Here is a 66876-nt window from a genome sequence, read left to right as displayed (position 1 = left end):
ACGTTACATACAGCTTTGTTTGACAGAAATGAAGGAGAAAAATGTTTTGTTGGTCATTCATTTTTGTCATGACATCACTTTAGTTGAGTATCTGAGGCTGAGACCACGGGACTGTAAAACATGATTGTTGGGCTTCATTTCTGTGCTGAACAGTCATTTAAGATTAGTTAGTAAATAACAATTAGTTAATGTTGTTCATGAGACTAAAGTCAACTCACTGTGGCAATGTAAATATAATATGGCCAATATTATAGTATTGTCAGATTATTATGATATATATATATATATATATATATATATATATATATATATATATATATATATATATATATATATATATATATATATATATATAAGATGGCCCCAACTGACCGAGTGCTCAGTGAATACCTCAGGCAGCAGAAACCCAAGAAAGAGGAGGGAGACGAGGAACCATCATGGAAGGACAGGCCCCTGCACGGTATGTACCACCGGCAGATAGAGGAGGTGGCTGATATCCAGAAATCCTACCAGTGGCTGGACAAAGCTGGACTGAAAGACAGCACAGAGGCACTAATCATGGCAGCACAAGAACAAGCTCTGAGTACAAGATCCATAGAGGCTGGGGTCTATCACACCAGGCAAGACCCCAGGTGCAGGCTGTGTAAAGATGCCCCAGAAACAATCCAGCACATAACAGCAGGGTGCAAGATGCTAGCAGGCAAGGCATACATGGAACGCCATAACCAAGTGGCCGGCATAGTGTACAGGAACATCTGTGCCGAGTATAACCTAGAAGTCCCGAGGTCAAAATGGGAGATGCCCCCAAGGGTGGTGGAGAATGACCGAGCTAAGATCCTGTGGGACTTCCAGATACAGACGGACAAAATGGTGGTGGCTAACCAACCGGACATAGTGGTGGTAGACAAACAGAAGAAGACGGCCGTAGTGATCGATGTAGCGGTTCCGAATGACAGCAATATCAGGAAGAAGGAACACGAGAAGCTGGAGAAATACCAAGGGCTCAGAGAAGAGCTCGAGAGGATGTGGAGGGTGAAGGTAACGGTGGTCCCCGTGGTAATCGGAGCACTAGGTGCGGTGACTCCCAAGCTAGGCGAGTGGCTCCAGCAGATCCCGGGAAAAACATCGGAGATCTCTGTCCAGAAGAGCGCAGTCCTGGGAACAGCTAAGATACTGCGCAGGACCCTCAAGCTCCCAGGCCTCTGGTAGAGGACCCGAGCTTGAAGGATAAACCGCCCGCAGGGGCGTGCTGGGTGTTATATATATAGTCACTGACTTTCAGCTTGTTGTGTTTGTGGATATATGACTGACTTTAATTATTAAGCATTCGCACATAAATGAGTGACGTCATATTCAGTACTTTTGACAGTTCACTCTTCGGCCGCTCCATCTTATTAGGGAAATTCCACATCATTTAATTTGTTTTTGATTGAAATTGAATATTACTTAAATTCTCTTAAATTAACTTCCAATATAAAAGGTGATTGAAATTCATTCAGAAATGTTTAACGAATGAGCTGTCACAACTTTCAAGTACAAAGTTGTTATGAAGTCTGTCACATTCCTCCCCACTTTTTTTCTTTTCTATCCTTTATTTATTTATCCTTCTTATTTCATTGTACTGTATATTGTTACTCTTATTTGCCTTGTATGTCTACTGTACAAACTGAACTGGAATGACTGACTGTTCGCGTTATAATTTCAATAAAGTTTAGAAAAAAAAACCAAGAAAAACCTCTTCGGCCGCTCCCTTCTGCTGTATTTTGCGGCAAAATTATCCACACCCATCGCCGCGCTATGAATTGTGGGATATATGGGACCATGAAGCGTGCACCGGACCACGCTTGATATTTGGGGAAATCGACGGCGCATTTGGAGTATGCATTTGAAGTATGCATTTGAAGTACACTTCGAATTGGGACAGCCGTCGTCACGTGGCGGTGACGTAACCGCACTTAAAATGCGTACTTCAAGCGTGCAGACCCTGAATTGGGACACAGCCATTGTTCTCTAAACATTTAGGTCAAACATAGTTCCATCATCTTTTGTTGCTTGACGTTGAGAGTCCTTACAGTATTCAGGTATTGTGCACAACATTACAGCAATTGACACAGACTTAAAAAAAAGAGAAAAAACTGTTTTAAGTAGACACTTTGATGTACTCTGGATAGCAATCTCCTTCATCTTTGTCATTTGGAAGAATTAATAATTCAAAATCCATATAAATCCACCTTGATGTGACCTTACCAAAGACCATCTTCAATCAGCCTCTCAGTATCTGTAAAGGCCACATAGCTGTATGTAGTCTTGTTGCTCTGATCATTGTCAAGGATTTCAACTCTGCCATGTTGGAATACACCAGCACAGAAGTAGGTGGTCCCAAGATCAATTCCAACTGCTGCCCCTTTGGACAGGAATGTTCTGACACAGTTAAAAAGCTCACAAGATGTATTATTCCAGCAGGGGCTGATAAAGGCCTTTAATGCAAACAAGCCATTCCATATTGGAAAAATTCTGTAAGTAGTAGTGTTAGATTTTTTATTTCTATTTTCTGTTTTAACCCTCTCGAGGCAGGCGTTGCAGATTTGCAACAGTTAAAAACTAACAACCTGATTACCTCAGATACATGTTTTATGAGTTTTTTTTTACTCAGAAGTACCACTGCAGGACTTGATTGTGCATTAGCAACAAAAAGTTTAATTTGAGCCTGAGAGGGTTAACAGCAAACACTAATATAAGTTCATTTTGGAATATTTATTTCAATGGGAATCTGTTGATTTCCTTGAATTTTCAACAATGACAGCCATTGTCACCTCTAAGGTGATTGCTGGGATAATTGAATAGGTAAGTGTCTGATGTTCTTGGATTTGAGCCATCTGAGGGATTTTTATCGTTTTTACTTAATGAAGTAGATTTCATGCAGGCTTGTCTATTCTGTATGGAGCCCCACAAAGAACATTGGAGAAAAAAAAATGCATTCGAGATCTCACAAAATGTTTGCGAGATCTCGCAAAACTTCAAACTGGTGGGTAACATACGTCTCCGAAAATGTCGGAGCACTTTTGCAAATATGTGATGTCTTGATAAACCGAGCAGATATTTGAAGTTCACACAGCTACATTTTCGGCTGAAAATATCTTGAAAGTTTATTTTGTGACCCAGAAAGAATAATATTAAAACTAAGTAGATGCTGCCATGTTGGAAACTGGAATTGGCTGGGCCACGCTATGAATTCCGGGAAAGGTTGGGCCATGAAGGATACACCTGACACATCCTTCAAATTGAAATGAAATGAAGGACGCATTTGTCAGCCGCGTTTGGAGCAGCCTTAGAATTGGGAGAACCTTCATCGCCTGGCTGTGATGTAATCGGTCTACAAATGCAGCCTCTGAAGGATGCAGTCTAGGTTTTGGGACAAAGCTAAAGTTACATTACAAGATTTTATGATAGCATAATGTGCATAATAGCATTAAAAAGAAAGTAGCAAAATTAATCCAATATAAAAATATGTAATCTTTGCTGTGGGTGCTCTAAGGAAATCACAGGAATAACATTGCAATAGAAAGAAAGAACTAACAGCATCTATGGGTCTGAGTGGTTCCTGTATAAATCCAAAAATGCATGCAGGAACTGAGGGGATCAAATGACTGGAAAACTCACAAAGAAAAACTAGTTTAGGCATGAAAATGAGACAGTGTTATCATGGAGGTTGTAGTGATCAGGCGGAGAACTGCTGTGCCAGCTGCCATCTTAATGAGAGTGATCCCACACAGCTAGGTGAGCACCTCACTTGCAGTAGCTCCACCCCTAGCACACCTGCCCACAGAGAAAAAAATAAAAATAAAAATAAAAACAAAATACAAGGACAAAGCCAGCTCCAGTTTGCTTTGTGGGTCTATAAGATGGATTTGTTTTAAACCACTGTGTTGCATTACCTTTAATGTCTATGGCATGGTCTAATCTCTGTAATAGAATACTATGGCTAACAGTACTGAATGCTGCACTGAGGCCCATTAATAGAGACAGGCCGATCATATCTGAAGCAAGACTGAAGCAATAATTATTGGTAAGACTTCTTTGAACAGTCTTATAGGAATGGAATCGAATAGACATGTCGATGGTTTGAAATGATTACCGAATTTAACTCAGAAAGATCAATCGCACAATTTAATTTAAGGACAAAACCACAAACTCTAAATTGACAGTGTAAAATTCTAGTGAAACATATATATTTTAAATGTTAAATTCCTGGAAAACATGGACCAGTATTCTTGAAGAAGTTTCTACTTATGCAAAGTGGTTGCTGTCTGCTTTTGCCTTGTTCACCAGGTATTATATTATATAGTTATATTAACTATATATAGTTGACCTCACAAATAAGGTTACATTAGATAGGGCATCACAGTTTCTCCACCTCATCCTACTTTTTCCATAAAACAAAAACCCCTAGTGGACACCATACATTTTTTTTCTTGTGCATGGTTGAAAGTTACATACTCACATGAAGATCATGCAAATGAAACAGAAATAGTGGAATAAAAAAAAAGAAAGACAAATTGGATGCTCTAAAATTGGTATTTGTCAAAAATTCGATGCAAATATTCTATGATGCAAAATTTTAATGCTTTTTCAATTTTCAACAAACATTATGTTTAATCACACCAATTCATTGCAATGAAAAATGTATTTTAATAACATACAAATACTTTAACTTTATATTTATATGCACACCATAGATCTTTTATTAGTTTAAACCCATACAGAAACAGAAAATCAGTCAAATTTAATGAATCATATGTGACATGTGAAAACTTACAGGCATCCTTAAGTCAGCAGGATCTGATGACAAGATATGATTGAAATACACGCTTTAAGCTTTGATTCTATATGTTTAACAAAAGTAATGCATTAACTGTTCAGGAAATGCAGGCATTTTTATAAATAGTCTTCCATTTTCAGTGACTCCAAATTAAAAGGACAAACTAACACCTTTTTCAGTGTAAGGATTCTGCTTGATACTTAGATAACGATCTTTGGCAGATAACGACTGCTGCATTTCCTCTCTTGAGATACTCTACTAGGCCACCTTTAGTTGCTGCTTGTTTGTAGGTCTGTCTGGTTTCATGTCTGGCTTTAATAACTGAAAACCCTGCTCTATTGGTAAATGGGGCACCTGTGCACACTACTTTATACAACTTACCTAATTCAGCTATTCAAACAAGCACTTTTTTCTGTGCTTTTTCTATATACAGTGGTGTGAAAAGGTGTATGGCACCTTCCTGATTTCCTATTTTTTTGTATGTTTCTCACCAAACAAATTTAAATATGAGACAAAGATAACACAAATAAACACAAAATGTAGTTTCAAAATGAAGGTGTTTATTATTAAGGGGGAAAAAAATCCAAACTTACATGACCCTGTGTAAAAAAAAATGATTGCGCGCCCCCATTATAACATAAAAAAAAAAACTGTGGGGCATCACATCTTTGGAAACCTGAGTTCAATTTCTCTAGCCACATCCAGGCCTGATTACTGCCATGCCTGTTCTCGGGCAAGATACTGTGGGCCAAGAAACTAGCCCCAAATTGCTGTCAGATGCATCCATTGGAGTATGAATGCATGTCGATGTTAGAAGGCACTTAGAGAAAAGTGCTTGTGCCAGTGGGTGTGAAAGAGTGAATTAGCCAAGCTGTGTAAAGCGCTTTGTCTGGTCAGAGTAGAAAAGAACCAGTACATTTACCATCCAAAAGAAAAAGTCTTTTGTCCATCTTCTTCCGATTATCTGGGGCCGGGTCGCGGGGGCAGTAGCCCAAGCAAACAAGCCTAGACCTCCCTCTCCCCAGCCACTTCCTCCAGCTTGTCTGGGGAAACAAGAAGGCATTCCCAGGCCACCCGAGAGATATAATCTCTCCAGGGTGTCCTGACCCAGAGTGGGGACTCCACCCTTTTCCGAGCCCAAATAAATCCAGTCCATTTCCCATTTACAGTATTTACACCTGCATTCAATTTAGAATCACCAGTTAACCTAGTATGACTGTGAACCGTGAACCCCTCTATGTCGCTACACTGTTGTTAAGTTAATGAGGATATTTAGGCAACACTGAACCCCATGCTGAGTTTTACAGAGTGAATGATTTGTAAATTATGTGTTCTATCCAGTTAACTTTTTTGTCTTTCAGGATTTAACATACTTGATGACTGACCCTAAGACCATTCCTCTCCTGTTGTTCTTTTAAGAGTGGGTAAGAGGCATTTAATTTCTGTGTTCACATACAAGTGAACAGAATGTGATAAATGTTTTAAGTTACTGCTTGATATAACATTTTAAGCAACCTGACTTATATGACACATAGTAAAACCTCCCCAAAAGAAATTCACACAGGTTTGTTTCCACTTCTATATATAGTTAGTGAGTACAAGTATGTTTCTGCATTTGCTTTTAAATTATTCTTCCATTTTCTTCTGGAGACTGTAATGGCACCTAATTACTGCAATACCACATTTTTGATCTGACTAAATTCAGTAAATGTTTGTGTCTAGTCTACAGTGGAAAACATCATAAAACCATGAGGGCTATGGCTTTCATTTTCCCCTCGGTACCCACCTGACACAAGTTTCCAACTCAAACATCTTTTGCTTTAGAATGTAGCCATTTCCTCTTAGTAAGCCACAGATTGGTGGCAAGTTGTTAATCTTGTTGATGTGTGAGTTAAAACTGCAGTGGCAATTCAACCTGAAGTTTAGTAACTGTGTTCAAACCACAGTTACTAATGTTAGGTACTAGCTGGCTACTTGGTTGATAAAGCATCTCTACTGTTTCCAGAGTTACTAATTCCAGAATTAACATAATTTTGGAAAATAAGGAAGGATAATTTTGTCTCAGGTCTTTTACTATAAATGGTAACTGGACTGATCCTTATATAGTGCTCTTCTACTCTATTTAAATACTCAAAGCACTTTTTACAACATGTCATTTTCACACTTTCTATGTAACATTCATGCTCTGATGAACCACAGCCATCCACAAGATAGATAGTTGTAAATTCAACATTCAACTCATGTTTGGCAGCAAAACTACAAACAGGAATAAAATGCAATCATGGTCAGCTTCCACTTCTACTGTAAGGAGTCACATGAGAATCTCTCAAATCAAAAAGTTAGGGGAAACCACAGAGCTGTGATGTCATGGAAGGTCCCGTAGTAGAGTACATATAGATGAGTGATGAGGAAGTGCACCAGAGTCAGTGTGTTTCTTCGTGACAGAGATGGAACTAAAACTTGTGCTTAGCGTCTTTGTGCTGTACATTGAGGGTGAGTGTTTGACTTTTTACACTCTTTGGCAGTGTTCGATCTGATAAGTGCTGAAATAGGATCGTAACCTACATGACTGGAAAAAGCAGATGAACACAGTGAGGATGACTATGCCTTGGAGTAAACAACTTCCTTCTGAGGCTGTTTGTGATCTTTTACATTTAGATGATTTATTATATAGAGAAAATTATGGTACAATTACAAGCTCTCATATTTCACACAGAAAGTGCTTCAATTTTCAGTAAAAGACTCTGTTTCATTAGTTATGCATTAGAGGAATTTGCATTTGGATTTCTGTTTGCTCATGTTCACATCAACTGAACCTAGAAAGTTGGGATGCTGCATAAATTGTAAATATAAACTGAATGCAGTAATTTGGAAATCTGCTAAACCCATATTGTATGCACAGTAGAACATAGAAAACATATCAATTGTTTATACTGAAACTTTGTACAATTTCATAAAAATAATAAGCTCATTTTGAATTTGATGGGAGCAACATTACTTAGGAACACTTCCTATCACTGTGTTTGTGTTTGCCATAAATGCAGGTTAAAGCTCTATCGTGCAATACATTAGTCTCTATGCGTAGCACATCTGGTAAGACACCATTAGTGCTATTAAAAGCATGTAAAACAGCTTGGCTTGATAGGAGGTCTGGGTGAACTGGCCTACCAGGATCCTGACCTTTCACCTGTTGAGAACATGTAGCATATCGTGAAACAAAAAATACAACAAAGAAGTCCCAGGAGTAGCTATAATCCTGTCATAAAAGAACAGGATAACATTCCTCCCCCAAAGTCCAGTAACTGCTCCCTTAAGTCCTCCTATGTTTATGGACAGCTCTTAAGAGAGTTGTATTTTTTTTTTAATTAAAATGATAGATTTTCTCAGTTTTAATATGTTATTGTTTTTGTTCTGTTGTAAATAAGATGGGTTTGTGGCGTCAAATTGTTGCATTGTGTTTTATTTACATGTTACAGTACCCTGGCATTGTTGGAACTGGGGTTGTATGTTGAACCAGTTCACAACTTCTCAACTCTGTTAAATGACTGACATAAAATGAAAGTTCTTTAGGACAGTTTCTTCTATGACATAGAGTATATATGTAGACTGGCCCTTTAATAGTTGTCAGTAATGGAATGATACAGATGAAAACCTTATAATGAGACAAAATAGACAAAGGAGACTGGCTTTAGCTTTGCATAAGAGCAAACAACGTAACATACACAGTATACAATGTATATATTTTAGTTAGCATTAAGAACTTACTGAGAAATTACATTTTCTGTATTGATCAGGCAATACAAATAAAATTAAAAAAGAAACAGAGACAACCAAAGCCTTGAGGGACATAAAAATGACTGTACTGATGAAAAGTCATCAATACAAATATTGGTGGTTGTCAGTTGATGTAATGGCATGACTAGCACACAAACTGCAAAAATAGCTTTATGACCTCTGCAGTGGTGTCAGTGTGCCCCCAACAAATGTGTTTTCCGTGTGTTATTTGAAACCCACAGAAAAGAAAAAGCCCCCAAAGGCCCCATGAACAACCTACAGCAAATATATATTTTTTCCTCACACCCGCCCTACTTTCTCTTTCACCTTGAAAGCACTGACCACATTACTTCCTGTTAGAACAGAAATGCATCAGATGTATAACAGGGGGGCTGCTTATTTTGTAGCTGCAATGAACAGCATTTTTTTCCTGTCACACCTCCTCCACACGCCTACTGTATATATACACAGTGACAGGCCAGTGGCAGAGGTGGTGGCAGATGAGTCAGACTGTGAAAAGTTTAACTGAACTGTTTAAAACTTAACTTGGACATCTGTATGTGTGCCACTGACTTTTTAATTTCAGCAGATGGTTGCTCACTTGTTTTTACCATGTTAGGAAATGTGTTATGCACATTTCGTTCTCAAAGAAACTTTAACAAAGTCAAACTTCCTTTTATTTTATTGCAGTTTCACTTGCAGTATTGCAGCATGTGACGGTCATGGAAGGTGAGAACCTCAGCTTAAGCTGTCCTGTTACCAATGCTGACAAGACCAATGTGGACTGGAAAAACCCTGAAGGATTTGTTATGTTCTTCAATCACAATCAAGGTGAAAATGGCATATTCTGTCACAGTAATGAATGTAAAAACAAAAACTTAAAAAGTGGCAAATGTTTGGGCCAAAATTCAAACAACCTTTGGTGAAAGGCAAACATTAAATAACTTTAAATAAATTGTTTCCAGCCTTAAAGGACAAACGCTACAGAATCGACACACTGTCTGAGTCAAAATTCTCCATCAGTGTTTCCAGCGTCAAATTTAACGATGGAGGCAATTACACATGTTCTCATTATGGAGACCAAATAACAGAGAAGATAGTGGAGGTGACAGTGTTGGGTAAATATTATCTTACGTCTTTCTTTTTACTTTCTTTTCACATCTTTACTAGCGATGGGATCAGACTTTGACAGTTATACTAATTACCAAAACAATTACCACTGTGTTGATCTTGTTTCATAAAACTTTGTCTTTTGTGATTCTTTTGAAGGTTATCCCAAAATGTCAAAAACAAAGCATGAAGGAAAGACTGTCATAAAATGCACTGCTGTGGGGAACCACTTTGCTCCTCAGATTTCTTGGAAAATCGACGATGGGTCAGAATTTCTTGGTAAGTTGGAAGAAAGTGAGAATGATAGTTTGAGGTGTTAGTTAGAAAAATTGCCCTTCAATCAGGATTTTTCCCAGTGGATTTTCCAAAAAGCTGAATTGAGGTGACTACACAAGGGGATGCCATTTTGATATCATTCCCTTGCTGATTACTCATATTTATGTATCATAAAATGTTTTATGATACATAATTGGCAAACAAATGTTTGCTAATTTCTATACATAGATAAAAATAAAAAAAGTTACATGTATATTGTGAACTCAATTCAATTCAATTAAGAGCAGTTAACTAGGAATAAGCACAAAAAGTGAATTTATTTGATACTAGGAAAGGTTGATTCTTTTTGATAATAAATGCAATGTATTCTTCCTAAAACTTAACTACTGTGCTTAAAACCACAGCAGTTAAGAGTGGATGGATGGGTTAGGGTTAGGTTAACATGGGTGTTAACACTTACGTTGCGGAATTTAGACATTTGTAGGTGTATTAAAATTAGTGACAGCAACCAGTGAGTGGGCTCATGTGATGATGATAGCATGACCCACACTTTCTGGAATCTTTGCTACTATGATGAGACTGAACAACGTTCAAATGTTTTTAAAAAAAAAGACTTTAAACAAGGGGGATTTTGAATTTTATTTTGAATTCCACAGAAGAGTAGTTTCCGTTACAAAGGGTTGATTTGATCAAGTGTTGCATTTGTGATGGTGTAAGTTGATGCAATCGATGCTAATGACATCTATCCCATTTTACAGCTCGTAACCAATTCCAACAGGAAGCTAAAAAATACATCTCCACTGGGATGATTGAAATTCTCTCAGTAGAGAAAAGAGTTACTGTGAAGTGTCTTGTTCGTCACCCTGCATTGAAATCAAAACATCTGATGAACTTTGTAAAAATTAGACGAGGCTGTGAGTATATTTCATTCATTTAGTTTTTCAACACCACCACATTATAGCAACAGTTTTAAACATTAAAAGAGTAAAATCATCCATTTTATTATCCATGACTTGTGTACAGTGAATAACTTCTACATAAAATGTTCAATTTGAGGAACAGTGACTGTGTAGTTGTGTCGTCACAGAACAGGGAAAGCACTGGGGTTTTTAACTCATGAACTGCGCCACAAAACAGTCCATAGAACCAGACTGTGAAACTGTCTGACCAAAAATAAAAACAAAAAAAAATGGCAAATCCACGTAATTTCCCCATTCTGTGTTGTTAAAAAAATCTAGTTTCCTCTATTCTAATAAAAATGAAGTGTGATTTGCAGATAGTTTTCATGACATCATGAATTTTAACTTTCTCTGAACTGAGTGTTGTTTCTACTCAGTAGTAACACAAGTCCAATTTCTGTCACAGCAAAAGGATCCCACCACACATCCACAGTCAGTCCACATACTGTTAAAGGATCAACAAAAGTGCCAGGGACAACAACCATGTGGATCAGACATAATAGAACAGCAGTGTACTCCACCACAAGAAATGAGAACAAGCCCTTATCAGAGAGCTCAACGGTTCCCTCCAGTCTGCAGGCTTCCACCAGTGACCCAGAGATGTCTATCACTAGATCTCCTCAGATCCCTGTTACAGGCCCTACAGACCCACATCTCAGCACTAGTGGTGAGTGGAAACTGTCTGCATTTTTATTTGTTTTTTATGCCCCGTGGATTTCAAGAAACATAAGGTTTCATATTAGATAACACACCTTAGGATGAGCTTAGGGACACAAAAGAAAGTAGTGGAGAAATGGAAGTTTTAAAAAGAAATACATTTTATTTAGTTCACAATGAATAAAACCCCATTTTACATTTTAAGTTATGCCATACATCATATTTTAAATGAAACTTAAATCCCTCGATCTGCTAAAAAGGAAAGTGAACTTTAGTGGAGAAATTAGCCTACAATACATCTCTTTGTTACTGCTTAGTATTGTGTGTTTAGCATATTACACTAACTGTGAGCCTATGGGGTGGAAACAAGAGTGATCACATACAGTGTCTAAAAGGTCTCTTAACCACTACTGTGGTTGATATAACACCAGATGTGTTTCCTGCAATGGAGAGCTTGAGCTATATGAAACTCTGTCATGTTAGATGTATTCACTGATTGGGAGGCTGCAGCTCTGTGGGCAAACAAAAACTGTTCCGAGAGCATATCTGCTCTGATCGTCAGATATGCTCCAAAAAAAGCAGTTTACGTCTTCTGTCTTCAGTGTTTCAAACCTTGAACACTACTGACATGTAATTGGTTAGAAATGCACTATATATGTGTGAATTTACTCACACAGTAAATTCAGTGTAATATTAAAATTTAAGCAGAATGTGTGCAAAACAGTTATTTGTCTTCCATTTTCGCATGTTACCTGAGCTTTATATATTCAGAAAATTACTGTAAAAAAAAAACAAACACTAAAAATTAATTTAAAAAAAAGTCCTATCGTGTTCAAACAGGGTAAGCAATGACACCATTGAGGCAGTAGGCCCAACAGGTTCTTCAAATATGTGTGTTTGATGCCACCTATTGGTTACTCTGGAAAACTACAAAAAAATGGTTCCATTTGAAAAACATAATAGACCTGGACTGTAGTAGCTTCATAGAGTCTGTGTTAATTATTGTACCTCTTTTCTTTACTACACCTTTAAAGGCTGGACATATTCCCCTGAAACCACAGAGAACATCACCATTGATAACATGGACAGTAACACAACAGGTACATTTACACTCAGCTTGAATAGTTAAAATAACAGTTCCTCTTCTCTGAGAATCACAGAGAACACCATGTGTTTTAAAATCCTTAAGGTTCGGGGTTTTCTCTATTTCCAGGGAATTTTGACTTAAACATGCATAGAAAAGACCAAGAAAATTCATCATTGCTGGTCTTGCTAGTGACATGCCTGATCTGTGGCCTTCTAGTGGTCGTCATTTTTTTTGCTATCAAGCTGAGGAGAGCACACATTGCCTGGAAAAGAGGTAAGCAGGTCACGTTTTCTGTTTGATGTCAGACTAAAGTTGCTGTTATTTACAATTTTACTTGACTATAGTCTGGCTAAAAATCATACATTCTTGCAGCAAGTGTGTTGTACTTTCAGGAATTGTGATCTAAATGTATTTTTATTTATCTTACAAAAGATTTGACAGTTTTTATTGTTACAGAAAATGAAGACTCTAATCCATCAGAGGAGAGCAGTAAATCTAAATCAAGCCATGAAGAAAAGACCTCACAAGCACAACGGAGAAGAGGTACAAAACCTTTTAATTAGATGGTTGTTCGCATCTATGACTGTATTATACCTTCTGTTTAAATGTGAATATTATAAAATGTAGCATTTGCTAAAACATGACTAGGGTCATGTTGGCAGCTTAGAGAAACAGCACACTTGTCAACCAGAGGATAAAGTTCACTTACTTAGGGAACTCAAACTCAAAAATCCAATTAACCTTTACATATTTTGAATCCCAGTTAATGGTCAGGGAGTGCTTTCATTGACACATTTTGCCCAGTACACTGTAAAAACTGCCTTATCCTATCTTAAAAGAGAAAATGGGATATTTATTGGTATTCTTTATTGTTACAGGCCTCTTCAATACAGCCTTCACACAGTATGTTGTTGAAGAACCAGCAAAGACGATGACTTCAGTGCAAAACACAGCTGTGATCACAGCAACAACTTCTCAACATCAAACTACAGCACAAACTTTAGCCAAATGTGATGCGAAGGAGACATCGCTATAACTGTCTTGAAAACACAGTTTTCATGATATCAGCAATTTTCCATTTTTTTCTGCACTTGCATGGCAGAATACAGGGCAATCATTCACTTATTATTGTTAGGAATATGTGCTTACTTATGGTAGGTAGAACCTACCTTTGATCTTCAGCAGCATCAGTTCTTGGTGCCATGAATGCCACAAGATGTTGAAAAAAACGACTTAAAGTATCTACATTATGTTGACATTATTCATCACATCATTTGTCTACTGTACTTTTATCCTTGTTTTCATTCTGTTACATTGCTACAGCTACCGAAGTCCACTGAACTCACTGTTATGTTCATGAGGGTTAGATTTCCTGTGTGTAATGGTCAGTAGAAGATCTCATAAACATATGCTCATGGTCAGACAAAGGAAAACATTTCCCCATACCGATACATAACCTGGACTGTCGAGGTCCATTCAGTCTAACAATTGACGACAAGTTAATCCCCCCCCCCCCCCCCCCCCCTTACATCATCAGTCATGCCATGTTTTTGTTTTATATGAACATTATATGTAACGCACCTGACCTGTATTTACAATAGTAGATAGCACTGCTGCTATATGACTGGCGGATGACCAGCATCAGCAAGAATAAGCATGTCTGCAGGTATTCCTAATGAACTGTTTGAATGTCTACACAGGATCAAATGTGGCAACATAATATCTGTAATATATACTGTGTGAATATAGCATATATGTTGCCTTGTATGTATATATTTTGTATGTTTGGGTTGAACATGTAGCAATAAATTATATTTTGCTATAATATATTGTTTTTGAGCAAAGATAACAGGCTATGGGAAACATTCATATCATATACATATTATCAGCACTCTGTGGCTTTGTCTCTGAAAACGTGTCGAGCATTAATACGGTAATATAACACTAAGGTCTATATGCATATTTTTAAAAATAGCTCCATAATATATCAATTATGTATGAACTTAAAGAGCGTTATGTAGCTTACAAAAAACAGAAGCCAAATCAAGCACCGAACATGACTGACATACTTAACGGTAAAATCTAAAAAAAAAAGAAGAGAGAGATGATTTGCCTTCTACACTTCACACAAAGCTTCCATCTTATGGCATGCGGGTATTCACAACCATTATGAAGCAGTCACAATAAAGCAGGAAGTGGGATGGATTGTGTCTCGCGTCATCGGTTCACCAAAGCCTCATTGGTGAACCGATGAGGAAAGACTCAGTGACTGCGCCGATTGGATGCTGTGCCGGTGATATAAAGGGTTCGGCTAAAGGTTCAACCTCCTTTCGCTTCTCATACCGGCAGGGTTGAGTCACCGTGGCGCTAGTCCAATCCAGCCCAACAATACCCACAGTCAACCTCAGTTCAGTAACTCGGTAAGTCATTCTGAAATACATTGGTGTTAACAAAAAGTTCTAGTATATTAGCTGAATTTGCTGGCAGGATTTGCTTTATGTATGACTGATGTGCATGTTCACTGGGGAATGCTGAATTTTCTCCTCGTGTTAAATGCTTGACGGTTATTTTATTAACAAATATGTATCGCATAGTGAATTATGAAGGTGAAAGTATTCATATCCTTGTTATCGAGGCGTAATCATCGACTCAAATGCTGCATTAAGGCTATATAATGGCGGAGGGGGAGGGGGGGTGGAGAAATCCTGACGCGTTCGAGAATGTTCTCGAACAACTGTTAAGCTACCCGGATACCCGGAATATACAGGCTTCCGGTTTTTGTTTTTTTTCTTTTTTGTTGTTTTTTTTTTACTCTAGAGCAAAAGTAAAAGGTTTTGTAAATCTTTTCAGATTTAATTTAAATATTTTCTTGTGCTTTAGACACATTTTAATACAATAGTTTTAGTATCAAAGCACTCTAGCTTTTAGATTTCCGGTTGTACCAGTTTGCTGTGCACGTGATTTATGACTGACGCATGGCTATTGCTTGGCCATGAGCCACGCTCTTTCAAGGCGGGTTCCTTCATTTTTTTTCTGTAAGTGGGTGGGTTGTTGGAATTGGGGTTTGTTAGCCCAATAACGTTGTTAAAATGCTTAATGTTTTATGGCCAAGGGGAAAATAAAAGCTCTTAATCAAATTTATATAATCAATATAAATTTAAAAGACAACTCTAAATTAAACTTGAAGGATAATTAAAGCAAATCAACTAAAACCATATGTTTTTGTTGTACATTCTAGTTCTATTAGTCTAAATTGCCTTAAATTGAATAATTGGGTAAAATGTAGTTGTTCAATTGAATTTGACATTAAGCATGTTATAAAGGATTGAAGTAAAAAAGTTACAGGTAACTAGAAGACCAATATAAATGTAACACTGTTCTTGCATTTCTTTAGGAAACATGTCAAAGGGACCAGCAGTTGGTATTGATCTTGGGACCACCTACTCCTGTGTTGGTGTGTTCCAGCATGGCAAAGTTGAAATTATTGCCAATGACCAGGGCAACAGGACCACACCCAGTTATGTGGCCTTCACAGATACCGAGAGGTTGATCGGCGACGCAGCCAAGAATCAGGTTGCCATGAACCCCACAAACACAGTCTTCGGTAAGGGTTAAAATTTTACTTAACAGTAAAAGTCAATTTGGTTGATGAATACCAATTTTTTTTCAAGGTAGGACACCTTGAAAAATGGTATTCATCAACCAAATTAAGTTAACGCCTCGGTTTTACCACCCATGAGCTTGTCTTGAAGCAACTCATCTCTGTTAAAGACCAGTCTTGAGCCTTGTGGATTTGAGGGAAGAATGATAAGACTATTGCAGAAGTGTATTGCATCTTTTTAAAAAAAAAATAACTAAATATAACTTTCTCTTTCAGATGCCAAACGCCTTATTGGCCGGAGGTTTGACGATACAGTTGTGCAATCAGACATGAAGCACTGGCCATTTAATGTCATCAATGACAATAGTCGCCCTAAAGTTCAAGTTGAGTACAAGGGTGAATCAAAATCATTCTACCCAGAGGAGATTTCCTCCATGGTGCTGACAAAGATGAAGGAGATTGCTGAAGCCTACCTCGGAAAAGTATGCTCTGAATTTTCCTTTGTGGAATAGTCGCAAGTTTTCACATGACTCATCAATTTAATGTCCATATTTTTTTTTTTTTACATTTCAGACTGTCAACAACGCTGTAATCACAGTGCCCGCTTACTTCAATGACTCTCAGCGTCAGGCCACAAAGGATGCTGGCACTATCTCTGGCCTGAATGTTCTGCGCATCATCAATGAGCCCACTGCAGCTGCCATTGCTTATGGGTTGGACAAAAAGGTAAATGGGTAAAAATTTATTCTGGATTATACTACTTTTTTGTTAACTGTCTGTTCTTAAGCACTATCAAATCTGTTCTCAGGTTGGATCAGAGAGGAATGTTCTCATATTTGATCTTGGTGGTGGCACCTTCGATGTATCCATCTTGACCATTGAGGATGGTATCTTTGAGGTCAAATCCACTGCTGGTGATACTCATCTTGGTGGGGAGGACTTTGATAACCGCATGGTCAACCACTTCATTGCAGAGTTCAAGCGCAAGTACAAAAAGGACATCAGTGACAACAAGAGGGCTGTCCGTCGTCTGCGCACTGCTTGCGAGAGGGCAAAGCGCACCCTGTCTTCCAGCACACAGGCCAGTATTGAAATCGACTCTTTGTATGAAGGAGTTGACTTCTACACCTCCATCACAAGGGCTCGATTTGAGGAGCTCAATGCTGACCTCTTCCGTGGCACCCTGGATCCTGTGGAGAAGTCACTCCGCGATGCCAAGATGGATAAAGGGCAGATTCATGACATTGTATTGGTTGGTGGCTCCACCCGTATCCCGAAGATCCAGAAACTTCTCCAGGATTTCTTCAATGGAAAGGAGCTCAACAAGAGCATTAATCCAGATGAAGCTGTGGCCTATGGAGCTGGTAAGTTTTCAGAGGAGAAAAAAGCTACTGATGATAGCTGCCCTATTATAATCGGAATTTAGTTTTTATCTTGAAATAATTTTTTTTGTTTTTAGCTGTCCAGGCTGCCATCCTGTCTGGTGACAAGTCTGAGAATGTGCAAGACCTTCTCCTTCTGGATGTCACACCTTTGTCTCTGGGTATCGAGACTGCTGGAGGTGTTATGACTGTCCTGATTAAACGTAACACCACAATTCCTACCAAGCAGACCCAAACCTTCACCACTTACTCTGATAACCAGCCTGGTGTGCTCATTCAGGTAAGTGTAGCCTTATTTATCTTGGCCTTTTAATTGCAGTTATGTTAATTTCTGCCATTCACATTCCACTAGAGATTGAGACTCATGTTGTCAGACATTAGCATTTGTGTAGATGTGGAGTGGAAAAATTATTGGCTGACCTCTATTTCAACAGGTTTATGAGGGTGAGCGTGCCATGACAAAGGACAACAATTTGCTGGGCAAATTTGAGCTAACTGGAATCCCTCCTGCTCCTCGAGGCGTTCCCCAGATTGAAGTGACATTTGACATTGATGCCAATGGCATCATGAATGTCTCTGCTGTTGATAAGAGCACTGGCAAGGAAAACAAGATTACCATCACCAATGACAAAGGTGGGTTTTGATTGATGACAGTTTTGATTGATGACATCAAAATTCTGGCACAACTTGTGACTCTTTGCTGTCCTTCTAGGTCGGCTCAGCAAGGAGGATATTGAACGCATGGTTCAGGAAGCAGAGAAGTACAAGGCAGAAGATGATGTTCAACGTGACAAAGTGTCTGCTAAGAACGGCCTGGAGTCATATGCTTTCAACATGAAGTCCACTGTGGAGGATGAGAAGCTGGCCGGCAAGATCAGCGATGATGACAAGCAGAAGATCTTGGACAAGTGCAATGAGGTCATCAGCTGGCTGGATAAGAACCAGGTAACCCCACCCCCAAGCACACACCAGAAAAAAATCACAATAGTATCAATTGCTATGAAGGGCTTATACAATATCTATATTTTGTAGACTGCTGAGAAGGACGAGTATGAGCATCAACAGAAGGAGCTGGAGAAGGTGTGCAACCCTATCATTACCAAGCTGTACCAGAGTGCTGGAGGTATGCCTGGAGGAATGCCAGAGGGCATGCCTGGTGGCTTCCCTGGAGCCGGTGGTGCCGCTCCTGGTGGTGGATCCTCTGGACCAACCATTGAGGAGGTCGACTAAACATTCAGCTATACCAGCTGCTACCTGACGTGTTTTCTAATAAAGTAACCCTCCTAGAACAAGTAAAATGCAGGAGTGAAATTTAATGACCTAAAAACAGGGTTCAGAGATGTCATTTATGGCCATTGTTTGCAACACAGGTGCAAGGGAACAACTTGTAGTTGGCATGATTGAGCAGTCTTCAAATGTCAAAGTGTTTTGTGTATGGAGATGTAACTGCCTTGACAATAAATTAATCTTGCAACCCTTATGTGTTGTACATTAACTTCTAACTTGAAACTGGAAGCTCTTAATTTATCTCAAAGCAGGATCTGTAAATATCTTGGGGTGGGGTGGGCACTGTCTTAATGCTCTATTGACTAATTTGTGAAATTCTCAGGATTCTTTGTCAAATGTGAAATGAAACTAGAAATTCCTATGGCTTACCTGTAGGTAGGTTCAAAGTAAACAGGGAAAGTATCCTCCCTGTTACTTTACCACTATGGAACATGAATCTACAGAATGGGCTCAACATTTGTAACAAATACACTCCAGCTTTTTTTTTTTTTTTTTTTTTTAAAGTTTTAAGTGACAATTTATTAAATGGTAAAAGGAGGAAAATAAGCATTTTGTATAACAAATTTACTAAAACAATGTTTTAACCCTTGGATGCACAGCCTACCAATATCTACACTCTTCCACAAATGGGGTCAAAAATAACCCCAAATAAAATCAGTGTTTTGCTGTAAACTTAGTACTTCAAAATCTTTAAAATGAAGAGTTCAAATATTTTTATATTTGAGGTATTCCTCATGAGGTGCTTTGCATTTTTATTAATTTTAAGGAACTGCAGTTTTTGTATCGCTTGTATCACTTTTGTATGCTTGTTCGGCATATACTGCAGAAGCTGGGTCCTTCCCTCTGAAAGGCACAAGTTGTTCATCCACTGTAACACAATCACGTGAGGATGAATTTGTGCCTGCAGTTGACCAGGAACAGGCCCCATATGTAGCAGAAAGCTGCCATGTGGTTTGTTTAGGCTCTGGTCCTCTTGTCATCAAAGTGCAAGAAACTGCAAATATCTTCAAATCTTTGAATTGACATAGTGGCCTTGTGCAATGGGTTATGCAGAGAACTCTCAAAAAACACAGACTGGTACATCCCAGTTCTTCTCACTTCCTGCAAGAATGGCCAATCAAATGAAGTCCATTAGCTTATGTTTGATTACATTTTTCCACTCTTTTCCCCTGTCTGTGGCTACTCTTTGTGCCTGCATGTCAGCACCTCTTCTATTAGGCTACGTTCACATTGCAGGCGAAAGCGCATCAAATCCGACTGTTTTGACCCTATGTGACCCATATCCGATCATGGTAGGACAGTGTGAACGGCACAAATCCGATCTGAGTCACTTTCGTATTTGGTACTGAATCGCAGGCACGTGCAGAGCGGGGGGCTGGAGGGGCTTGAGCACCCGCCCCTTTCCTGATGGGTGCCCAAAGTGCCCTTTTGTTGAGGAAACTTTTAAAAAATGTTTAATTTTTTTTTATGTGTGCGTGCGTGCGGAGTCCTGTCTGTGCCCCTCAACAATAATATATACTATAATCACAGTTTTGCTAAATAAAAGGATCTGGCTTGCATCAGTCACATGATCACATTTAACCAATGATCGCCCTTGACGGCAGAACGCGCTGGTTATGAGACGGGAAAGAGCTCACAAAAAGCACGCGCATTTTTTGCGGTCCAGAGCCGTAGGAGAAACACAAGTTAACTCAGAGATACAGACTGATGCGACAAAACCAGTAAGTAGGTGTACAGCGTACACTGTAGTGTGTAGCACACAGGAGTATTAGCTTATTACGTACACGTTGGTAAGCTGTCTTGTGGCAACTGACGAACTGAAACAAACGAGCGTGCTGTGTGTGCAACAGCGCGACAAACATTACCTGTCCTTTTATTAACTGCACAAGTAGTGCTGGTCATAGCTGCTGGCTACCTGTGTAAGGCTGTCATGGGTCTGTAGCTCTGTCAGCGTTTTAGGGAACATATTTAGTTTTAAAGTAAGTTACAGAGCTTTTCCTGTCTTTCTGGAGGGATTATATTTCACTAAAAACGATCTAATATGCATGTCCACATAATTATGCATTATTATAATATTTTAAAAAACACACGCTGTATTTTAAAGAACATACATTAAGAAGCAGATTATATTAGATTTATATTTTAAATAAGACAAAATTTGGATTTTACAGCAGTGAAATTATTGTATGTCTACAGTTTAAAAATGTAATAAGCTTTGCCCCTGCACAGAGTGGATAGTGAAACAAATGGAATCATCATAATGACATTATTTCATATTTATTACTTCCCCCTCCTCTTTGCTTTATTATTGTAGCTCTAGTAATAAATAATAATGTAAAGATTCTGGATCAGCACCATGATGCCCACAGTATATACAGTATTCTGAAGAAGGTCTAAAACGTCACTGTGTGTGCGTGCATGTGTGTGTTTTATTTAGATGGATTTTTAAAAAAAATACTCATGATATAACATTGTCCAGACATGGCTGGTAAGGACATGAGGAGGAAACAGTAGAGCTATGTGAGGCTACTAAAGGCAGTGCTATAACATTTTTCTCTCATCATTTTATTATAGATTAAGTGCAAGAGTTGTTAGGTGTGGATAATTTTTTGTTGCCTTATGGTTCCAAGCGCTGTCACCAATCTTTGCATTTTGTTATTATCTCATGACACTTGTTTAATCAGCTACCATCTCTCCTATGGACTCTTTAATGTCTACAGTCTCAGATCAGCACAGCCCTGCCCTCCAGCACTATCAGCAGCAGGAGCAGCAGAAACCCCTCAACAGCAACATTGTACCCATCAGGTAAAACATCGGCTACGTTTGCTTTGCCTTGTTGCCCATATTAGATTCTTGATGACTGTGTGTTGTTGTTATTCAGCCTGGTTCAATGCGCCCCTTTTTAACTTTGAGCACCCGCCCCTTTAAACCTCTCTGCACGGCCCTGCTGAATCGGATACATATCTGATGTTTCAGAAAGTGACTGCTGTTTGAATGGTCATGTCGCATTAAATCCGTCTTTTATGTCACTGACACAAGACAGAAGCCAATTATCAGCGCCTGATAAGACATCGTGAATGCTTCCTGGGCATCCCTTGTAGATGTTAGTGAAGACAACGTTGGAGAAACGTGAACATTTTATTTGTACTGTATAATCTGCAGATTCTGACAGAAATCTGCAACTATCCTTTGAAGCACCGCTCCTCTCTCAAACATCAATAAGGATAATTATTAGACCGTATGTAAATAACAAAAGCAAAATTGGGAAACGTAAAGTCGGAAACAAATCTTTATATTAATCTCCAGTGTTGGGGAGTAACAGAATACATGTACCGCCGTTACGTATTTAAAATACAAAATATGAGTAACTGTATTCCATTACAGTTACCGTTTAAAAGGGTGGTATTCAGAATACAGTTACTTTGTTGAAATAAATGGATTACACTGTGGTACTTTCCTGTTTCATATTGTCGCGGGTCAGGGCTGTTTGGGTTTTGTTTGACAGCTATGTTCTGTTGTTCCAGGCGGCAGCGTTACGGTTGCCATGGTTACAGGGCGACGCTCTCTCTGCGACTGTGTGTTTCCTGGGTGAGAGAGCGCCTTTTCGTTGTTGTTGTTGTTGTTGTTGTTGTGCTAAGCTAACAGGCAGAATGCTACAAGCATAGCTCTAAAGAATGTAGCATCATGGGCAGTGTAGTCCGTGTTGCAGGGAGAATGGACTGCCATACACGTTATGGGTCTGTGAGCGCGAGGAGGTAGAAAAAGGGGAGTGGAAAGGTACGAGTTGTCATCGAGGAAAAACGGGAGCTGGAAGCATGTAAATATAATAATAATTATATTTACAGCCTATGGGTGGCTGTAGCTCAGGTGGGAGAGCAGGTCAGCCACTAATCAGAACGTCGGTGGTTCGATCCCAGGCTGCCTCCTGGCTGCATGCCAAATATCCTTGGGCAAGATACTAACCCCGTGTTTGCTTACTGGTGGTGGTCAGAGGGCCCGGTGGCGCCAGTGTCCGGCAGCCTCTCCTCTGTCAGTGCGCCCCAGGGCAGCTGTGGCTACCATAGCTTGCCGTCGCCAGTGTGTGAATGGGTGAATGACTGAATGTAGTGTGAAGCGCTTTGGGGTCCTTAGGGACTAGAAAAGCGCTATACAAATGCAGGCCATTTACCATTTATAACCACTGAAGCCAAGAAGAGAGCCTGACGAGCCCAGTTGTAAGTAAGTTCGTGTTTTCCTCCGAAAACAATACGTTCCGTTGAGTTGAGCGTTGAGCGTTCCTTTCAACGCCTCTCTCTGTCTCTCGCAAGAAAAGTTGACCCACACAACAAAGTAAAGCTATTTTTCGGCTACGAGCCGACAGGGACCCCGCCGTATTAGTCAGAGGTCCCTTTACTACAGTTCGGAGTCGCGGACCTTCAGTAATAGTAATAAATCACACAGCAATAGTACATTCACGTTGTTGTAAAAAGCATGATAATATATTAAGTAATCCAAAGTATTCAGAATACGTTACTGTCATTGAGTAACGTAACGGAATACGTTACAGAATACATTTTGGGGCATGTATTCTGTATTCTGTAATGGAATACATTTTAAAAGTAACCTTCCCAACACTGTTAATCTCAGACATTCACCGTCAACTTAACTCTTTAGGAGCTCCTGACTCTGAAGTAGACTTCCTGGTTCCCCCACTGTCGTCCTGTCAGTGATTTTCAAGCTTTACTCTTCTCTCCATAACTGACGTATCTAATCTCATTAAAAAATCTAAGTCATCCACCTGTCAACTTGACCCTCTCCCTACTGTGTTAGTTAAAGCCTGTCTTCCCTCGTTAGCACCTCTCATAACCAATATTATTCATTCCTCCCTGAACACTGGAATTGTTCCTGAAGCACTGAAAACGGCTTCTGTTATCCCAATTCTCAAAAAGCCTGGTGCAGACCCCAATAACTTTAATAATCTTCGCCCTATATCAAATCTCCCCTTTATTTCAAAAATTCTTGAAAAAGTTGTCGCCGCCCAGCTTCATTTACATCTCAATGACCATAATCTCTATGAACAATTTCAATCTGGTTTCCGCCCCAATCATAGCACAGAAACTGCTCTGTTAAGAATTACCAATGACCTTCTGATGGCAGCTGATTCTGGTCTCCTATCCATTCTCATCCTTCTTGATCTTAGTGCGGCGTTTGATACCATTTCTCACAATATTCTCCTGAACCGGTTAGCTTCCATTGGTATTAGTCACACCCCCCTTGCCTGGTTTACCTCCTATCTCTCAGACTGCACTCAGTTTATCCAACTTAAATCCCATTCTTCAACTCTATCCTGTTTCTGCTGGTGTGCCCCAGGGTTCAGTATTGGGGCCTCTTCTATTCATTATTTATATGCTTCCTCTTGGTTATATATTCTGAAAATATAATATAAATTTTCACTGTTATGCCGATGACACCCAGCTCTACCTTTCTTCATCCTTCCCACCTACTTCCCTCTCAGACTGTCTTATTGAGATTAGATCCTGGTTCTCCTCCAATTTCCTCAAACTTAACAGTAATAAAACTGAAGTTTTACTTGTTGGTACACCATCTATCTTAACCAAATCCCACAGTTTTTCCATTAACATTGAAAATTCTCCCACCCTTCCCTCCCCTCAGGTTAAGAGTTTGGGTGTCACACTTGATAATACTCTTTCATTCCAGTCTCACATTAATTACATAACCTGGTCTGCTTACTTCCATTTACGTAATATTAACCGACTCCACCCCTTCCTTACTCCCCATGCTGCCGTCATCCTTGTCCATAGTCTTATTACATCCCGTATTGATTACTGTAATTCCCTCCTATTTGGTCTCCCTAAAAGGTCCCTTCATAAACTCCTTCTTCAAAATTCTGCAGCTTGGATTATAACCCGTACTCCGTTAAGTGCTCATATTACCCCAGTTCTTCAGCAGCTTCACTGGTTGCCCATCGAAGCCAGGATAAATTTTAAAATCTTACTTCTTACATACAAGTGTATCCATAAATCTGCTCCTTCATATTTGTGTGACCTGCTCCATATCACCACTGTTTCTCGCCCTCTCAGGTCATCATCTGCTATTCATCTTACTGTTCCGTCCTCACACCTTATTACTATGGGGAACAGAGCTTTCAGTCGCTCTGCTCCCCGGCTCTGGAACTCTCTTCCTCCTGCACTAAGAAATATTGACTCCCTCTCCGTATTTAAGACACAGCTCAAAACACATCTGTTTAAACTGGCTTATTCACTTTAATGCTGATTTTATCTGTTGTCATGCTCCGTTTTGTAATTTTAACTTATTTTATCTATTTTATGACTACTGTTCCTTTTATTAATTGTGTTTTTTGTAAGGTGACCTTAGGTTTCTGAAAGGCACCCTAAAATAAAATGTATTATTATTATTATTATTATTATTATTATTATTATTATTATTAAGGGCCGTCAGTCAAACAATACTGTCTGTAGGGCTGCCACGATTAATTGACTACAGCAACTATCAAAATCGTCGATGACTGATTTAATAGTCGACGCGTCATTTGAAGCTTTGTAAGATCACAAAAGACGCAGTAATAAGTAGTAGGATTTAAGAGTGTAATAACGGACTGAAACAGAAGATGGCAGCACTGCATGTACAAGGATGCCAGCTGCTGTTAAACCCCGAAGAAGAAGAAGTAGCTCTGTCCCAGAATTCATAGCGCAGCCCAGCTCAGTTTCCAACAATGGTGGCAGCTAGTTAGTGTTAATATTACTCTTATTATTCTTTCTGGGTTACAAAATAAACATTTAACATGTGTTCAGGCGAGAATGTAGCTGTGTAAACCTCAAATATCTGCTCAGTTGATCAAGACGCCACATATTTTCAAAAGCGCTCTGACGTTTTCGGAGACGTCTGTTACCCACTAGCACGGTAGCTAGCCGGGGGCAAGGCTCACTAGAGCCCGTGAGAACACCGGACTCCCGGCAAATCGTCTTTCCGTCTTTCGCTACTCAGGTTACTCAGGTCACATTTTATTTGTAGTGTGAACGAGCAGACAAAAAAAATCAGATTTGATCAAAAAATCTGAATTGAGCATTAAGACCTGCAGTGTGAATGTAGCCTTATATTATCAGACATGAACATCTTCCATGCATCTACTGGGGAGACAGTACTACAGGGAGTGCAGAATTATTAGGCAAATGAGTATTTTGTCCACATCATCCTCTTCATGCATGTTGTCTTACTCCAAGCTGTACAGTCTCGAAAGCCTACTACCAATTAAGCATATTAGGTGATGTGCATCTCTGTAATGAGAAGGGGTGTGGTCTAATGACATCAACACCCAATAGGGCTTTGGAGCGTGATGTCACGGGGGTGGGCGTGGAAAGGATTTTGGCCCAATCCGCCATTTTGGGGGTCTAGCGCAAGTGAAAAGGGAGCGAAGTCACACACAACAGCCATGGTTCGTATTTGCTGCAATGTTCGATCACACGACCGGCAAGAGAATAAGGTTGAAAATGGTTTATCTTTTCATTCTTTCCCAACCTGGAAGCAACATGAGGCAGCTCGTGTATCGGATGTTACCAAACGAAGGCGTCTAGCCTGGATAGCAGCTGTGAGACGAGCTGATGTGCAGTTCACTTCCATCTCCAAATATCTGTTGGTGCTCCAGACATTTTCATTCCGGTAAGTTTTAAATATGTTCATATCACTCTTTATAGCCTATTAGTTTTATTTTCTATGCGCTCTGAGGTCATAGCAAATTAGAACAAACATCCTACTGAGTGATTTTGCAGAACTACCTTCTATTTATAGAGTTGCTAATTATTTGGCATTATTGCAGCAAACCAGCCTATGAAATGGATGACATCGTGACTGGGTTCCAGTGCTACACAAGGGACCTGCTTCAAACATACCACCATGCCAATCAGATTACTTCTTCCATGTGAGGGTGAAGAGGTGACCCTCCTGGATAAGATGGTGAAGGTTTGCTGCGTTTTGGTGAACAGTGTGATAATAAAACCAGGGGAGAATGAAACTTGCTCCTGTTAAATATTCTTAAGTATTGTGCTGTTAAAATTGCTGTATTTTTTCAAAAGATACAGTAAATAATGTTAGTAGTGGGTGATATCATGTAAACACTCATGATTTTGTGTAAACATTTTGTCATTTGTAAACTATAAATGACATGGATTCTACATTGTAACTGATGTGATGTTCTTTAAGGTGGTTTTAATAAAAAAAAAAAAGAGGCAAAAATTTGTTTGTTTCTTTATTCAACTTTTGAACAGTGGTACTCAGTCAGTATATATTCAGTAAATGCAAATTATTTACACGGCAGTGCACTACAGGCATAAATCTAGACCCCTAGATAAAACATTATGGGTCATTCCCACAACCCACAGCTTTACTGTGTTCCAGCAAAGTATCCAATAGCAGTGACAACTCCTCCAAAGTAGCAGGTGGGATTTTTCTGTTTTGAGGACGGCTCCTTTTACCTGTCAATACGGATGGTCTGTTTATATTTTGATCAAGAGCCTTTTTTTTGGGCAGCTGAAGAGGAGAAGTCTATCTTATGGCCAACCTCTGGCTGTATCTTGGTCATATTACCCAGCAAAACCCAGTATGCAGGTTCATCTGTAACTGCCCTTGTGCCACGGATCAACACTGTTGCTTCTACATTAAACAGAAGAGCAGCAACATGGCTGCAGGTCTCTGCGACTCCGGCTATACAGGTGCAGTGGGCTGCTTCAACCTTCCCTGTGATGCTCACAGTGACCCATGGCTGCAATGCTGGTTCAGTCAGTCTTTGAGAGTGCAGTACCTGAAACACACACAGACAAAGTTCATTTAAAGACAAGAACTATGAGCCAAGGCCGACATAAATGTGTTTTATCTACTTTATCATAAATGTAACAAAGTGTTTAGAAAGTTAGCACATACATGTAATTTTTGATTTTTTTATGTATCCATCTATAGAACGCTGCATGTTATATTCTAAATCTGCCTGTTCTCTGTCAGAAACCTGCCTGCAGAAAAATGAACCTAAAGTATGTAATGCAAGGATGTAATCACTTTCAAGATGGAGAAAGCATAAAGTGACAATTATGAATCACTTAATATGATAAGGAGATTCTGCAGGTCATTAATCAATGTATAAAACTAAAATAAAATGTATTTTTAGTGACACAGGATACAAACATGGAAGCAAGATGTATAATTAGGATTATTTATAATAAATATGAATAAATTAGTGCAATTTCTTTAACCATAAAGAATAACAATCCTTCAGGACAATGTCACATCAATGCACTGAACTCATTATGTTATCCACCTAACAGCCTCCACATGTTCTCACTGTAATTTCCCCCTCATGAATGAATTTATGCTGCACTAATCTGAATGTTTGCAGGGAAATCAAACGCATTTCACACGCAGTACTCAAGCTGACTTACCTTTGTTTGAATGACGACTTGTACGCGCTGACTCCACAGACAAGGTCAGGCTATGTCAATAGCGGTTGGTCTTCAGGGTTTCTACTCCACGGCCGTATTTCATACGGGTCCACATTTCCAATGCACGCTATTTTCTGCAAGTACCACTGCTTTGCCTCTGGACGCAATCGGTCTCTATACAGTTCATTCTCTTTTGAGCTGCTTTTAAGCATCTTTCTTGTAGTCATCATTCCAACACAGTGTGTTTGTTTTGATTCGTAGACCCCGAAAATGGCGCTGCGCTCCCATAATGCATTGCGGCGTGACGTCAACTCCAAAGCCCTATATCAGGTGTGCATAATTATTAGGCAACGTTCTTTCCTTTGGCAAAATGGGTCAAAAGAAGGACTTGACAGGCTCAGAAAAGTCAAAAATAGTGAGATATCTTGCAGAGGGATGCAGCAGTCTCAAAATTGCAAAGCTTCTGAAGCGTGATCATCGAACAATCAAGCGTTTCATTCAAAATAGTCAACAGGGTCGCATGAAGCGTGTGGAAAAACCAAGGCGCAAAATAACTGCCCATGAACTGAGAAAAGTCAAGCGTGCAGCTGCCAAGATGCCACTTGCAACCAGTTTGGCCATATTTCAGAGCTGCAACATCACTGGAGTGCCCAAAAGCACAAGGTGTGCAATACTCAGAGACATGGCCAAGACGACCACCACTGAACAAGACACACAAGCTGAAACGTCAAGACTGGGCCAAGAAATATCTCAAGACTGGTTTTTCTAAGGTTTTATGGACTGATGAAATGAGAGTGAGTCTTGATGGGCCAGATGGATGGGCCCGTGGCTGGATTGGTAAAGGGCAGAGAGCTCCAGTCCGACTCAGACACCAGCAAGGTGGAGGTGGAGTACTGGTTTGGGCTGGTATCATCAAAGATGAGCTTGTGGGGCCTTTTTGGGTTGAGGATGGAGTCAAGCTCAACTCCCAGTCCTACTGCCAGTTTCTGGAAGACACCTTCTTCAAGCAGTGGTACAGGAAGAAGTCTGCATCCTTCAAGAAAAACATGATTTTCATGCAGGACAATGCTCCATCACACGCGTCCAAGTACTCCACAGTGTGGCTGGCAAGAAAGGGTATAAAAGAAGAAAAACTAATGACATGGCCACCTTGTTCACCTGACCTGAACCCCATTGAGAACCTGTGGTCCATCATCAAATGTGAGATTTACAAGGAGGGAAAACAGTACACCTCTCTGAACAGTGTCTGGGAGGCTGTGGTTGCTGCTGCACTCAATGTTGATGGTGAACAGATCAAAACACTGACAGAATCCATGGATGGCAGGCTTTTGAGTGTCCTTGCAAAGAGAGGTGGCTATATTGGTATCACTGATTAGTTTTGTGTTTTGTTTTTGAATGTCAGAAATGTATATTTGTGAATGTGGAGATGTTATATTGGTTTCACTGGTAAAAATAAATAATTGAAATGGGTATATATTTGTTTTTTGTTAAGTTGCCTAATAATTATGCACAGTAATAGTCACCTGCACACACAGATGTCCCCCTAAAATAGCTAAAACTAAAAACTACTTCCAAAAACATTCAGCTTTGATATTAATGAGTTTTTTGGGCTCATTGAGAACATGGTTGTTGTTCAATAATAAAATTATTCCTCAAAAATACAACTTGCCTAATAATTCTGCACTCCCTGTAAACCCAGGTGCAAGCCCTGGCCGATTATTCAGAATATTGTGGCTAGAGCAGTAAGAGGGGCTCATTCTGTTAGACACAATATCCATTTCCTCTTCAGAGGACTCATCAGAGGACGCCTCTGTATCTGACTGGCTTTGTTCAGCGGGGGGGGGGGGGACAATAGTCTGGGTCCTCTATATCTGAGATGTCACATTCTGAGTCAATGCCTCCGATGGGCTCTTCATCCCATCCGTCCTGAATCATTTGTAGGGCAAGGTCCACAGGGATCCTAGCTGGCCTCATAACAGCCATGATACTATAGACTCTATAGTATAGAGTCTATAGTATAGACTATTAAGAAGAAGAAGAAAAAAACATCAGAAAGGACAGTGTTTGAAATGTACAGAAAACTATAAATCATGTATGTTATTGTGTAAAAATGAATTCCTGATCCATCACAAGTGTAAGTCAGAGTTGCTAAGAATGAAAGTTTCATAGAAGGCTCCATAGGACCTGTTTGGGGTCATTTCTGACCCCACTTGTGGAAGAGTGAGGTAGTGATACAAAAACTGCATTTTTTTTTAATTAATGAAAAAATAAATAAAAATGCAAACGACCTCATGTTACAAACATATTTTATGAGCAATACCTGGAATATGAATATATTACAACTTTTCATTTGAAAGATTTTGAAGCTAGAAAAACAACCTCACGTGTGCATCTAAGGGTTAAAACACATTTTTAAAACAAATATTACCCTATCACAAACCAAAAATAATTGGGACTTTAACAGAATTATATGGATCAAATTAGTGTTCAAGTGAAATAATTCTCGTTTCCGTAATTATAATGGTGGGTAGGAAGTAGAGCTGGGCGATAGAACGATAACGATATGTATTGCGATATAACTTTTTCTCGATAGAAAAATTTAACTATTGCAATAGACCTCGCTGCTCTTGTCCTCTTAAAAAAAAAAGAGAAAAAAAAGGACAGCCAATCCAAATTAAGTAGCGCAGAGCCGAACCAATCACAGCCGCAGCGTCACGTCACGTCACGAAATCTAGCTCCACCTGCTGCTTTGGCATGTTCATAGCAGCGTTTTCCTTCATTTCTGCCTTTATGTGTGGACGGGATTATTTTTTAAAACGAAAACGGAAAATCTCCGTTTTCAAAAATACCTGTGTACGTGTGGACGTAGCCTCAGTCTCTGACTGGAAGCGCTAATTCGTCATTCGGCTTTTGTCAGACTAAAGTAACTGTTAAAACTGTTTGAAAAGCTAAGCTATACAACAAGGAGAGATTGAGAATTTCCTTTTAGTTCTCAGTTTATTTGATATTGACAAAAGTTAGTCAGTTTTGTCTGTTCTTCTGTAAAACAAACTAAGATTTATTTTTAGAATTAATATTTTGTTTCTAAGTGGAATTGACAATTTAGTCTGTTTCATTTGTTCTATTTTGAAACTTAAACGCTTTAGCGGCTGCCTTTTGTGTAGTTTGCAATATTTGCCTTTATTTATCTGAAAAAGTCTCATGTTCCTTAAGTACATCTACCCTGTTGAACTTATTATGGGAAATAAATATTTAAATAAAAACAAGCTGCTGATTATTTCACATTTTACTTGTGAGCAACGGCACATTTAAATCTTACAAATATAGTTATTTGGCTTATATCGTGATAGATATCGTTATCGCCTGAAATGAAAAAAACATATCGTGATATGAAAAAATCTTATATCGCCCAGCTCTAGTAGGAAGCTATATTATGTAGAGCAGATTACTGTGCAGCAGAATACTGGCATAACAGGATTGTCTTTTTGTCACCTAACCTTAACACAACCTGTCCAATCCCAAATGGGATGGTTGAAATTGTACCTGGATTACGTTATATTTTTTTCAATCGGCCTTTTATTTTGAAAACCCTAAACAGGAATCATTAAATACAACCATATAATTTTATCTTATTCTATGCATTATAAGTTAAAAAGACAGACATGGAATTTTCTGTTTCATAAACTATTTACAGTAGCTTCTCTACCATTTCTTCTTTCATTTGGCAGTTTTACCGTCGAAAAAGACAGCTATTTCTCCTCTGCTGAACTTGACTCTCAGGCCACTATTATATTTATTTAGTCACATATAGTTTTTAAGTGGTGGAAACAAGCTGTTGTAGATTTTACTAATCTCCTTGGGCCCATTGTTCCATTGGAAGACTAAATTTAGGGTTAAGCATTTCTTGTTGGATAGTCGAAATCACATTTATTATACAAAGAAATTCATGGTCGACTCAATGACTACAAGGTGCACAGGTCCTGTGGTTGTTGGCTCCTGTGACAATTACAACTCTTCTGGTAAAGTTTAAGCAGAGGTGGATCGAGTATCCAAAAATTGTACTCAAGAGTAGCATTACTTTAAAATATTATTACTCAAGTAAAAGTGAAAAGTAGTCTTCAAAAATGTTACTCAAGTAAGAGTAAAAAAGTACTTAGTGAAAAGCCTACTCAAGTAGCGAGTAACTGTTTGAAATGTCTGATTTGTTTTATAAATAAATGCTATCAGACAAACAAAAATAAATAAATATACAAATTTTAGTATTTTCAACAGGAATATATGTAAAAATATCAACAATTTTTTTCCAGATTTCAGTTTTTCACAACATAAAGCTTTTTTCACCAATACCTACAGTAAATAATATAAACATATAAACAGTACAAACAATGAAAAGATATGCTGTAAACTTGCTCCAAATGGCACAGCAGCCTCAGAGAAAACATTAGAACGAGGCCACTTCAACATATGTACATACAAGGCAGCTCAGTTTAACATAAATTGTATGGGTTTGCATTTATTTCTGCATATTTAGGAAAAATGTGCCATTTCTTCACTCAGTGAAGTGATGGTTAAGCTTCAGCAGCAGTTTGCTCTCAAGGTTCTTGCTGTGAAGCTGTAACTGTTTAGCAGTGAACAGGAGTCCTGCATGACTGAGAAGTCCTTCACAAGCTTCAGATGCATGAAGAGCTGTATTGATTTTGATCAACAGCTTCTTGATGTCATTCTCTTCTGCTTATCCTTGGGTATGTTGCTATTCCAGCTACCATACCCTGCACCCTGCACAGGTCGCCTGTCTGTCGCAGGGCTAACACGCAGAGACAGACAACTCACATTCCCACCTATGGGTTCTTTAAATAAATAAATAAAGGCAGATGAACAACCATTGATACCAGGCAACTATAAAATGTATATCTTGGCCCCAATGAGACTATTAACTCTTGCAGCACCGGGTGTTAAGGCAATTGACTCACACAGTTATGTAGATATCCCAGTCCTGTTGTCTCGGGATGCATCACGCTGCCTTGCCTGGTGTTAGCTTCTGTTTCTGGGGATGAGGGTTGAGTGTGCTCCCTTCTCAAGTTAAGCTAGGTTAGCCTTCTTGTGCGAGCTTTTCAAGCGCACTTTAAGGTTTGTGGGATTTTTTTCCCTTTAGAAATGTCCCTCATAATTTGTCTCTTTCCACTACACTTGCTTTATCCAAAACACAGTCATATTCAAAGTAATCCCAAATTGGACTCTGGCGCTTTCTCCCGACTTTTCCTGACATGATTCTGCGCGTGGACGGAGCAGCGACACAGACGACTCGACTAACGTGCTTGCCACCTGCTGGCATAATTAGACAGCAAGAAAAAAAAATCTGGAAACGAAACTTCTTTTTCACCCTTGACTATTGTATGACACGCACACATCAACGAAAACTAAACACATTTTTGCTATAAATTCAGTTGCCAATTCACTTGCTGTGCGGCAACAGTGCTAACCACCGTGCCACCGTGCTGCCCTAGTTTTCCTTTTTTTGTTTTTATTTTTATTTCCGTTAACGAAAATGTTTTTTCACTTTTAGTTTTCGTTATTTCGTTAGTTTTCGTTAACGATAATACACACACTAACTACACAAGACAACACATTAACTACACACTCCAAACACGCTAAATGTCACAAATTTCTCACATCTCAAAACTTGCTCTCTCTCTTTTCTGCTGTCTTTCTCTCTCTCTCTCTCTCTCTCTCTCTCTCTCTCTCTCCGTCACTCCTAAAACTTCTGACTCTTCCTAAACAACCAAATGTCATGTTGCCATATCATTTTTGATTAGTCGACACGGTGCATTTTTACACAAACACCACAGGCCTGTTTTTTGTTTTGTTTTATCATTTTTTGATCATAAGCAGAGAGTGCTTGCTAGTGCTATCCTTAGACAGTAAACGTGATGAAACTATTAACGAAAAAACACCACGTATATATTGTTTATCGTGACTCTGGTTTTACGTGGCCTATCAAGACAATTTGAAAACTGGTATATATCACCTTGTTGCTTTGTCACCTTGAAGTGGTTATGTGATTGGCTTACCGCGACTACTTTATTCTTCCCCAGTCAAACAGCAGCACTCATGCGATTGTTTTGCCCCCTTAGCTCCAGGTGTTGTGCCTAGTGATGTGTCGGTCGCGAACAAAATGGCTCTTAAGGTGTGTTCACACCAAACGCGATGGACGCGAACAAAACGCCCCAAATTTGACGTGTGCACATTCGCGTCTCAACGAGTGTCCAAGAAAAATCCATAGCGCATTTTGACGCGCGTGAACTGGAAATGTGGGAGGAATGTGGGAGGAAGTTGTGCCAGACCGGTGTCTTTGCAAGATGGCAGCTGTCGAGCTAGCGCTTGTGTCATGGTCCTGGGCCGTGTTGGCCCAGTATTCTTAGTTCTCTTGTATTTTTGTATTCAGTTCCCTGTTTAGGTTCTGTTTCCCGAGTTGCCCTGTTATGTTGTTCCCTGTGTGCTTTCCCTTTGTGACTCTCACCCCCTGTGTGCCCCTCTATGTATTCATGAGCCCTTGTCCCCTTTCGTGTTTTATTCCATGTTTTCCCCAGCCTGTTATGTCTGTGTTCTCCCCGTGCTCTCTCCTCCTGTCTGAACCTCTGTGTACTTCCTGTTTGACTCTGCCCGTCTCCCGTCAGTGTTATGTTCACCCCGCCCTGTCTCGTTAGGGTTATCTGTGTCAGCTGTGTTCCCCGTGTGTTCCCACTTTCCTCGTTAACCCTCTGTGTATTTCTGTCTGCGTCTCCCTCTGTTCGGCGTCGCGTTCTCCCTCATGCTGTGTGTGGTTCTCCCCGTGTCTTCTGGTATATGTTACAATTAGCTTTTCCCAGTGTAGTTTAGTTTTGTATTGCTTTGGTATCACTGCTTTCGTTTGTCACCTGTCAGCAATAAAGCTGCATTTTGAGTTTATCCCCTGAGTCCGTGAGTTTGCATTTTGGGTCCTCATCCTGCCTGCCACACAGTGACCATGACAGCTTGAAGAGAGAGTCTCCCTTCTCTATGTACTGTGGAGAGCAGAGCAGCGGCGTAAAAGACGTCCTCGCTGTACCTGGGTCCATCAGGTCCTCCATAGGCGTGAGCAGTTTGGTGAGTTTCACCACTTGCTCCAGGAGCTGCGCCTGGATGACGGCGGATTCCAGCGCTATCACCGATGTTCACTTGGCCAGTTTGAGGACCTGCTTTCCCGCGTTGGTCCCAGAATCGCCCGCCTAGACACCAATTACAAGCGCTCAATCCCACCTGCAGAGCGCCTGTCCATCTGCCTGAGGTTAGTAAAAGTGTTTAATATGGTAGTCCTTTATTGATACCTGTGCTAATATATGCTAAACTATCGTTTATACACTGCTAACATGGATGTGCTATGCTAACAGTGAATGCTCTTGGTGTTTACTGATAGCAAACTGTGGTACGGAGACTACTGTTTATAATATTTCTAGTGATACTCAGAAGGTCTCATCAAGTCCCGATTTAATTCAATTTATGCTGTTATCTAGGGATGGGTATCGTTTAGGTTTTATCCGATGTGCCAAATCGGTACTTTTGAAACGGTGCCGGTGCTCAAACGGTGCTCAAACCGGTGCTTAAAGAATGGAGAACACAAAATTGGTCCAAAAACCTCTCATGTTCAGCTGTTTTTTGTAAAAAGATAACAATGTTAGCCTTTTCTGCAGCTATGGGGCATATATGGTATCACTCTTGGCTGGAAGCAGTGCTTAAACAATGGAAAAAACACAAACTTTGTCCAAAACCTCTCATGTTTAACTGTTTTCCACTTTTTCTTTGGTCATTTTAGCCTTTTTGGCCAGGGTGAAGGGAGTATCTGCCATCAAACAAGAGGACAGCCGCATGTAGCTATGATGTTTGCTAGTTCACCTTACATGCATTAATGTAATAACGTGGTTAGCCTACTCAACGTAAATTACACTCGAACAACATGAAGCTACTCACGCAGAGAAGAACGGCTGCTGCTGCCATCATCATCCTCATCATTTCTGCTACACTGGCAGGGCTAGGGGCCAGGACTCTCCTCTTCGTGTTTTTGGGGGATGTTGCATAACAGGCAACCCACCCGCAGTAGATGCGCTCGGTGTGAGGTCTCGCAGCAAGCTATCAAATACGGCGCATTTCTGGGCTTTTAAAAAAAACGCTATGCGTCGCCAGGTGTTTCATCGGATTCGAGGTGTTACCTCCTTTGACAGTATCACAGTATCAGCTTAAAGCACTTGTTGCAGGCTGCTGAGTTTGCATATTTTGCTGTGAAGTACAGCCAGACTTTTGACCGCTTCGCCTTGGACATTTTTAATCTGTAGCTCTGCTCTAAAAGAACGTACGTACCTGGGCCCGCCTACTATCCTCGGAAACGTAAAACGATTGGCTAGAAGTGTATCACAGCTCAAGAAAAAAAAGCACCGAAATAAAGCACCGAAATGTGCGCTGCTTTTCGGTTTGGTTACTACCGTTTATGTCAGAACCGACACCGGTACCCATCCCTACTGTTATCAGTGTTTGCAATGATAGCATGGCTGTGGTGTCACATCAATGTATGCGCTCGGTGCTTGCTGATATCAAACTGTAGCATTAGGACCACTGAGTTAACCTTTGTAGTGATACTCACTCCTTTTTATTTAGACCTGGTTTAATTCTGGTATAGTTGAATATTTGTATATAATCCCTGCAGCTGTCAGACTCTATAGCAGGGGTCACCAGCCTTTATTAAAACAGAGTTAGATAAAACTGAACAGTTTGGTTCATCTTTAGTTACATGGTTCTATCTTGATAAGCTATGTCTTATCACAGATTAATTTTTCAAAAAGATTAATGATTTAAGCAAGGAAAGGGCTACATGTCAACATACAACTCTTTATTTCTATTAATGTCTTACTTCATTCCTACCTGATTGACATGTTTAGGAATTATGAGTGATTGGCACACTGTAGTTGTAAAAGTTGCTACCAATCAAATTATGATATGTTAAAGTTAAAACAAAACACAACTGTTTTAGATATTGTCCAGGTTCCTTGTCACCGGGGACTCCTTCAGGACCATCGCGTTCAGTTTCAGAGTCAGTGTGTCCATGGTGAGCCAGATCACCCCCCAAGTAACGACGGCCATCTGGGACTGTCTAGTGGAGACTTCATGGCTGTGCCTTCACCTGGAGACTGGCGGTCCATCACAGAGGGACTCCAGGAGCGCTGGAACTTCCCTCTGTGCTGTGCAGCTCTGGATGGGAAGCACGTCCAGACAAAGGCACCCCATATATCATATAGGAGACACACACATTGATATACACTAAATATTTATTTCATTTCTTTTTTGTGGTGCCCAAATTTATGCACCTGCTTAATTTTGCTTAAACAATTATTGCACACTTTTTGTAAATCCAGTAAACTTCTTTTCACTTCTCAAATATCACTGTGTGTCTCCTGTATGATATTTAACTGACTTTTTTTTTATTGTAACAACCAATGATTTATACAGGAAAATAATGGCTATTAACAATGTTGCCCAAACTTTTGCATCCCACTGTATTAGTATATTTTGTCATTAGTATAATATGAAATAAATTCTACATGTGTCAAGTCGTGTGCCAACATTTGCTGTGTAGTAGAACTGAGACATTAGTCATTATAAAAATTTATTTGAAATAATATTAAAATTCTCAAACAGAAAAACATTAAACATAAATATATAAAATATAAGAATTTACAGAGACAGGAATAAAAAGGACCAGCTGCTCTCCAGAGCAGGAACAAGGCTGAGGAGGAAATGCTCCATTGGAGACTGGTGTGAACGCTTCAGGGACACCAGGATGGCCAGCTCCAGCGCCGATGGACCGTCCTGGGACCCGTCCCTCATCTGCCTCGGAGCCGTCCTCCCCTGTGGGCCTGTAAAACAGCACAAAACACAAAGAAATTAGAAGGCTGCTACTAGATTTTAATTTCAACATTGAAAAAAACAAACAGGATATAATCAGATTGGTTGTAGATTTTTAGTAAAGGTGATCACAAGGCAATCCCACCGACTAAAAAGGTATCAGTGCTTGCTGTACATACCTGTGGGTGCAGGAGCTCAGGGACTGGGGATGCTCTGCTGCAGAATCAGTTGGTTCTATCAATACAGTATTAAATGTTAACAGGTTGAATATAATAATCATAGAGTAGACAGTGGTCCCTCCTTTATTGCAGCAGGGGTTCTCAGAATAACTAGCCCCTGGTCACGCACTTTATACACTGTTTTCCCCACACATATGAACATTGGTTACAGTTCTCACAATTGATTCTCAAAGTACAAACCTTTGTAGATTGCAAAACGTAAAAGTATTATTATGCCGCGTTTTGTCTTCATCTGCCTGCCACTTTCGTGCGCCTTTTTCCCTCGCGGTGCAGGTGTCTATTTCCGAATGAGGCTCATAGTTATGGGTGTTTTTGTGCTGTTTTTCCTATTGGATGTGATGGTTATCAAAACCAAGCATGATAAATTTGGCAAGCGCAGGAGACACGACACAAAGGAGATTTGTCAATCAGGCTGCAGAATGCAATGCTGTACTGTGCAAAAAAACGAAAAGAAAAAGAAAATCAGCGAAAAAGCGAAGCAGTGACGGATGAACAGCGGGACCACTGTGTACTGTTTATTAATAAACAATAAAATATATTCCTAAATGACAACATGCATAAAAGCAGAACGGTATTTGCACGTCAGTGGGAAAATAGCAGGGGCTTGCTAGTTTTTGTGCGGCTTCCCCGGGTCAGCGAAAACTTTAGAGAAAACTTAAGAGAAATGAATGAACTTACCAGGTTGCCCGATCTCTTTACATATCTTCCTCCAAGCTCGGTCCTTTATATTCCTGTCTCAGTACAGAAAGCAGCTGGTGTCGTACGGCTCCGGGTTGTTTGCTACGGCATTGATTAGCCTTCCCTCCATTGAAGTATGAAGGGCTTTGGCTGGATCTGCCCCTTCACTCCTGTGAGCATGTGAGCCTTGTGCTTTAGCTGGGATGAGGGGGGAGGGGCGGTAGTTACACTCAGTAGCACAGGAACAGAGCGGGAGGGAGAGACAGACAGAGAAAGAGAGCCAGGGACAACAACGTCACATTAGAAAGGTATAGTAATCATCCACAACTATTTTCAGTTGCAGATGATAAAGGATTCAGAAAGTTTATTCATGCAGGTCCATATGACAGAGAATGTGCATGTTCTTTTTGTTTTCATATTTTAATGAATTGAAAAAGCTGAAAATTTAAATAGTTAAAAGTTGAAATGTGAATAGTTGGTTTTTGTATTATATGATTTATTTATTACATTTTATGTGGAGTGAATAAATAAAAGTATACTTACGGTGGCCCCTAGAGACAAAGTACGTACAAACTCCGAAGCACGTAAAAACTCAGAAGCACATAAAAACTCAAAACACGTACAAACGACAAAAAAAGGGCTCCAGGATGCTAGACGTATGAGTGCTTGTGTATAAATACACAAACAATACACATATGTTTTCAATTGTGTAATTTAGCTCTGTTTTGGAAGAAATATTGCATATATTTATATATAAACATATATAAATAAAACCACTTTTTTTTTACATTAGTAATTCCTTTTGTGCATAATTTTATATTATTGTTAATAATAAATTAATGAAAGCAACAAAACAACCTGAAGAGCCGCTTTGGAGCCGAAAGAGCCGGCTCTTTTTAGAGAGTTGAACCAAAAGAGCTGGCTTGGTTCGACTCTCTAAAAAGACCCGGAAATCCCATCACTAGTTGTGCCAAAAAGTGATCGGGCAGAAAGTGATAGCCGTCCGCGGGAGCGCGCGCAGCTGCTTAAAGCTGTATAGCGCCCAGATTACCTACAGTTATTTCGGTGCAACTGATATAAGATGCGTTAAACTGAACACAGCTTAAACCGTCTGTTTGTTGAAAAATAGTAACGCGACCGCACCGAATTTTCTTGTTAGTAACGGTAACGACGTTGTAACGATAGAAATAGTAATTAGTTAGATTACTCCTTACTGAAAAACGTAACGCTGTTAGTAACGCCGTTAGTAACGCGTAGTACTTTTTCCAAGGTACAAATATGTACTTCAAAGCAATGACACATATACAATGTTAATTGTAAACTATGATCAGCATACTTATCTCTATCATTATACTTCAGTCACTTATACAATAAAGTTAGTTTTTGGTTATTTGGTTGCACTGTTTTACATGATTACCCTGATGCAACTTACTTTTATTAATCACTGTCAACCACACTATTCAGACATGGATAAAGGATTCAGACATTGAAAAATGGGTCACGGATTAAAGATTGAGGAAAAGTGGCGCACTTCTACAGGACTTACAGTTTTAATCAACCTGTTGGTCCTTTTGTAAGAAGACCGAAAGCCTGCCAAACACAGCTAAAAATTAATACTGTGATCAGATTCATACTGTATGCTGTATGTATCCTTCTTATGGTTGGAGAATGCTGACAGCTGACCTCAGCAAGATGGAGGGACTATGAATGAAGATGAAAGGGAAAATGGTTGACTCCCAAACCAAGAATAATTCTGCTTTGTTTGACACTGAAAATTTGAGAGGAAACAAGGTAACTTTTCTTCTTTGTCTTGCAAATAGTAACTAATTTAGTGTGGCAGATAATATCAGAGTATATACAGACAGCTTTAGCAGTGGTCAGAAGTGGTCAGACTGATACATAATGTGTGTGCGCGCGTATGTGTTAGTGGAAAAACATATGACCTGGTGTAACACTGAGTTGCCACAGATACACTGAAGCTGTTTGGCAGATCACGATATGAACTATCAGGCTTCATGGATGAACAATACTTTTTTCTTCTTTTAAGGAAAAACAGAATATATCCATACTTTCCCTGTAAGAAGCATAATATATTCAACTGAACAGTTAAACAGTTTGGCCAGTAGATGGCAGTAATTGACATTTAATGCTCGCTAAGGACTTTGTATTAAACTAGAAGGTGGAGTCTAAACTTCAATGTTGATATTAAATTTGATTTAACAGCATGTTCAAAACAGCATAGATATTGTGCTGGAACACAAGTCTGAAAAGCCTTGTTTACCACAATAAATCTAGAAATGTTTTATAAGCTCAGAGCTCTTTTCATTTTTCTTATTGAACCAGTCTGTCACTTTTACTGTCTGCTCCAAATTAATTAAAATTAAAGGAGATAATAACGCTGCTTTGATTGAATACATCATAGAGACTGGCAAAAGAAATTAAAGTCTTTACTTTAATAGAGATGATAAAGGATAAACGACCTTCATTCATCACCAAACAATAAAATGGTGTCAGCAATTTAATGAGATGCAGGCACCGATGCTTCATATAGTTAGAAAAGGGTATAATTCAGGTGCATTCAGCTTTTATTTGAGTGAAATTAGATTTTTGTTTTGTTTGGGTGAATCACAATAAGTGGTCACTTGTGCTCCATTAGCTAGGATCATTGTTGCTGTAAAAGAGATCTCTTTTTTCTCTTTCTTTCTGTTGAGGGAGCAGGGTTTGGCATCTGTGGTGGGAACAACGCCACATCTGTTTTTGTGTCGTTATTTCTTCTTTTTTCTTTAGACACTGACACACAGTAATTTCCCTCCGAAATAGGGCCGTCGTTTTCAATTTATCCGTCATTAACCTTTGCTGTGTGATGCCTGGCAAGTGTGAGTCATCTTACAAAGTGCATTGTTTCAGTGGAAAATGACCACAACATATTCTTACAAAAGGCTCAATTTCCCAGAGGCGAGGCAGTGGACACAATCTCATTCCCATCATGGTCCTCTCTACTACCTCCCCAAAACATCTAAACCATTTTACACAATACCACGGCATAGTTTATGAATCCAGTGGGCATTCCTCATTCAACCAAAAGATTCCTATTTAGGCAACTCCATTCAGTTCATTCTCTTCACAATATTTTTGCAGCTCTTTCATTTTTCAGTCTGTATGTCCATTTTCCCTCCTGTTTTCTCATTTAGTATCGGTCATAATAGCTTCCTGCCTGTTGTGTTTAGGTGTCTGAATCTTGGGAAAGAAATTGGCTGTGTAGCCAGTGCTGGAAGCATCACACCTAGCTGCATATAATTCATTTTCTAACTTGTTTGAGTCTGAGTCATTAAACAGACATCCCTTACCCTTTTTGGCCTCATCAAAGTGAAGGGCCCTACACCTAGGCAACCCTCCCTTACAATGCACAACATCATGGCGGGAGAATTAGGCTCCCCTTGTCCTCCCAGTAAGCACAACAAAGAGGCTCTCTACTATTTATTTTAATGAGATCTTTTCATCACCATCAGAAAGAGCATTTTAGTCTGCAATTTTCAAGCTATTTCATAAGCTGAAAATTGCCATTTGTGAACCACTCTCCTGCTAGTAGCTCTCAAATACACTCTCATTAGTGAGCCTGGAGGTGAAAATACGAAAATTATCTGTAAATACAGGCTCATAATCCCCCTCATCTGTTTCAATTTCAGAAGTCTCTGATAAGGCCTAGCTCTTTTTGTTTGAGGGCATCATCACTCTAATAATTGTGTAATGCCTCTTGTTCCTTTGACCTCTCTTGACAGACATATGTGTCTGTCAGGTAAAACTAAACCTTCTTTTTTTTAATAAATGTCATTAAAAAAACTACTACTAATTAAATCAACAATGGAGACTACTTTTAGCCCCTGCTGAATTTGTAAATGTACTTGCTTATGTGGCAAATTAAAAGTCTCTAATTTTTTTTGTACTTTAAATTTAATGGAGAAAGACACGATATCAACAAAAAAAATCCAGAAATAACACAAAGTTATACATTGATTTGCTTAACTTCCTTCATCAACTTCCACTATTTAATCCTTGGCTCTACCTTCACTTGCTTCCTCTTCTTGATTTCCAAAGTTGATTTCAAGTCAGTTCTATTCAAATTTACTTATATAGCAACAAATCAGAACATCAGTCGCATATATTGTAAAGACCTTACAGAGGAACGCCAACAACCAGATGACACTCTATTAGCAAGCACTTTGGTGACAATGGGAACAAAAAACTCCCTTATAACAAGAATAAACCTCCAGCAATGCCAGATTCAGGGAGGGGCAGATGGCTCCTGGGGGTGAGGGTAAGAAGACAAGGCAAAAGACATGCTGTGGAAGAGAACCAGATATAATAATAATAAGCCACAATAAAATGCAGAGTGGTGTCTGAAAATGGGTGAGAGAAGAAGAAACGCTCAATGCGTCATAGCAAGCCCTCAGCAACCCAAGTCAATTGCAGCATAACTAAGGGTGGATTCAGGGTCACCTGATCCAACCCTAACTATAAGCGTTTTTAAAAAGGAAGGTTTTAAATCTATTCTTAAAAGTAGAGAGCATGTCTGTTTCCTGAATCCAAGCTGGGAGCTGGTTCCATAGAAGAAGGACCTAAAGGCTACTACTTTTGAAATACGTATTTGAACCACAAGCAAAACATGACTTATGTGATGGAGAATCCCTTGTTGCCCTGCACAATGGTAAGATGTTTCTTGTAGCTGGTCACCAGGTTGGCACACACATTTCAGGAGGGATTTTGGCCAACTCTTCTTTAAAATTCTCTAAATCTGCTGCTGCATGGCACATCCTGCAAGTTTCTACAACAAGAAACTTACAGGATGTGCCATGCAGCAGCCAAGAAATTTCCTCCACAGACACTTGCTCCACAGATTTTCTTTAGGACTAAGGTATTTTGATTGGCTAGGCCACTCCATAACCTTAATGTGCTCCTTTAACTGTTTCTTTGTTGCCTTGGCAGTATTTATGGGGTCATTGTCATACTGGAAAACCCACCTCTACAACCCGTTCTGGCCGAAGGAAGGTTCTTGTCCAAATTACACATCACATATTTATGAAATGAGAGGAATAACTGGATTTGTTTTGGTTCTTAGCAAAGTAGAGCTGTTTAGGTATCACTAACATAACCAAGCAAACACTGCTTCAGCCCACTCATTGGTAGAGCCTGGTTAGGTGGCGATCAGTGGTCATGACAGTTTGCATATTAATGATCATGAAACTAACCTCATGGCCCATTGTTTGTCAGTAGTGCTAGTTTCAGTAATTATGCAGATTTATTGTTTTTAAGGTTGGGGAAATCTGCATTCAACCAAGACTGATGATTGAAGAAACGTTTCTTCCACCTCACCAAGCTTCTTTCTGATGGTTTTATAGCGTGTTCTGGCCTTATGCAGGTCTGAGTTGAGGGGCACAACACCAAAATACCAAACTGAAGGGAGCTAGCTGCTACAGTGATAGTCCACACATTTCTATCAATGAGCATCAGTGATATTCAGTGAGGTGGTCACCACGGGACTGCTAATTAAAGTGAGTGTCTGATCACTCCCACAGTTGAGAGCGGCCACACTGCTCTCTCAACCATGGTTTAAAGCTTACATCACCTCTTAGCATTTCTGCTAACAAACAATAAAAGTCACAAATTTGTGAATAACTGTGACAGCGTTGGTGAAAATAATAATAAGTGGCCAGATCTATCTATCTATCTATCTATCTATCTATCTATCTATCTATCTATCTATCTATCTATATATATATATATATATATATATATATATATATATAGAGAGAGAGAGAGAGAGAGAGAGAGAGATAGAGAGAGAGAGAGAGAGATACATTCTACTGCCAACAAGAACAAGGGCCACATACACGTGAGAGCTATTCAAACTCATCAAAGGAGAGCATCATTGTTGATGAGTCCCAGGTTTTTATCAAACAGAAAGCTTGGAAATCTGATGGAGGACACAGTGGAATGCAACATAATAACCCTGGGGTATAATGAATCCAAATGTTGCGCTTGTGTGAAGGCACATGCACTTAACAAAAAAATGCTTCACAGTGTAAAAAAGGTGGTTCCAAGAAATATTGCTAAACCAGAAGCATTAGCTTACGGTTAAAATCACGGAATCATAATGTTATAAATGAAATGTGTCAGTGGACTCTGTCACAGCTGTCACCTCATTCAGAGGAACAGGCCTAATCTCCAAACCAATTGCAGTTATTGGGACCAACACTAGGAGCTGCACGAGCACTGACAATGAATCTTGGACCGCTAAGCTATTGTTATACTTAAATGACTGGGGACAGGCTTTTTAAAAAAATATGGAATGAGAGAGTTATTATTTTCTAATCCCAATAAAAGGTGTATCAGTTCACACTTGATTTGCACATTAATTGCTTTCATCATTTTATTTAAACAAAATGCAGAAATGAGCTTCTAATTATGATGAAACACATTCTGTTGTTTCTTTATACTGTTTAGAGATCTGTATTTAGATGAAATAGGATCTCATCATACCTCTAGTCTTGACACTTTTAAGGCTCAGTTTTTTTTTTAAGGCTCAGTTGTTTTTTCATAAACAGAATATAAGCCAAAAATTTGTGTTGTGTGATTAACTAAGCTTATATTCATCTAGTAATGATATTGTGCCTTTTTTTTTTTTGCCATCTCAGACAATAACTAAGAGAATATTTTGTGATGTTTCCTTTAATATAGTCTGTGAAATTAATTTGGAAAAGGAGCCTTGCTGTTTTTATCTGCCTTGTTCACTATACAGAAAGAGACATGTCTGGCTATGTAGTGCTTATTATGAATTGATGTGTACAACAAGAACATCAGAGCCACATGGTTAGGCTCTTAGAGATCCCTGCACCTGGCACAGTGGCATAATTGGTCAGGATGGCCCACATTCCCCATTTGTCGGGCCACAAGACTGTTTGCTGGCTATAATACCCCTAGCCTTGTTCACCCATCTGAGCCCCAACCCTCTACAATGTCTCATATCATCACCATTTACATAGTCAAGAGCCGTTAGCTTTGTGCAATGGTAAACAGAGACAGAGCCCTTCCCTCTCCTGAACCCTTGTTTTTTGTCATCTTCCCTGTGAATTTGCTTATTAGTTTTCCATTGCCAAATCTCCACAAAGACATGTCTTACTTATTGGGGGGCACGGGGCATAAAAGAAAGGGCAGCAATTTGCATGAAGTCTCTTTGCCATTTCAAAGGATCAGTGTTAGTTTTAGTGTGTTCAGGGAACAGTTATATCAAAGCTTTACAGACCTAGGCCTAATTGAAAAACCCAAAACAAATTGTAAGCTATCATAATATCAAAACTGCCATTGATATCATCATTGTTATTAAAATGTTTATATGGACTGAAAATGTTTATTTGATTTATATGAAGTCAAACAGTCAGATATGAAATGTATGCTTCTTGACATATAAACATGCACAGGACCCTGTTAGCCATTGTCACGGGATCATTATTTACGAGGCTAAATTAAATTACACTATGGATTATGATCAATGTCAATTTCATCGTTAAAAAAACAAAACTGAAACAACATCATTAGAGTAGCTACAGAATATTTATCCGACTTCTTACTGCAAAGATACGACCACTCTTTGTATAAACCGCATCAGTTTCACAAATTAGTACAAGTACAGACAAGCTAGTTGTTACCATCCTCTTTAAAATAGCCCATTTGGTCTTTTAAGGAGAGCAGCCATCTGAAGGCAGCCTATGATAATTAGAAACGTTATTAAATGTACACAATTTCCTAATGCAGCGAGTGCTTAGCCCGGCCAAGTGCCAGAGTGGCAGTAGCGATGATTGGCTTCATCGGGGCTTGTGCCTCCTTTGATAGAATACAGAAGTAGCAGATCAATCTTCTGCTATTGCACTCAGCCCTCAGAGTCCCTACTCCTCTTGCAGGCCCTTACTTCAAAGCCAGGGGAACATAATGTACAATCTTTTAATAGCTTTAGACCAAAGCTCTGGGGAGCTCTTGGCCACTGTATACCCTGCCTCAGTCTAAACACCTAATCAAGATTACCTGGGCTGGCCACAATAGCAGCTAAAATGCAATTCAAGATCTACAGCCCCTTTGAAGTCTTCATTGAGAAAAGCAGATGTTTCCTGGGTACAGGAGGTAATACAGCTAGCTGCAATTGCCAGACTTTGTTGTGACATCGTCTCACAGAGAAGCAATTACGGGCCTCCCAATTTAGTAGAAAAGATATTACACAGCTTACCGTGCTCAAAATGCAGTACATATTCGATGATTTGGTCCAGCTGATTGGGATTTTTATAATGGCTCACAAAAGGCAATGCAGGGAAATGGGTAAAGGTGAGAACTGCACAGCATTTGTGTGTGGGTGATCTTTTATACTGCTGGACCTACTGTGGTTTGCTGACAACTGCACTGTGCGTATAGATCAACAGCACCCAAATGAGTATTGTGAGTGAGTTCAAATGAGTTTCAGTTAATTACCAAAGACATAGAAAAAAAACAGGTGTACTCAGTGGCGTGTCCAGCGGGGTGGCCTGGGGGGGGCGGCACAGGCCACCCCTCCCAACCAGACTGGCCACCCCGAAGCAATAAAATTTAATGAAATATCAAATGTACGATTATGGTTTCACAGTGAAGCTCAAATATCCGAGGGTAAGTGAATGCAGCACCGGCTTCTGCACTATGAGCATCATGTTAGCAAAGGTAGGAGAGCCAAGCACGAAAGACAGCACCGCAGAAAACATTTTTTCGGCAAAAGATTAACAAGTTAACATAGCTGGACTAGCCATCGGACGTTTGCATGGTGGGCTGATGACTTATTTATTTATTTATTTTTGTAATGGCATGAACAATGAGAGGTGGTGGATTGGCCAGATGCTGGCCGATGTGTAAAAATAACTCAGTTGTTTGGTGGTGGCTGTGGCGGAGCTTCCACAGAGGCAACAGGTGGATGAGGGAAGGTGAGGCAGGAGGAGAGACCTGAGGTGGCCGCCGGTCCAAGTGTCAGGTGAACTGAACTTCAGGTAAGAAGTTATGACCTGCAGTCTATCTGGGTCAGATATAAACCAAGTTTAGGTGTAGTTTATTTTCGTTGTGCTGACTTTTTACAGTCACTTACAATACCTCATACTGCGTGAGCTAGCATGACGAGTTTCTATACAGCTGTTCGGTTGCTATGATGTTACTGATAGTGAACTTTATTTTATTCATAAGGTTAGTTAGTAGAGTTGCCAACAGCTCCTTAAAAAATGGAATGGTCCCTCATTCAGAGAAAATATTACGCGTTTCGTATTGAGCTGAGAAGAGACGCAGTTTGTCCCGGACTTTAGCTAGAATGGAAAAAGACACAAAGCTGGAGTTATTCTGTCTTTACAGCTGCCTCTTCTATTGCTACTTCAATCATGAAACTGATCAATGATCAGCTGATCGTCTCTCTTGTTTGTTTATCGCCCACTTTGCGCCAGAAACAGGAAACCAGCAAATGTCGCGCTAAACAACAGCAGCACGTTTAAGCTTGATCAGCTGTTGTTATAATTTATTCAACATTAATTTCTACTATCAGCTGATGTTTGCTGGAGCCACAGCTGTAAAGCTGCTGGTCATGATGTCGGTTTGGATATGTGGTGAGAGGGAAACATGAAGATGAAACCAGGAGATGTCCTTACTGAATCATCAGAGCTGAACAGTGATGGAGAAACAGGTTTACCTTTTAGGTGACATGAATGAGTTGAAGGGAAGTTATGAACTGTAGACAAATAACACCAGGATCCTTTTTTAGGTAGCTGACAGCTGGTAACTGTGCAGGGGCGGATCTAGCAAAGTGTTGCCAGGGGGCCAGGTAGGGCATTAACAGGGAGAGGGGGGCACAAAGAAATACTTTTCTTTCTTATTCTCAATTCAAATATTTAGCTTTTATTAAATAATTATCTGAATCTTGCGAACAAAGTTTTTATCTGACATAAAATGTATAGAAATCATACATATACCAAAAAGACAGTGTACATCACTGTCACAACAGCATTTGTTTTCATTCAAAGGCTTTATGGCTTTAATACCTGGTGGGCCGGTCTGTAGTCAAAAGCCCGAGTTTTTGTCCCAGTCCAGCCCTGCAGGTTAATACTGGCAGTGTCACCATGCCAGCTGACTGTATTTCATCATCAGCCAGTGTTGTTCTTTATACATCAATATTACCAAAGTTTACCATAAGGCAGCATATAAAGTATTTACTTGCTTTCAGGTTTTATTCAAATGTTAGTCTTTTCGTTTGTTTCCCCACTTTTTTCCTGTTTCAAAATCAAACACCAGTTTGTGAGAAGATTATCTTCTTTTTTTTAACAGGCATTGGTTTTGCATTGGCATTGGCTAATTTGGCAAGGCAAGGCAAATTTATTTGTATAGCACAATTCAACACCAAGGTGATTCAAAGTGCTTTACAGAGACATTAGAAACAAAAACAAATAAAAAGCATGATTTAAAATTGATTAAAACAAACAAACAAATTAACTAAACACACACATTTCACACCTGTTCGCGCGATCTGAACCCTTATCGTAAGGGGAGCTACCAGTCCTTCTGTGGACGAGCTACTTTCTATTTTAAATTCCCTGAATTTAAAATACTCTCTAGACCCAGTCTAGACCCAGTTGGGGAGCTACCCAGAGCTCTAATCCCACACCTGTTCGCGCGATCTGAACCCTTATCGAAAGGGGAGCTACCAGTCCTTCTGTGGACGAGCTACTTTCTATTTTAAATTCCCTGAATTTAAAATACTCTCTAGACCCAGTCTAGACCCAGTTGGGGAGCTACCCAGAGCTCTAATCCCACACCTGTTCGCGCGATCTGAACCCTTATCGTAAGGGGAGCTACCAGTCCTTCTGTGGACGAGCTACTTTCTATTTTAAATTCCCTGAATTTAAAATACTCTCTAGACCCAGTCTAGACCCAGCTGGGGAGCTACCCAGAGCTCTAAACCCACTTAACAAACAAACAAACAAACAAAACAGTATATAAAATCAAAACAGATAAAATCAGAACAGTAGATAAAATCAGTAGTTAATGTAAGTTTTGAAATTTAAGCTTAACAAACAAACAAAACAGTATATAAAATCAAAACAGATAAAATCAGAAATAGATAAGATCAGTAGTTAGTGTAAGTTTTGAAATTTAAGCTTAAAAGTGTGGATTTGGTGCTTTATTCAAATGCAGCTGAGAATAGGTGAGTCTTCAACCTGGATTTAAATAAACTGAGTGTTTCAGCTGATCTGAGGCTTTCTGGGAGTTTGTTCCAGATATAAGGAGCATAAAAGCTGAATGCAGCTTCTCCGTGTCTGGTTCTGACTCTGGGAACTGATAAAAGACCGGATCCAGATGACCTGAGGGATCTGGAAGGTTCATACTGGGTCAGGAGGTCACTGATGTATTTTGGTCCTAAACCATTCAGAGCTTTATAGGCCAGCATCAGAACTTTAAAGTCTATCCTCTGACGGACAGGCAGCCAGTGTAAAGACCTCAGAGCTGGACTGATGTGGTCCACTTTTTTGGTCTTAGTGAGGACTCGAGCAGCAGAGTTCTGAATGAGCTGTAGTTGTCTGACTGATTTTTTAGGTAGACCTGTAAAGATGCTGTTACAGTAATCAAGCCTACTAAAAATGAATGCATGGACTAGTTTTTCCAGGTCCTGTTGAGACATCAGATCTTTAATCCTTGAAATATTCTTGAGGTGATAGTAAGCTGATTTTGTTGTCTTAATGTGTTTTTCTAAGTTTAGGTCTGCATCCATCACTACACCCAAATTTCTCGCCTGGTTTGTGGTTTTTAGATGTATAGATTGAAGTTCTCTGGTGACCTGTAATCGTTTTTCTTTGGCGCCAAAGACTATTACTTCAGTTTTGTTTTTGTTTAGTTGGAGAAAATTGTGGCACAACCAGTCATTAATTTCCTCAATGCATTTACCAAGAGCCTGTACAGGGCCTCGGTCTCCTGGTGACATTGTGATATATATTTGTGTGTCATCTGCATAGCTGTGGTAGTTTATTTTGTTGTTCTTTATAATCTGTGCCAGTGGGAGCATGTAAATGTTAAACAGAGGGGGTCCCAAGATGGAACCTTGGGGAACTCCACATGTGATACTTGTCTGCTCAGATGTGAAGTTACCTATTGATACAAAGTATTTCCTGTTTTCTAAGTATGTTTTGAACCAGTTTAGTACAGTTCCTGAAAGACCTGCCCAGTTCTCCAGTCGTTTGAGTAATATGTTGTGGTCAACTGTATCAAATGCTGCACTGAGATCCAGTAAAACTAGGACTGACATTTTTCCACTGTCTGTGTTCAGACATATGTCATTAAACACTTTTGTCAGAACGGTTTCAGTGCTGTGGTTCTGTCTAAAACCTGACTGGAAGGCATCGTAGCAGTTATTCTGTTTTAAGAAGTAACTGAGCTGTTGAGAAACTGCTTTTTCAATGATCTTACTTAAAAATGGGAGATTTGAGATCGGCCTGTAGTTTTTCATTTGTGTCTTGTCAAGATTGTCCTTTTTCAGTATAGGTTTGATTACAGCAGTTTTTAGTGGTTCTGGAAACACACCTGACATTAAGGAAAAGTTGACGATCTGTAACAGGTCTGACTCTAAAGTCTTTGAGACCTTTTTGAAAAAACTTGTTGGCAGGACATCTAAACAGCAAGAGGAGGAGTTCAGTTGACCTAAGATGTCCTCCAGGTCTTTGCTGTTAATCGGGTGAAACTGTTTGATGGTGTTTAAACAGTTTTTCGGTGGACACAGTACATATCCTGGATCTGCTGTTGATGTACTAACTGCTTGTCTAATCTTTTGGACTTTGTCTGTGAAGAATTTGGCAAAGTCATTGCAGGCCATGGTTGAATGAAGTTCAGCTGCCACTGGCACAGGAGGGTTTGTTAGCCTGTCAACTGTAGAAAATAAGACCTGAGCATTATGGCTGTTTTTAGTGATGATGTCAGAGAAGTAGGACCTTCTTGCACTCCTCAGTTGTAAATTATAATTGTGAAGTTTCTCTTTATAGATGTCATAATGAACCTGGAGGTTTGTTTTTCTCCATCTGCGCTCAGCTTTCCTACACTCTCTTTTTTCATTTTTCACTAGTGTGGAGTTTCTCCATGGAGACTTTTTCCTTCCAGAGATAACCTTCACCTTAATGGGGGCAATAGTATCCATTACATTTAACATTTTTGCATTAAAGCTATTGACGAGCTCATTGACTGAACCTTTGGACAGGTCAGGTGTTAATGGGAAGACCTGGTTAAAGATCTCACTACTGATACACCGTTTTGTGATCACTGCTGTTGATATATTTGTGTGGGCTGAGATTTTACTTTCAAAGAAAACACAGTAATGATCAGATAAGCCCACATCAGACACAGTAATGTTTGAAATGCTCAGGCTCTTGGAGATCAGTAGGTCGAGAGTGTGTCCTCTATTATGTGTGGCCTCTGTTACATGCTGAGTCAGCCCAAAGTTGCCCAGAGTGTCAGGTCTTTAGTCCCTTTGTCCTGAGGGTTGTCCACATGGATGTTAAAATCCCCAACAATAATTACACAGTCGAAATCAACACAGATCACAGACAGCAGTTCACTGAGGTCATTAAAAAAGTCTGTGCAGTATTTGGGAGGCCTGTAAACATTAAGAAACACAACTTTGGATGGGGCCTTCAGCTGTAAAGCCACATATTCAAAAGACTGAAAACTTCCAGGAGATAGCTGCTTACATTGAAATGATTCATTAAATAAGACAGCAACCCCTCCTCCTCTCCTGCTCACCCTGGCCTCACTGATAAAACTGTAGTTAGGAGGGGTCGTCTCGATGAGAACAGCTCCACTGTTATTTTGGTCCAACCAAGTTTCAGTTAAAAACATAAAATCAAGGCTGTGCTCAGTGATTAAATCATTAATTAAAAATGTTTTCCCAGCTAAAGATCTAACGTTTAATAAAGCCAACTTAAGTGTTTTAGAGGCATTACTTGTCCCCTCGTGTTTGGGAGCAGTCTGTGGCACACAAGGTATGTTTACTATATTTAAAGATCTTTTAGAGTGCAGCTCTCTGTGTTTTGACCAGGCCACATGTCTCCTTCTGTCACCTAAAAGTACAGAAATTTTAAAACCTTCTAGTAAACAGGGTCCCAGCTTCTCCTGGGAAAAGTCACCACTGCCATAATCCTCGCAGCCCGGACCCTCCACACATCACACATCAGACTGCGGAGACAAAGCATGAAGGTGGTAAGGAGGAACTAAGGGGGGCGAGGCTGGGCAATGTGACTTCGATTGCTCTGTTGAGGGTGGGGCTCGGTGGCGAACCTTTGGCTGCTTTGGTGGGGGGTTTATGGGGGACAAAGAGGGATTGGGCCGGGGGGTAGATCTGAGCCCAGCATTGACCCGCTCCATCATCTCTTCAGTGAATTTCAGGTGTGGGGAGGAGGGAGAAAGGGAGGGAGAGGAGGGTGATGGGGGTGATGGCCTGTCAGGGGTTTGGGGGACTGGGGAAGATCCTGGTCCTGGTCGTTGGTGTTGTTGAGAGAGTTGGAGGCAAATAGGGACCCCTCTTCTTGCCTCTTCTTGCCTCAGATGTCTCTCCTTTCTGAGGCTCTTCCCGGGTGGGGGCAGATGGAGCTCCTCCTCAAGGTTTCTGCTGGGCTTTGTCTGTTCTTGGAGTACTGTTTGTTCCTCTTTATGAGATAACTCCTTGTTTATCTCAGCCTTGGCTCCAAGCACAGATGGATGACGTATGGAATAAAACAAGTTGGAGGTGAACAGTTTCACCCCTGACTTGTTAAAATTAAATCCATTTGCTTTAAACAGATGCCTGCGTTCCCAAAAAATATTAAAGTTGTTGATAAAATGCACTGAGTGGTCAGCACATGCTGATATAAGCCATTTATTCAGTGTAAACAGCCTGCTGAATCTCTCGTCTCCTCCTCTGACCGGCGGTACAGGCCCACTGATGAATACAGCTGCATTCAGAGAGTTTACAGTGTTTAATAATCCAATAAAGTCCCGTTTCAGAACCTCCGATTGTTGTTTGGACACATCGTTTGACCCTGTATGCAGGACAATGTTTGTCACAGTTGGATATTCATCTGCAATTTGAAGAATTCTCTCCTTCAGGATGTTGACCATATCGTTAGGAAAGCAGAGGACTTTAGTGTTCTTACCGCACATGCTTTGTACATCCTTTACGGCAGAGTCACCCACAATCAGCGTTTCAGGCCTAGCCTTTAGCTTTCCCCGTGGATTTTCAGGCCTTACTTCGCTACTTTTAGATGGATGGTTGTCCGATATAGATCCAGGGTCCTTTGATAGTGGAGCAAATCTGTTCTGCAGTTTCACATTCAGTTGTTTTGAAGGTTTGTTGTTAACCTTCCTATTCACGGTTGTCCAGTCCTGTTTCCTCTCATGTACAGGGGTAGAAGAGCTTCTCTGTCTCGTAGGAAGTGAAGGCCAGTCGGTTTCAGAGATTTCAGCTCGCTGTGCCCTGCCTGTAGTATGTCCTCCCCCTTCCAGGAGACATGATTTATGTCTTGGTTTTGCACCAAGACAGTCCAAGGGGGGATTATCGCTTGAGGATTTATAATAGTGCACAAAGTCTACTTTCTTGGTCATGTTATCTGTGCTCCTTAGCTGTGTGCTAGCTTGCTCATAGCCATTGTTTTGAGTCAAAGGCAAGGTTGTTTCATTTCCACACAGTCCATTTACCTCCACGTTTACTTCTAAGCGATGAATTTTTGTCTCCAGTGCTGCAATCTTCTGCAGGAGGCTGTGGTAGTCATCTGTGGAGAGGGAAGGCATCTTGTTGCTAGTTAGCCTAGCGGTTAGCACCTTTCTAGGCTATCGAGGCTGCTCGGTGCCCAGACGCTGTAATCAGGCTTCAGCTGTGTCTAGGCCACAGACACACGGAGCGCTGAGGATAAGGTAACTATAAAAATGTTGCTGTTTCTGTTAAGAACACTTTAGTCCTAATGATCTATAAGTGTCCAGAAGCTATCGCAGGTAAGCTCATATGGAAAAAAGGGAAAAAATCAGCATAAAAATCGGTAAAAATCAATAAAAGAAGCAAAGCATTTAGAGAGCAAAGAGATGAAGCGTCCACACTCACAAAGGGGGAGGAGTATAAATTTGCCAATTGTATGTTAAAAATGTTCATATTTTAATATTCAAAAATGTTTTTGCCCAAAACATATGTGCACTACATGTCATTAAAAATACTATGCAAATATTGATGTCCTTGACTGCTGAATAAACACTGACTGATTGTATCTCTTGTACTTTATCAACGCAGTATCTAAAAACTTTGCACCATAGTGGTTAAAATCTCATTCTAATAAGAGCTAAAAGCGCATTCGGTTATTAGGTTTACAGGGTTATTGAATTATGGTTAACGGTTGGTAGAATTGTTTTTAACATTATCTGCCAATTACATCTGCCACCCTTCTCCAAATCTGTGCCCCTACCTGGCCCCCTCAACAAAAATTTTCTAGACATGCCACTGGGTGTACTATAGTACCAAGTCAGCAGAGAATAGACTCTTTTTTTGGACAGCGCTCATGTTTCCATGTGGTTTGACTGTTTTGTTTTGGGGGTTTTTTTTTTTTTTTTTTTTTTTTTTTTTTTGGGGGGGGGGGGGGGGGGGGGGGTGTAAAATCCTAATACAAACACCAAAGTTGTGCTCATTCTTCTTATTCTATGTTCCACAGCAATCACATTGTGGACTCTACATTTGTGTCATAAAGATAAAGATAAGTTAAAGCAACGAACGTTTGCCACTCTTGTTAAATGAATATAAGGTCACAAAAGACTGTAGTGTTTACATATTAAAATAAGATCAGGTCTAACATTTTTCTGTTCTTTCCCCAATATATTAGCATCTCATGCCAGAAGGTGCTATCACTGAAACATTATTCTTGGTGAATTTGTTAAATCTGGATCGTCTGATTGGTTATGGCCTTTGCCTATGCTTTCAGAATGAGAAGGATTTAGTGAGAAAGTCTTCAGCATGTTAATGTCACTGATCCTTTGTCACTGAAGGAAGATTTTAAAGTAACAATTTTTTTCATTACAGTGAATAAAACATATTTATATGCTACAGATATAACAACTAACAACCGAAAAGCTAAATGATGTTATTTAATCAGAGAAGTCAGGCATGGATGCAATTCTAAATAAGTAGGTTTTGAGGAAACAATTTATAATACACCACACGACTAAGGGTGTAATTAGTTAAAGGTGGGTACACAAAGATAAGAATAGAAGAAGTTGGGTTTTTACAATAAGCAAAGAATTAATTATACAGTAAGAATGAATTATAAAGTAAATCATAAGTACTATGATTTACTTGCTTTAAGCTGTATATACTATGTTGCATTAAACATAGTACTATGTTTAATACAGCACATGGCCTGAAAAGTACATGCATTACTCATACACTACATCATTGTTTATGCATGATTTAAGATTACCTACACACCCCCCTTGTGGTATAATCCTAAAATTAAAATTGGTAAGCAGACTGTTTACTGGACACAATGGCTGAGAAGAGGTATCAGAACTGTTAGTGACCTATTTGAAGGGGGTGTTTTCATGTTGTATGAGGATATTAAAAATAAGTTTTGTTTAGAGGGTAACAGTCATTTCTGGAAGTATTTGCAAATAAGAAACTGTTTAAAAGGAGGAGTTACAATAACATGTGAAAGTAACTCGATAGAGAATTTCATGCTACTACCCCCATTTCTGTGCACAGCTGCGAAATGGTATAATATTTACCCATGGATTAAAAACAATATAAATAAGAGCCTGAAAAAAGTATGGGAAAGGGATCTAGGGCATACAATGGATGAAGATACATGGGATTCTATATTGTCGAACAATGGATTATACATTAGGGAAGCCAGGGGAAAATTTATTCAATACAAAATTCTTAACAGATACTATTATACTCCTTCAAGGCTGTATAGAATGGGGATTGGTAGAGATGACTTGTGTTGGAAATGCCAAAAAGCCAAAGGTACTCTGATACATGCCCTCTGGGAATGCCTGCTGGTTTTTCCAGTTTGGAACACTGTACTGAATTATTTGCAGGGGTGGACACTTTGTAACCTACCCAGATCACCTAAATTATGTTTACTAGGAGACAAAGGAGAGGTGCCGCAATTAAGTAAACACCAGTTTAGAGTGTTAAGTACTGCATTGGTAACATGTGCCCGTGTCATTTTGGAACACTGGAAGGACATTCCAACTCTTAAAATGTGGAAAGACAGAATGATTGGGAATGTTGCATGCGAAAAGACGCTGGGAAAAATACATCATGTGACAGAAGCTGCGCTGGAACAGTGGGACAATTTTTGCACCTACATGTCTACCTGACTTGGACATTTGAGTTTGCAGTTTTTTCTGAATGCTTAAACCCTAACTGTGATTCCTGTAGCACAATCTCGAAAACTATTCAGACTTATAGCAAAACCACTCACTGAGTTTGCAAAACTAAAAGCACAAAAACTGCTTTGCACTCAGTTTGCAATTTTGTAACACACACTTTGCAAAACTGTAGGCACAATTCACTGCACAACACTCAATTACCAAATTTCCAACACACTCCTAGCAAAAGTATACACATGTATGGCTATCATTAACACTAATTTGCCAACTGTCTGGCACACTTTCACATGTGAAAACTTTTTTAGATAATTAGTTCACTTTGCAATCAGCCTAAGCACTATAATACAGGTAAGCTGTGTGTGCGGAGTACAATGGAGGGAGCAGAAAGAGTGAGAAGTAGAGGAGGCCGAGGAAGAGGACGTGGAGGTGAAGAAGTAGGATGAAGAGGACGACAAGGACAAGGAGGAGCAAGAGGAAGACGAGGAGGGGGGAGAGGAAGATGAGGAGGGGGGAGAGGAAGGGTAGGAAGAGTAAGAAATAGAATTGCTGATGACATCAGAGCTACAATAGTGGACCATGTAATCAACCGTGGAATGACCCTGAGGGTAGCTGGCCAACGGGTCCAGCCTAACTCGAGCCGCTACACTGTAGCAAGTACCATAAGGACATCTTGAAATGAGAATCGGTTAGTACAGTCACTTCGCACAAAGATTTGTAGCACTGCCATATGCCAATGAGAAACACACCAATACCATTGATGTGAAAATACTGAAATTGTTACTTTACAGAATTGCTAGATGACCAGATGCTGGGGCAGAGGAAGCATGTTCACTGCAGACCAAGTAACCCATATAGTCATTATGGCGATTGCAAATAATCCTATACTTGGAAATGAACACTTGTGTTTGTTTTGATGTGTTTGAATAAACACCAGTACTTGAAGTTTGGATCCCTCTATGCTTATGGATCTATGACAGAAGTATGAGCTCAAACTGACATAGCCTACCTTGTGCACAGAGAAAGCAAAAGCCAGATGTGTTTTGTATTCATACCATCAGTGTGCAGTTGGCGCATTGTGTGCTTAGTAGATGTTGGCTTGTGTGTACTGTTTGATACGGAAACACCATTTTTACGAAGGTGTGAAGAGTTAATCTAGCTGTGTTTGCTTTTGCAAGAGAACTACAATGTTTTGATTATTGGGTGACAGGTTTTCTTATTTGTGTGAAGAGTTTTGCAAAATTAGCCAATAGTTACAATAAATGTGCTTAAGCAATCAGAAAAAACTGTAATACAACATATGTTAAAACCTAACTTGTTTTGTTTTGTTTCGTTGTGTTTTTTTTATTTATTTATTTTTTATTTATTTATTTTGTTTGTTTGTTTTTGTTTGTTTGCTTCTTGCTTTTGGTTGTTGCATCTCTGTATTTGCTGTTATAAAATGCAAAATCTAATAAATACTTGAATTATAAAATAAAAAATAAAAAAAGATTACCTACACACTACCTTATCTTGCAGTAGAATTGTTTATTTGTTTCCTATAAAACTATTCTATTCTTATTCTAATAACAGGGGAATTACACAGTTAGTCTTGGGCAATATTATAAATTGTTAGTTTCAGTGTATAGATGATAACAATACAAAACTTAATTCTTTAAAATCAGCATATTGCTTTCTCACTGTGTTCTAGAAGTTGAAGGTATTTCTTTAAGGAAGCAGTCAGTGCAGGAAGTTAAAAAGGCAATTAAACACATAAGCTTTATAAAACAGAACAGCTGAAGCCTCCACTGTTTTTTCAGTTGGTTTACATCAACCCAGACAATGGTTTAAAAATATAGTATAGCTTGTCTAGTGTGTGCTGAACCTTAATTGTGTTAGTGGTGCCACCAGCTGTCAGGCTGTCTCACTGTTGCACATGAGCAGTCACCATGTGGAAAGTGGACGCAATCACTGATGGCACTTTTGCTTTGGGGCTTGCCATAGCGATTCAAAACAGAAGAAAATAAAAAAGACTTGGCAGGAAAAGAAAGATGATTATTTTGAGCACTTGAGCAGCCATCTTAATGCTGCCAAACAGAGAAGTATAAATATTTTCCCTTTGGAATGGGCAAAGCTGATGTTTGCTAAATCAGTTGCATTAGATGCATAAGATGCACACTCACAGACCTCCTCCGCCTGCCTCCCTCCTCACCACAACCACCACTAAATAATTCGGTCAGATCATGCAAAGAAGCATGACAGCCACTCTGATCTTGAAAAAATAACTGTGCCCCTTAACTCAGAGCTTGTGTATGTCCTGTCGTTTTTGTGGCGTAAACTGGTTGATTCAGACTATTTCTTTGTGCGCCATATCATCTTGTGATATACGCCAAGCTATTCTTTACAAGTTAGCATACATATAACTCTGACATATATCATATAGCAGGTTTGTCTTTATCATTGTGAATGTCATATAGAGAGCCTCATTGGAGTTTGTTTGCTGGCATTAAAGTAGAATACCAGATGAGTATGATATTGATTATTATCTTATAACACCTGCTTCTCTTGTGTTTGAATAAAAAGGTTGTGTGAATGAGATTTGATTAATAATATTATTGCTTGAATTATTGGCTGTATAGGTTTTGTGAGTCCCCCCTTCACTGTGTAAACCCTTACTGCTATTACATCCTACATCAATTAAAACTGTAAACTGTTAAAACTCACAAACACCACAAACCCATCCAAGCACATGTCTCGTGTAGTACTAAATGCACAATTTTCTCCACAAGGCATGGAGAGTAGCCCTGAACAATGGCAAAGGTGATTTTTTTTAACTAAAAAAATGATATTAAAGACATTCAGAAACATTAAATTTCTGTGTTATCTCTTTTTTCTAAATAGTAATGCATGAAAATGAAGAAAGTATGGTTAAAAAAACAAGTTCTTGTCTATTACAGCAGTCCATAAAATAAAGTGAAAAATCACAGCTTACAGCTGAAACGCCACCGTGTGTCTTTTTTAATCTGCTAACAATATAATGGCAGTCTTTAATATTTTTGTACCAATAAGCTTGCATTTAGAACACCTGCGTTAAAGTGAAGGGGAGGAGCAGAGGTGGAGTCTAAATGAGCTTCATACAAAGCAATTTGGACAAAACCTCCACAGGACACCTGCCGCCACTTTATCCCAAAGCTCAAGCTCATACACTGCTCTGCCCCCAGTAGGAAAGCCAAAGATAGGAAAGGCCCTGGAGCTGAGCCCTGATCAGTTTGAAAACAGCTTACCCCATCCATAGAAGCAGCTCTGATGGTTATCTACTTTAGATGGAGAAACCGAAACAGATAAGGGCAAGGGGCATTTATAAGGTTAGTGTGCCTGTCATTTTTGTGTGTGTCTCGAAGGACAGGGGTGCAGCAGAAAAGCTATGAATTTCTATATCTTTGAAACAATGTTTATGTTGCTATCTTATCTATTTAACAGTTTGAAAACAACAACACCAACAAAAACCCCAGTATTTTATTGGCTGGTGTCATGCATGACAGTGAATACACTCTGAATCACTGCACGTAGAATATCTGCAAAGGTTGAGATTGGTCTTGATAGCAGTATGTGGTCACCATAACAACTTGTTTACTTGTGTTATTAACAAATTACCCCACATTCAGCCAAACTCAATTACTTATTATACTGAGATATTGAGGAAGCAGACTGGTTCTTACTTTTGCATCACAACTTTCCTGCTGGGTAATGAATGGAATTTAAACAGAGTTTAAAAAGGAGTCAGTGGCCACAAAAACCCTAAATATAGTAAATAATCACATTTAAAATAAATGGCTTGTACATTTTCACTTTACCAAAGTAGCCCATAAATTCTCAATTTGGCTGACATTCTGCTTTAATCCCCCATACACAAATAAATGCTCCTTTGAAGTCCCAAATAATCTCTTCAGTTGTCTATGGGCTGGGACTGGTTAATCCAGTAGGAGTGTCCTGGTGACTGAGGGCACAAAATATCAAGCTAATTGTCGAGCTCCACTAAGATACACTTAATTAGTAGACAAATAGACAAACTTGGACACAAGCCATTTATTTATACAGTATAACATTTTTATGGTTACACTAATGTAAAACACAGAGTCAATAATCCAGCTTTACAACCAACAACTGATTTTCATGTAGGCCGTGAAGTATGATTAAGTGCTTAGGCTTGTATTCACACTGGAGCCTTCAGATTGTCCTTCTGCACGACCATTCCCAACCCCTTGACCTCCCATCCTTTCCACCATGCTAGCCATCATGTCTGATAAGATTACAGGCTTAGTTTGCAAAGCAGTCTGGCTGTAGAACCTGGGCATAAAGCAGATGAGTGTGACTTAGTGTTTTGAGACAGAGAAGGGAAAGGACTTGGAAAGAAAGAGAGCATGTTGTGTCTATACTAATGACTGAAGCAAACTGAAATCCTCCTTCCAAATGGAGCCAATACAATCTGGAGTGATTATCTCTCTTTTGTGCAGGACAGCCTGTAGACTAGTACACCCATTTGCACATGGGAGACAAACCGATGATCACATATGCATATGAACATCACAAATATGATACCTCCATATTAGAGATCATTGGGGGGACACTGTGTGACATTTAGAATACATATGGTGCCAACACAAAAACTCTTTAAAAGCGCGAACGATACTCTGTGTGAGTCATGTTGTTGAGTTGATATTGACATGCCATCCAAGAAGTACTGAAGACACCAAAAAAAGCATTACTTTTAAATAAACAAATGTAAGTTTTTCTATAACCAAAAGATTTCATGGTAATAATAATAATAATAATAATAATATAATAATTTAATATGGTGAAACAGTGGTGGCCATCATGTGCCTAGGCTAAGTCAAGAGAGCAGCATCATTGTGATACATTGTCTTAGAATCATAAATGTCTGAAAAAAATCATGACTTTCCCAGCCAGTTCTTGCTCTCACGCGTAATATAATGACGATTTGTCAAGTTTCTGAGGAACAAGGTGACTGTCCGCATTCTTATGTTATGGGCCGGATTATGGATGAAATCAAGTAGAATGACCCTTTCGCGGTAATACATGTTCCAGCCATGTATTCCAGCCATGTATTCCAGCCCTAACCCCAACCTTATCCCTAACCTTAACCAGCACTTTAATGACGTTAGATAGTGTTTTTCAAAGCGAATTAGGTAAAACGAATGTACATGTGTGTATTCATTCCAAACAGTTCTCATATTTCCTCATTTTTCCGATCTCGTAATCTAGGGACGTGTTGGGTCCCCGGAAGCGTAACATATTGACAATTTGTCACCTAGCGTAAAAAGTTACGCTTTGGGGAGTGAGAACGTGTTGCATTTGATTTTCCAGATATTTCTGTGATAACTGAAAACTTAATCACTGTATCATCGGGTGACAAAGTCAAGATAATCGCCATAGTTACTGGGCTAGATTACCTGGACAGCAATGTGACTTGTATCAGATTTTCATGGTTTTTCAGCATTAAACCAAAATAGTAGTAGTAGACATTGTCATTCATAGACCAATGTCACTTGTAGCTACTAGAAGTTGAATAAAAAATGGTCATGTCAAAAGGTCCCCAAACATGCATCTAAGGTCACTGTGCACCAGTGGTTCTAATTTGGGCCCAAGAAATTATTATTATCCCTAATCACTGTGCGGTATATCACATAATCTTCCTCTATTCTATTCAATTCAATTCAATTCAATTCAATTCAATTCAATTCAATTTATACAGCGCCAAATCACAACAACAGTTGCTCAAGGCACTTTATATTGTAAGGTAGACCCTACAATAACACACACAGAGAAAAACCCAACAATCATATGACCCCCTATGAGCAAGCACTTTGATGACACAAGGAAGGAAAAACTCCCTTTTAACATTAAGAAACGTCCGGCAGAACCAAGCTCAGGGAGGGGTGGCCATCTGCTGCGACCGATTGGGGAGAGAGAAGGAAGACAGAAAGAAGACAGTCTTTTACTGTTGTGGAGTTTACTGTGTTTGATTAATCATGCTTGTTTGTATGTTTCAACAAGCTAGGGAGATGGACAAACAATAAGGAATGACTTAGAAAATACAAGGCAACACCAGTGACACTCACACAGATGCTCTAACTCTGGCTGGTCCTTGTCATTTGTTATTTATGTTTTTCTCCATGCACCATTTAAAGCCCATAAAACACATGAATTGAAATTGCTGTAGAGAATTTGCTTTGCTATGGCTGGTCATCAACAGCAATTAAAACCAGTGAAGTTTAGTTTGAGTCTATGTATCACCTAAATAAAAGAGAACGTCTTTCAAAACTTCAAACACTCTTTCAGGCATACAGTCTAAAAGACTACCAACTACACAGCCACTGGTAAAAGTAGTTTAATATTAATTACACAGATTAAAGCATTGTTGTCTTTTGGTGGCTTGAAAATGTTGCACTGAAACTCCTTAAAAATGACATGAAAAAGAAAAGCAGGCGGGGTCTCTTTTTAAAAAAGTTCAAGCTTTCCAAGGCAAGATGCATGTCCGTGGCTTAATGGCCCATTGCACTCCAAGGATATAATGTGCAAATATCATATATATGTATATATTAGGGGTGCAACGATATTCGTATCGATATTGAACCGTTCGATACAGTGCTTTCGGTTCGGTACGCATATGTATCGAACAATACAACATTTGTAATTTATTTTATCAATTTTCCTTCTGACGATGCTGTCTGTGTTGAGCGCTCAGTGAATCTGTGTTCGACTACTCCGCCTAGGCTGCACTGTCCAGCGCAGATCCACTGAGCGCTCAACACAGACAGCATAGTCAGAAGGAAGAGCGCAGGGCAAGCTAGCGAGACAGAAGTTAAGCTCTCCTTGCAACAGGCAAATTGAACCTCATTCAGATCTGGCGTTTGGAATTATTTTGGTTTTCATGTGACGTATGACCCTGAAGGTAAGCGAGTCATGAACTAAAGTAAAACAGTATGTTGGATGTGCCACGCAATGCTCAATTACATTGGTGTGAACTAGTGTGTTAGCGCAGTTAGCTCGTTAACGTGTTGGCCGTCTAGCCCCATGCACGGAGCGATCGGCGGTAGCTCGTTAACGGAGATTTGCCGTGTTGTGGCGTTAAGGTCATTTCAACGAGATTAACCTGAAAGCACTAGTGGGAACACAACGAATATGACTGCACATTTACGCCGACATCATCCTAGTGCAAAGACAAGTGGAAGCAGACAAAAAAAAGCAAGCATACTACTAACTTTAGCCGAGTCATTTAGACAGCTGTTAGCACATGATTCTCCTTATGCTGCTGAGAATATAGCCCAGAAGAAGCGGATAGTATAGCTTTTATTTTGGAAAGAGCCATTTCTCTGTAATAAACTCTCTTTTCCAAAGATGAGTGATTCCTCAATCAGATACAGGGCTTGCAATATCGCTAGCCCGACGTCCCGGAGCTAGCGATTTTTTCAGTCGGGCTACCAAAATCTATCTCTTCCCTGCCTCTCGGGCTATTGTAGGAAAAATATATGTCAATGCTTTTGCATTCTTTCAGAAATGTAGCTGGGTAATTATGTCATTGGCATCGGTGAGCCACTGTCAATATGTGACATATTGAAGTCGCGTTTGAATTTGCGCTTGTTTTTTTGCTTTCACTTTGCAATCGTGCTAACTGTGTATAGAGAGCGACAGCACTGATCTGTGAGTGATGATAATTTGTGCACCAATTCCTCTGACATCGTCTTATTAATCGTTAGCTTACTATGCAAACATGACAAGTGAAATCTCCCGCAGCAAGCTTAAACATGTGAGAGGTTGATCGCGCAGAGAATCGCTGAGCTTATGTGAGTGCGTGTGTAAAAGCATTTCAGTTCTGCTGAGCCAAATAAGACAGGTCAGGGTGAAGAAGTGACAGCCAAAGAAAAGCTTACCACAAAACGGAGAAGTTATGACAAATCAGACTATAAGGCAAAAAGAAAGTGCAGCTTTATGGTTTCATGGACAAAAGAATTTCTGTGGCTGCAATATGATGAGCTAAATAACCAGGGCTGCACATAAGTGGTCCGCAGGTGCGCATTCGCTGTCAAAATAAAAAACACGCACAAGGGTTAGGGTTAAATTTAAAAACTGTACTTTTGAGTTAAAATATATATTTATAATTTTAATAAATGACAAATTAAAAATGCATGAACATTTTTTTGTATCGAAAAAATATCGAACCGTGACACCAAAGTATCGAACCGAACCGAACCGTGAATTTTGTGTATCGTTGCACCCCCAGTATATATATATATATATATATATATATATATATATATATATATATATATGTATATATATATATATATATATATATAAATAAAAACACCCAGCATGCCCCTGCGGGCGGTTTATCCTTCAAGCTCGGGTCCTCTACCAGAGGCCTGGGAGCTTGAGGGTCCTGCGCAGTATCTTAGCTGTTCCCAGGACTGCGCTCTTCTGGACAGAGATCTCCGATGTTATTCCCGGGATCTGCTGGAGCCACTCGCCTAGCTTGGGAGTCACCGCACCTAGTGCTCCGATTACCACTGGGACCACCTTTACCTTCACCCTCCACATCCTCTCGAGCTCTTCTCTGAGCCCTTGGTATTTCTCCAGCTTCTCGTGTTCCTTCTTCCTGATATTGCTCTCATTCGGAAGCGCTACATCGATCACTACGGCCGTCTTCTTCTGTTTGTCTACCACCACTATGTCCGGTTGGTTAGCCACCACCATTTTGTCCGTCTGTATTTGGAAGTCCCACAGGATCTTAGCTCGGTCATTCTCCACCACCCTTGGGGGCATCTCCCATTTTGACCTTGGGACTTCCAGGTTATACTCAGCACAGATGTTCCTGTACACTATGCCGGCCACTTGGTTATGGCGTTCCATGTATGCCTTGCCTGCTAGCATCTTGCACCCTGCTGTTATGTGCTGGATTGTCTCTGGGGCATCTTTACACAGCCTGCACCTGGGGTCTTGCCTGGTGTGATAGACCCCAGCCTCTATGGATCTTGTACTCAGAGCTTGTTCCTGTGCTGCCATGATTAGTGCCTCTGTGCTGTCTTTCAGTCCAGCTTTGTCCAGCCACTGGTAGGATTTCTGGATATCAGCAACCTCCTCTATCTGCCGGTGGTACATACCGTGCAGGGGCCTGTCCTTCCATGATGGTTCCTCATCTCCCTCCTCTTTCTTGGGTTTCTGC

At 39.7% G+C, this 66876-nt stretch overlaps 3 protein-coding genes and 1 long non-coding RNA gene across 6 annotated transcripts; 3 read left to right on the top strand and 1 right to left on the bottom strand.

The window, feature by feature from the left end:
* Positions 1 to 7251: 7251 nt before the first annotated feature.
* Positions 7252 to 14503, top strand: crtam (cytotoxic and regulatory T cell molecule). 2 transcript variants are annotated; one of them, XM_085471352.1, is made up of 10 exons: positions 7252 to 7312; positions 9284 to 9424; positions 9559 to 9711; positions 9863 to 9982; positions 10738 to 10893; positions 11345 to 11605; positions 12630 to 12695; positions 12899 to 12955; positions 13139 to 13225; positions 13561 to 14503. In XM_085471352.1, exons 1-10 carry the CDS (start codon positions 7267 to 7269, stop codon positions 13716 to 13718), a joined length of 1245 nt encoding a protein of 414 aa, XP_085327478.1. In that variant the 5' UTR covers positions 7252 to 7266; the 3' UTR covers positions 13719 to 14503. The 2 variants fall into 2 exon arrangements, with proteins under 2 accessions (XP_085327478.1, XP_085327477.1); XM_085471351.1 differs by having other exon boundaries at positions 12809 to 12955.
* Positions 14504 to 14991: 488 nt separating this feature from the next.
* hspa8 (heat shock protein 8) lies at positions 14992 to 19145 on the top strand. Its single transcript, XM_085469584.1, has 9 exons — positions 14992 to 15102; positions 16077 to 16286; positions 16560 to 16765; positions 16857 to 17009; positions 17092 to 17647; positions 17743 to 17945; positions 18100 to 18298; positions 18378 to 18610; positions 18698 to 19145. The coding sequence occupies exons 2-9, from the start codon at positions 16082 to 16084 to the stop codon at positions 18893 to 18895; spliced, it is 1953 nt and encodes a 650-aa protein (XP_085325710.1). The 5' UTR covers positions 14992 to 15102; positions 16077 to 16081; the 3' UTR covers positions 18896 to 19145.
* Positions 19146 to 20503: 1358 nt separating this feature from the next.
* On the top strand, positions 20504 to 27064 carry LOC146699742 (uncharacterized). Its single transcript, XM_085471350.1, has 4 exons — positions 20504 to 20673; positions 21673 to 21757; positions 26496 to 26629; positions 26787 to 27064. The coding sequence occupies exons 1-4, from the start codon at positions 20660 to 20662 to the stop codon at positions 26890 to 26892; spliced, it is 339 nt and encodes a 112-aa protein (XP_085327476.1). The 5' UTR covers positions 20504 to 20659; the 3' UTR covers positions 26893 to 27064.
* A 10991-nt stretch (positions 27065 to 38055) lies between these two features.
* Positions 38056 to 39381, bottom strand: LOC146699741 (uncharacterized). Of its 2 annotated transcripts, XR_014922455.1 has the most exons (3): positions 39225 to 39381; positions 38487 to 38541; positions 38056 to 38318 (listed from the first exon to the last, which is right to left on the bottom strand). It is a non-coding gene; the product is annotated as an uncharacterized LOC146699741 (long non-coding RNA). The 2 variants fall into 2 exon arrangements; XR_014922454.1 differs by having other exon boundaries at positions 38487 to 39381.
* Positions 39382 to 66876: the final 27495 nt, after the last annotated feature.

The sequence above is a fragment of the Copadichromis virginalis genome, linkage group LG10, assembly GCF_057382275.1.
Source record: "Copadichromis virginalis isolate Kocher_CV1m ecotype Utaka linkage group LG10, C_Virginalis_male_GT1.1, whole genome shotgun sequence".
Classification (NCBI taxonomy): domain Eukaryota; kingdom Metazoa; phylum Chordata; class Actinopteri; order Cichliformes; family Cichlidae; genus Copadichromis; species Copadichromis virginalis.
Note: the sequence above shows the minus strand (reverse complement) of the source record. Positions and strands in the feature narration are given on the sequence as shown.

Coding starts and splice junctions, on each gene's coding strand:
- crtam (XM_085471351.1), top strand. CDS start 7,267: ATGGAACTAAAACTTGTGCTTAGCGTCTTTGTGCTGTACATTGAGG. Junction 9,983..10,737: donor CGATGGGTCAGAATTTCTTG/GTAAGTTGGAAG, acceptor CCCATTTTACAG/CTCGTAACCAATTCCAACAG. Junction 12,696..12,808: donor CATGGACAGTAACACAACAG/GTACATTTACAC, acceptor CTCTATTTCCAG/GGAATTTTGACTTAAACATG.
- LOC146699742 (XM_085471350.1), top strand. Junction 21,758..26,495: donor AGCAACATTGTACCCATCAG/GTAAAACATCGG, acceptor CCAACCTGGAAG/CAACATGAGGCAGCTCGTGT. Junction 26,630..26,786: donor CTCCAGACATTTTCATTCCG/GTAAGTTTTAAA, acceptor GCATTATTGCAG/CAAACCAGCCTATGAAATGG.
- hspa8 (XM_085469584.1), top strand. CDS start 16,082: ATGTCAAAGGGACCAGCAGTTGGTATTGATCTTGGGACCACCTACTCC. Junction 16,766..16,856: donor CTGAAGCCTACCTCGGAAAA/GTATGCTCTGAA, acceptor TTTACATTTCAG/ACTGTCAACAACGCTGTAAT. Junction 17,010..17,091: donor CTTATGGGTTGGACAAAAAG/GTAAATGGGTAA, acceptor ATCTGTTCTCAG/GTTGGATCAGAGAGGAATGT.